This window comes from Eleutherodactylus coqui, chromosome 1, assembly GCF_035609145.1.
Source record: "Eleutherodactylus coqui strain aEleCoq1 chromosome 1, aEleCoq1.hap1, whole genome shotgun sequence".
In the NCBI taxonomy this organism is placed as follows: domain Eukaryota; kingdom Metazoa; phylum Chordata; class Amphibia; order Anura; family Eleutherodactylidae; genus Eleutherodactylus; species Eleutherodactylus coqui.
Window position 1 is genome coordinate 479,908,242 of NC_089837.1, and position 55,557 is coordinate 479,963,798.

General features: G+C 45.2%; 1 protein-coding gene across 1 annotated transcript; it reads left to right on the forward strand.

Moving 5' to 3' along the window:
- The first annotated feature begins 22,348 nt into the window (after positions 1-22,348).
- COQ10A (coenzyme Q10A) lies at positions 22,349-51,240 on the forward strand. The gene is made up of 5 exons (XM_066585397.1): positions 22,349-22,614; positions 32,954-33,097; positions 43,678-43,870; positions 46,590-46,691; positions 49,035-51,240. The coding sequence occupies exons 1-5, from the start codon at positions 22,490-22,492 to the stop codon at positions 49,200-49,202; spliced, it is 732 nt and encodes a 243-aa protein (XP_066441494.1). The 5' UTR covers positions 22,349-22,489; the 3' UTR covers positions 49,203-51,240.
- The last annotated feature ends 4,317 nt before the right edge of the window (positions 51,241-55,557 follow it).

A 55,557-nucleotide genomic window follows, 5' to 3' on the forward strand; every position in this document is an offset into this window, starting at 1 on the left:
CCAAAACGGTGCAATTCTCATTTTTCCATTTTGCCCAACTAAGAATTTTTGCAGTAAAAGTTCTCCAGTAGATGATATGGTATGTTTATTGATACGATTGATAAATCCACTGTGTCCCAGAGAAAAAAAACAAGCCCTCATGTAGCTATGTCGCCGGAAAAGTTAAAAAGTCGTGATTTTCTGAAAGTTAGGATGAAAAAATTAAAACAAAAAAAATAAAAAGAGCTGCAGTGGGAAGGGGTTTAGGTTACACTATGCAACCAAGTCATAAAATGAATTACATCTGAAAGCACAACAATGACAGCAACAACACAGTTAACAACGACCTGTGGCCATAAGCAGGTAACACGTTAAATGATAGGTTCTGTTTAAAACATAGGTTTGTGGATGATAAATTGTATGCCCAGGTTAAATTGGGGATGCAAAAGGGAGGTAAGGGCTAAAGAAGATAGGGAACAGGAAAAATATGGAAGGATTAGGTATAGAGTTTCAAAAAACTAGAATCCCCATGTATGATCAGTTCAATAACAATACCACCAAATTAAAATCTTTGTATACAGTTTGATCTCTGTGTTTTACACCTGGCTGAAGTATTTATCACTTATATTCAGAGGTGTAACTTGAAGATTTCAGGCCCCAATGCAAAATCCGTAACAGGGCCCCACAACTATCGTATGTTCCGGCGTATAAGACGACCTTTTAACCCCGAAAAATCTGCTCTGCAGTCGGGGGTTGTCTTATACGCCGGCTATACAAAAAAAAAGTGTCAAAAAAACCCAAACCAGTACTCACCCCACCCGGCGTTCTGCGGCGCTGCTGCAGGTTGTCGCTCCCTCCTTGTCCCCAACAGAGCATTGCTTTCTGGATGCGGGGCTTGAAATCCAATCACAGCCATTTAATGACATCCCCGCATCCAGAAAGCAATGCTCTGTCGGGGACAAGGAGGGAGCGACAGCCTGCAGCAGCGCCGCAAAATGCCGGGGGAAGTGAGTACTGCTTTTTTTTTTTACACCGTATTCCAGGCGTATAAGGCGACAGTTGTGGGGTCGTCTTATATGCCCAGTCCCCTTATACTCTGGAATATAATGCTTTATTTATACTAGTAGACTCCCTATATGGAGAAGAAATGCCTTATGGGCCCGCTGTGGGTCCTGGGCCCAGGTGCAACCGCATCCCCTATAGTTACACCCCTGCTTGACTATTAGACAGTTATTTATGTCAGTATGATAAACTAAATAATCTTGTTGATGTTATACCTCTTAGTGGCTAAAAAAAGAAATGATGTTGCAGCAAGCTTTTAAATCTGCTGGTACTAGCCTGATGAAGAGGCCTAAGGGGCCTGATGAAGAGGCCTAAGTAGCCTCAAAAGCTTGCTGGAACATAACTTTTTGTCAGCAATTAAATGGTATTATATCAACAAGATTATGTTGTTTCTCTTACTTTTTGTTCTACTGGCTAACTCCAAACTTTTTTCGTTCAAAAGATTTTTATTCAACATTTTTTCATACAGATGTGTAGACAAGCTCACTTGGAATGCAAAATTATTGCTCTTCAATTCTGTAAGCTCTACAATAGCCTATTGCCCCTGTCAGTGATATAGGCTAAAGGAAAGGGATATTTAAAAAAACGAGAAAAACAAACAAAACAGGAAACAGAACTATCAGCAACTTTTCATGATTAACTTGCATATAGATAGTACACCTAGTGACACCACGGAGACTAGAGAGAAACATAGAGGACAGGGGGACAGCAGGAAATGGGTTGGTGGGGGGAGGGGGAAGGGAGAGAGAACAGGGTGACTGGAACATCATAATAAGCTTTTTTTGGAGTGTAATGCCCAGGTTGAACTGCACCTGTCTGCACCAGAGTCAGTGTTTAAACCTGACCAGTGTCTACCCATTTCTTGAATCCCTCCAAAGACCGGAAAGAGATCCAGACCTGCCACGTTCTACAGAACTCTTTATGGGCATTACTCTCCACTGCCCTCATTTCATCAAAGCGCATTAGATGATTCATCTCCTCCACCCACATCACCATCAACGGAGGTGTAGTGGACCTCCAAAGTCTGGGAATAATTCTTCCGGTTGCTAGAACGAAGAAACTCAAAAGACCCCTTTTAGTCCTTTTAATAGGACGCGGGAAGATCAAGAGCAGGGCCATTTCTATAGTTAGTTTCACTCGCGTCACACAAATATGATTGTAGACTTCCATCACTTCTTCCTTCCACAGCACAGCCACAATAGGTAGCTCCACCAGATGTGGGATGTGTTTCCCTTCTCATTGTTACATCTCCAGCAAGTGGGGGAGGTCTGCAGAAAAATTCTGTGTAGCTGATCTGGTGTCTTATACCATCTGGAGAGGATTTTAAAATGTATGTCCTGTAGTTTGCACGCCGATGACATTTTATGGCACAGAACCCAAGCTCTCTTCTAATCTTCCCGTGGAAGGCTCCGATCAAGCTCCCCCCCCTATGCCTCTACGTAAGGGGGCATCTGGGCTTCTGCCTCCCGAGTCAACATCAGCTTATATAGGTAGGATACCATGTGTTGCTGAGAAGTCTGAGACACACAAATCCGCTCAAATGATGTGAGGGGACCAGTAAGATCCACCCAAGGTGTCAGGGAACCCATAAAGCTTCTTGGTTGAAAATATTCCAACAACGAACCGGGACACGGTCCCTCTCTCCCAAGATCTCCACCAGAGGCCTCAGGCCCGAGCTCATCATTACATCCTGTAAGCGGGGTATTGAGGAGGACGGCAGTCCCAGAATAGGGGGCCCTCGCATAGAAGCTTCAAATTGCGGGTTGGAGACCAGGGGGAAAGGGACCCGGGCACCGAGATCAGACCATTGGCCGATGCAAATTCTGACCAAGTTCTGAGTAATTGATCCAGAAAAGGTGATGTTAGGGACTAAATTCATATATTTGGATGGGGCCCAGACCACGGCCCGTAAGGACCCCGGGACCAGTGCGTGCTCTGCCTCAACCCACGTCTTGGGGCTCTTTTTTTTTTTGCGTAGCTCGAAAATGCAATTGGCGATGCTCACTTTATAGTAGAGGGCAAAGTCAGGCAATTCTAGGCCCCCTGACCCTCGTGGAAAGAGAGAAAGGCATTTGAGGTTTCCTCCCTCTCCAGACGAACGCAGTGATTAGGGACCGCATGCGTTTTAGATAGGGGTTTGGAAGCTTTAACGGGACCGTCTGGCACAGATAAAGAAACTTGGGCAAAGAATCCATTTTGAGGACATTAACCCTCCTGCTCCACGAGAGGAGCAGAGCTTTCCATTTATTGAGGTGTCTCTCTAGGTCCACGATAAATGGCTAGAAGTTTAGTTTAAACGCCTGTGAGACATCTGCCGGTAATTGTATTCCTAGGTATTTTATTGTGGAGTGTCTCCAGCTAAGGGGGAACTTTAGTGACGCCTCGGCATGCGGCAACGACATGTTCAACACCTCAGATTTAACGCCAAACTTTTGTCTTTCAGACGAAACGAAGAAGGAAACAGAAGACCCAGAACCTGAGCAGGAATAATGTTTACAATGCTGACACTTTGGATATTGCACTCCTCAAGAGGCTTGATGAATTCTAGTGAATGTGTAACAAATAGATAACTGACAGATAAGCATGGTCAGGCTTAGGGTGCGTTCCCATATGGCAGACTTCTACCGCTGCGGACAGTCCGCAGCAGATCCGCCATGTGTGAATATATTCACGCTGCATTTGCAATGTACATCAGAAATATTCCTTGCTAAACACTTCTGACGTATTCTACTTTATAGGCACACATTGCTCATAGGCTCCCATGTAAAAAAAAAAAAAAAAAAATCTTTATTTATATAGCGCCAAACATATTCCACAGCGCTTACAAAAACAGGGGGTATACAGAAAGACAAAGTACAGAAATACAAAAACCATAGTTACATAGTAATCAGTTGATGTAAACAATAGGGGTGAGGGTCCTGCTCCAAGGGGCTGGAGATGTGCACGGTATGGCGGGGTGGAGAGCGTGGGATGCTATACACATAAGCAATGGTCAGGCATTAAGCCATGTGGTGGCTGAATCGGTGTGACTGCAGGGGGCAGTTGATGGCAGCTAGCAGAGGTTGCAGTCACTAGGACAGGGAGCATGTTATCAGGCAGACTAGAAAGGGGTTTGATTTAGGGGATATGGTATGCCTCCCTGAAGAGGTGCGTTTTCTAAAGCACGCCTGAAGTTTTGTGAATCAGGGATTGTGCAGATAGTTTTGGATAGTGCATTCTAGAGGAGTTGTGCTGCTCTGGAGAAGTCTTTGAGGCGGGAATGAGAGGTTCGAATTAAAGGGGCACTCAGTCTGATTCCGTTAGCAGAGCGGAGGGCCCAGGCTGGGTGGTGCTATGGAGAGCTTTATGGATGAATAAAGACTAGTGATGAGCGACCATACTCGCTAAGGGCAATTGCTCGAGCGAGCATTGCCCTTAGCGAGTACCTGCCCGCTCGAGAAAAAAGGTTCGGCTGCCGGCGCAGGTGACAGGTGAGTTGCGGCAGTGAGCACAGGGAGCGGGGGGGGGGGGGAGAGAGAGATCTCCCCGCTCTCCCCCGCCGCTCCCTGCCCGCCGCCGGCAGACGAACCTTTTCTCTCGAGCGGGCAGGTACTCGCTAAGGGCAATGCTCGCTTGAGCAATTGCCCTTAGCGAGTATGCTCGCTCATCACTAATAAAGACATATACCACACAAAAAATGTTATATTGACAAACTGACTTGCTGCTTTATAATTCATATATCTAGATTTCCAAAGAGAAACTCATTTGGCCTCAGGTGGCTGAATAAGGGATGATGGATATGTTTGACAAATGTACACTGCAAAAGTGGTGTCAATGCACCCTTATTCTACATTACAAACAAAGGTGCTCTTTCCCTGCAATCTAAAATTGGAATTTAAGAAATTTTAGATTTCACGCTTCCCTTGTTTGTAATTTACTCATTTAAATGGGTTTTCCAAGACAAAACAATTTTATGGAGAGGTAATGGTGGAAAATATAAAAAAATAAGCCATACTGAGCTCTTAAATGGGCTCAGGCTCCAGTGGACCCATCCCGATCCATGCTGCTCCAGGCCTGAAACTTGCTGCAACCAATCACTGGCTTCACCAGTGACATTGCCATGAACAGTGCATGACCCCAACAGCAATTTCCAAGACCGGAGTGACAAGGATCGAGGCGGCTGCACTGGACCAAGGGCGACTTAAGAGGTGAGTACTCCTATTTTTTATTTTCCACCATTCCCTGACGCTATATTTCCTTTAGTCCTGGAAAATCCTTTTAAGTCTGTGTAATGTAATAAATAATGTAGTACGTGAATGTATACTTTAAAGATTTACATTATGTTATGTGATTGTATTTTTTATGTTATACCACATGAACATGTACATTTATAAAAATTCCTAAACCGCAATTCCAAAGATATCTGGGCACACTTATTCAATGGCTCGAGAGCCAGAGATTTGAGACCAATACTATGTATATCCTTTTAAATGTAATTAATAAATCTTCATTAAAAAACACATTCAATGTCAAAAGAGATTATTCAAACAGCCTATTGTCTGTCTTTCCCATCAAATAACACTGATGTGCCCATAAAAACAGCTACATAACCACATATTAATTTTTAACCCAAGTACCCGTTTTATTACTAGAATATAATTTTTATTTATCGTGGTGTAGGGATAAACGAACACACAAAACCATAACTCAAAAGGTACAAAGTCTGAGCCAAAAACAATCTATACTCACCGTGCTTGAGTAATCAAATTTCCCTTTTCTTTGCAGGGTGACCACCCTGACAAGGGCAACCCCACTCACCCTGATATTCCCTATATATCTCTAATACAGGATGAATACAGGAGACAATTGTACAGAGAAGCTTGATGTTAGTCAGTGTAAAGCTGTTTGATAAAAAAAATCCCAAACAAACAGGAAGTAGTGTAGTATATACATTTTTAAACACAAACATAATTGTTGCATATGCCAGAAATGCCTGATCATTGGGGCTTCAGCCACTGAGACCCCCACAGGGTGCCCTGTCCCCAGTGGGAAAGTGGTTGCAAATACATGGATACTATCCATTAAAGTCCACAAGGAGTATGCTAAGAGCCTTATATCCATAACTGTATTTATAATAATTATCCACTGCAGGTCCTATACTATACACACCATATCATCATACCAATTATATACTCCCATGTACACTGAGGCCACCTTTTAGTTAAAGCTCTGAAGGCACAACTTCCTTTTTTATGAGTTTTGGTAATATGAGGAAGAAAGGTCATCATGAATGGTTCATTTGTCCCACAACTGTGGAAATATAGCCAATGACCCCAGTTTACCTATTCACAGTCAGCTCTGCTCAGCCTTATGGCCCATTACCAGATGAACATGTAGTAATTGAAATTTGCAATAAATAAGTAGAAATGTTTATAACGGATGCAAAAAACTTGTTCAAACAAGTTCATTTTGTCCACAGCGCACAATCAGATAAGTTCAATTGTTTCACAAAAAAGAAAGTTAAAATCTGAAAGATAACAAAAACTTTTGGTTGCAAGAGGTCTTATTAGTTTATATTCGTCGTTGTTCACACAGTGCTGATATGGTATGTATTATGAAGGGTTTTATATTCAAAGTCGGAACCAGGACCTAATCTTATTTATGGCTTGTCGTAAAAGACTAAAAAAAAAAACCACATACGAAATCTGCACAGTGTGATTGAGACCATATTTCTCAGTCCCAGGTACACCACATGACTGTCACTGAATAACATGAAACTTTTCTGTTCAGCAGAACTGAAACAAGATAAATCATTTTATATTTACTTCCAAATGTGGATTTTACTATTTGAATACCCAACTTGCTGCTTTATAATTAACATATCTAGATTTCGATGTGCCACCTAATGTGTTGATGTGTGTAAGCAATGATGAACGATGCATGGCAACAATTACTGGGAGAAATGCGTGTTTTAAGAAAACTTACAATGCATTTGGAAAGTCTTCAGACCCTTTCACATTTTGTTATGTGGTGGTCTTTTGTTAATTTTTGAAAAATTAAAGTTTTTCCTCATCATTCTGCAGTCAATACCCCATAATGACAAAGTGAAAACAGAATGTTAAAAATCTTTTGTAATGTTTTTAAATGAAAATCTAACATTTTGCATTGACATAAATATTCATTCCCTGTATGCAGTACTTAGTTAAAGCATACTGGCAGCGATTACAGCCTCCAGTCTTCTTGGCTGTGATGCTACAAGGTTTGCACACCTGGATTTGTACATTTACTGCCATTCTTCTCTGCAGATCCTCTCCAGGTTTGTCAGGTTGGACTGACTGGGACCAACTGTGGAGCCATTTTCAAGTCTCTCCAGAGATGTTCCGTTGGGTGCAAGTCAGGGCTCTGGCTGGGCCATTCAAGGAACTTCACAGAGTTGTCTCTAAGGCACTCCTGTGTTGTCTTGGCTCAGTGCTTAGGGTCATTGTCTTGTTGGAAAGTGACCCTTCTGCCCAGTTTGAGGTCTCTTGTGCTCTGGATCAGGTTTTCATTATGAATATCTCTGTATTTGTTCCATTTCATCAACCCTAACCAGTCTCTGTCCCAGCCACCGAAAACACCCCACAGCATGATGCTATCACCATCAGGCTTCAGTATAGGGATGGCGTTAGGCAGTTGATGAGCAGTGCCTGGTTTCCTCCAGACATTAAACTTAGAATTAAGGCCAAAAAGGTCAACCATGGTTTCAACCGACCAGAGAATCTTGTTTCTCAGTCTGAGAGTCCTTTAGATGCCTTTTTGGCAAACTCCCGGTGGACTTTCATCTGTCTTTCTAAAGAGAGGCTTTTTTGTGGCCAGTTTGCCATAAAGTTCAGATTGGCGGAGTGCTACAACGATGGTTGACCTTCTAAAGTTTATTCCTTTTGCAAACAGCATTTTTGAAGCTCAGTCAGAGTGACCATTGCGTTCTTGGTCACCTCTCCAACCAAGGCCCTTCTTCGCTGATTACTTAGTTTGATGGGTCGGACAGCTCTAGGAAAAGTTCTGGTTGCTCCAAACTACTTCCATTTAAGATTAATGGAGGCTACTGTGCTCTTGGGAACTTTCAGTGCAGCAGAAATTTTTTGTAACCTTCTCCAGATCTGTGCTTCCACACAATCCTGCCTCTGAGCTCTATAGACAGTCTTTCCTTCTCATGGCTTTGTTTTGGCTCTGATATGCATTGTGAGCTGTCAGACCTTATATAAATAGAGATGTGTGTTTGGTTTTTTTTTAATTACGTCCAATCAACTGAATTTGCCATAGGTGAACTCTGATCAAGGTGTAGTAACATCTCAAAGATTATCAAGACAAATGGGAGGCCCCCAGAGCTAGATTTTAAGTGTCATAACAAAGGGGCTGAATACTTATATTAATGCAAAATGTTATTTTTAATTTACAAAGAATTCAAACATTCTGTTTTCACTTTGTCATTACGGGGTCTTGATTGCAGAATGATGCAAGGCGACAACATAAAATGTAAAAAAAAGTGAAAGGGTCTGAAAACTTTTCAAATACACTGTACGTATGACAATGACGACATCCCATTACCAAGACAGATGTGTAAAATGTAGGTTCAATTTATATCTATATATCAGGGAGCAGCACAAACAGCAGCTAACAAACCATATACTTCTATTATTAGTGTTCATTTCTATAAATAGGATAATTTGATAATAGGGTCGAGTGTAGGATTTTGCCCCAAGTGATTAACCGCTGCAGTGAAGTGATTATGGAGGACATGTCATAGTGTTAGATACAAAACACCAAACTTTGAAGACTAACAGAGGCTAGTGATGGAAAACCGTAGCAGAAACTCAAACCTATAAGAAAGTTTCAAAAAGTAGGAAGTTTGATTTTATTTGGGAAACTTCCTTGAAATCTTTAGAAGAATGTAACGTTGCTTGTCCTGTTGAAATCTGGATAAGTAAGGTGCCGAATAAATGCTGGATTTTACGTAACACTAAGGGTGTATTCACACGGGCAATATTTCCGTGTGAGTTCCATTCGATATTGACAGAACTTGCATAGGAAAATAACACATTCAGTGCTTAAACATGGGCGTGTCTTAGTCCCTATATGCATCTGCGATAATCTCTGCCGCAAAACGGAACAAAATTAAATAGTTTCATTTCCACTATTGGGATGCTAGCGCGTTAATACTATGTGTGAGAAAGATAGGGCAGGACCTATCTTCCCACTTTCTTTTTTCAAACTCGCGTACATTGCGTGAATTTTGAATAGTCTGGGACAAAAAGAAAAAAAACAGTTTATGCACTAATACGGTCCATAGCAACGAGCATGTTAGCGCACTGGCCCATTTGTTTTTGCCCTCATTTGCATGGGGTAATGCACACAGGCAATTTTTCACTTGGACCGATGGTCTGAGTTTGAAAAATCGCTACATGCAAATGTAATGCGTGGTGTCGCTCACATCAGATGGAGTGTCTGTGTGCGGTACGATGGAAGTTGTGACGAGAACCTCGGGCCAAGCTCGCATCACCCATGTAAATTCAGCCATAGAATGATACAAAAGTTTAATGTAGCGAAAACTTACATTCTGTAAAGAAGACCAATGTGTGAAAAATATATAATACTGTAAATAATATTTTTAAAAATGATCTGTAAACAAGTTATTTATCTGTACTGCTGTCAGCGTCGCATTTCAAATAAAAAATAAGATCCGGTAATCATATGCCTATGTTGTATTGCACAGAAAATGTAAAATCTGTTGTTCTGAAGCTCTGAGAAATGCAAATTAGGATGTAACAGCAAGTAGATAATGAACACCGTGATGACACATTACAAAGATAATACATTTAGTGATTTCATGGTATAGAGATAATGTACAGAAATGTCACAGCACAGACAGTTGTGCTGCAATAACTGGGTAGCACCACTCCAGAAACCCAAGCTGTGCTCTCTCTCTGGATGAGGCCAATTTTGCTTTCCAGTAGCACTGGGGCAGCTCACTCCTCACAAGGCTCTATGTTCTCTGCATAAAAGCACCAAAAATCGAAGAGGTGCAGATTTTGACACAGATTTTGCTGTGGATCTGCAACAAAATATGTGTAAAGTGTAAATAAGTTGGTGCAGTGATTTTTTTCTGCTACAGCATATCCGCAGCAAATATGCCACGTGTGAACACATTCTAAGGACATGTTCACGTGGCAGATTTATGCCATGGTTTTACAAGGGTATTCTTTGCAGAAAATTCCACAGTAGAATCTGCTGTGTAAACATACCCTAAGGGTGGGTTCACACAGGGCGGATTCCCGTCAGAAATCTCGCGGTTTGGCCGCAGCAAAAACCGCGAGATTTCCGCCAGGAGAACCGCCGCGGTTTAAGCCACGGCAGCTTTGAAGCGGCTCGGCCGCATGCTTTTCCGTTGCGGCCGGCGCTCCCATAGAGGAGAGCGCGGCCGCGACGTAAATAAACAAAAAAGGAAAGGTAAACAGATATGCTCAATCTTTGGAAACCGCGGCTGCCGCAGCCGCGGTTTCAACCGGATTTACCGCAGCGGATTAGCCGTCCCGTGTGGACGAGATTTCTGAGAAATCTCATCCACATGGCTGGCTAATCCCTAGATTAGCGGCCGCGGCGGTTTTGCCGTGGGCGGATCTGCTGTGGTAAAACCGCGGCAAATCCGCCCAGTGTGAACCCAGCCTTAAGACTCCTGTCCACAGGTGTTTCAGCACTGCGGGTCTCCCAGCAACAGTTTACCGGTGCTTGTAAATGCCAGCAGAGAGCTGACAGGAACCACGTATGGGCAACGAGGGTACTGCGCATGCCCGTGTATCACACACATGCAGTCATGCGCAGTGTGACTCTGTTTTGTTTTTCTTTACGAGGGTTGCATATACAAATGCTGAATCTGGTACTCAGCCTGTAGAGTCCAGTGAAGGAGTGTTCGCCTATTGAAGATTTCCCGTGAAGTTGAAGAAGGTATTGTGGAGAAGCCCGATCTCTACTGAAAACTTATGTTCCACCATTGCCAGAAATTAGACAAAGAGTAACTCTTCACATACTGGAGGACTAACGGCTCTTGCCCACAGGCGTATGCGTAAAACGCTGCGTGTTTTCCTGCAGCATTTTACCCATTTTGTATACATCAGCTCTGCCGGCAGAATCCACGTGTAGCTGCATGTGCAATCCACATGCCAGCGTATTACATGCACACGAACATGCTAAGGCCTTAGTCACACGGGCGTTTTTTCACGCGATTTGCGCATCGCATGACGGATGCGCATGCGCAAATCGCGTGACCGGCGCCGAAAAATCGGCCCCAAAATCGGCCGAAAATCTGCTCCTAGCCGCGTTTCATTAGAAACGGGCCGGAGCTGTCCAGCTCATTGCATTCAATGGAGCCGGCAATACAGCGGCTCCATTGAATGCAAGCGCTGCGGGCGAGCCCGGGATGAATTGTCGGGGAGGGGTTAAATATATAACCCCTTTCCTGCAATGCATCCTTAAATGTGAAAAAATTAAAAAAAAGGATGTACTCACCAGCTCCCGGCAGCTGGAGATCCCGGCGGGCGGCCTGCAGTGGGTGTGAAGGAGGTGTGACTCAGACTTGCCCCTGATTGGCTCAGCGCTGAGCCAATCAGAAGCAAGTCTCAGTCACACCCATTCATGAATTCATGAATGGGTGTGACTGAGATCAGCCTCTGATTGGCTCAGGCTGAGCCAATCAGGGGCCAGTCTGAGTCACACCTCTTCACACCCGCTGCAGGCCGGCCGCCGGGATCTCCAGCTGCCGGGAGCTGGTGAGTACATCCTTTTTTTTTATTTTTTCACATTTAAGGATGCATTGCAGGAAAGGGGTTATATATTTAACCCCTCCCCGACAATTCATCCCGCGCACGCCGGCAGCCCATTGCTTTCAATGGAGTCGGCTGTATTGCCGCTCCATTGAATTTAATGAGCAAACATTGTTCTTCTCTGCCACAGCTGTTACAGCTGTGGCAGAGAAGAATGATTTGTCTTCTGTATGTTCTCAATGGAGTCGGCTGTATTGCCGCTCCATTGAATTTAATGAGCAAACATTGTTCTTCTCTGCCACAGCTGTTACAGCTGTGGCAGAGAAGAATGATTTGTCTTCTGTATGTTCTCAATGGGGTCGGCGCTGCTGCCGCCGGCCCCATTGAGCGCATATACAGAAGAGAACAGGAATCGCAGATCGCAGATAGGTGCGATCTGCGATTTCTGTTCTCTAATTTATCGGACGAGCGCATAAAAAGCGCTCATGTGTCCGATACCATTGCAAAGCAATGGTTTTAAAAAATCGCCGGACGCATGCGCATGCGCAAATCGCGGCAATAAACGCCCGTGTGACTAAGCCCTAAGTGTGACTTTAAAAAAAATTTCCGTCCTACTTCAGAGTGGGGATGCGTATGAAACAGCTGCCCATACGTAATGTATTGCATATGCACAGTGCTTCATATGTAGCCTATACAAATGTATAGGGCTCACACTGCATGGTACCCAGAGAAATAAAGCCTACTGCGATCTATTTCTCGTGCATATCTACACGCAGCGTCTACATGCTCATGTGAATGGATTAATGAAAGTCTACGGACTTTCATTGACTCCACTCACCACGTATCATGTGGCCATGCAACATACGTGTAATACAGTGTGAAAACACAGTTGTTGACATGAGCCCTAAGTCATTGACTCCAGTTGTTTTAAGTTCTGGGTATCACAGACTGTTTGCCTGTCTTACAAAGAACTGTTACTGCCGATCAACCTATCGATTGCTGCCAAGTAATCTTTCATGAATCAGAGGTCCACCTTGAGTTAGAATTGCAACAAACCGTATGTTTATTGCAAGAACGAACCTTCTGAATTAATGGATATATAAAGCAGAGCCAGAGACTGTTTCAGATACTTGTTTTACTGTTTAGTAAAGTTAAAAACAAGATGTTTGTATAACCTCGCCCCACCCCTAGGGACACAAACTGACTGTAAGGAATCGAATCCGGAACCTCCTGTACTCCAGCAGGCAGCTCTCCCCGTTGAGCTATCCAGCCTGCAGATAGTTCCCCTGTATGCCTCTCAGCCTTATTCCTTGATCCCAGTTATCTAGTTCCTGCCTCTTGGTCCTGACCCCGCCTCTGAATAGGCTTGCTATATGAACCTGGCCCTGATCCCTCCTTTCTTGTGTGATTATTCTGCTCCACAGCATTTGGTCAAGCTCTATTTCTGCATGTTCCTCTACTATTACTACAAGACCTCCTGATACCGGCTTCCCTTCTGACTATGCTACCCGCCTCAGCCATTTGTACTGCAAATCAAGACCTCCTGTTGCTGACTCCTAGCTCTTCCCCTACTACCTGACTACTCTTTAGACTGGCGGCTGCTACACCTGAGGCTCCACCCTAGTGCCTGAACCACTACACTGACACCCCTCTTGTTGCCCAAACCCAACAGTACCTGGAGAGATCAGGTCTGCCTGCAATACCTTCTGAGTTGATAGGTGCCCTTAATTGTTCCATTTCGGGGGAAGAAATAACCCAGGCAGTAAAATTGATGCCTCTGGGTAAAACACCTGGCCCTGATGCGCTCTCTGCCTCTTATTATAAGAAACTTTCCGACTTGCTTACTAACCCACTATCCTAGGCTTTGAATTTTATTGCGAGAGGTAGACAGCTACCCTCTGAGATGACGACTGCCCAGATTACAGTCATACACAAACAAGAGAAAGACCCTACGTTCTGCTCGAATTACCACCCTATCTCTCTACTCAATGTTTATGAAGGTGTTAGCAATGCACCTCTCTCCTCTGTTACTCGCCCTGATACACCCCGACCAGGTAGGGTTTATTCCCTCTAGGAAGGCCAGGGATAACACTAGTAAAGTACTTAATATCACACACTACGCAAAGACCAAATCCATTCCCCTTTACCAACTTTCAACGGATGCTGTGAAAGTGTTCGATCATATAGCCTGGCCCCTCCTTTTTAAGGTACTTAAACATATTGGACTGGGCCAAGCCTTGAGGACTTGAATACAGGCCCTATACTAGAATCTCACGGCCTCTGCTAGGGTAATCTTCTCAACCCTGTTGAGAATAGCACTCAACAGGGCTTATGAATATCCCCCTCCTTTTTGCCTTATCCTTCGAACCCATATTGAGAACCATTAGAGATAACTCCAACATCACAAACCCCTAAATTGACAAACAAGAAATCAAAATAGCTGCATATGCAGACAACCTTCTGTTCTTACCCGACAACGAGTTTCCCTGTCTAATGGAGGAGTCTTGGAAATTCCAGATGATCTTGAATCTTAAAATAAATTTACAGAAATTAGAAGTGCTAAATATATCCCTCCCTCAAACACTACAACGCTCCCTCTCTGCTTCATTCCAGTTTAAGTGGTCCCAAGATGACATTAAATACTTAGCAGTGTGGATCCCCAGAAACCTAGAAGAATTCTACATGCATAATTTCATCGCTATGCTAAGGAACATCCATGAGGACTTAACTCAATGGTCTAAGGCCGTGATGGCGAACCTATGACACGCGTGTCAGCTCTGGCACGCATAGCCATAGTCGCTGACACGGGGCCGCTGTCAGACGTTCACCCCGTTAGTGAATACTGGCAGGGGCCGCAGCTCCCCTGCCGGTATTCACTAACCAGCACTACTAGCATCGCTGATCCTGGCGCACACCGTGATGTCAGTGTGCAGCCGGGATCCTCCTTCCCCCTCCCCCGACGTCTCCTACCACTTGGTTCCGCGAGAGCGTACGGGGAGGAGGCATCCGGCAGCACACTGACGTCACAGTGTGTGATTGAGATCATCACTGCTAGCGGTGCGGAGGGCAGCGGAGGAGCAGAGCTTCCAGGAGGTGGAGGGGGTAAGTATATAGGTCTCAGAGGGCACTGTCACTGAAGGGGCAAAATATAAAATGAATGTCTTACCACATATCCTACACCTCTTCTAAACCCAAACTATCAAAATCCCAAACTGCTTCTTCAGCTCCATCTCATCAGAGCATAATTTATTTGGGCTATGAAACCTGCGCAACTTTTGCGAATCATTCTTTGTGTCCTGAAGTCTCAGGGAGGGGTGAGCCTACCAAATATACAGCGCTACTATCAGGCCTCAATACTCCAAAGAGTATACACGACTCCCTGAAACAGTGGGTTGCTATCAAACACACCTTCACCCTCGACTTTCCCACACCTCCTTCCATGGGTATCCACTCCTATTCAGTCCACATTATGAACACACCCAACGATAGGACTTAGTTTTTCCCTATTTAGGAGACTATTCCCAAAACAAACTTTAGCACCCTCTCCCTCACCTGCCTTTCCAATACTGGGGAACCCGCAATTTCCCACTGGGCTGTCCTGTAGAACTTTCCAAATATGACACCTCGCTGGTAAATTCTGTGCGGTACATTTCTTATCAGGCTCCGAATGGGTGTCCAGGGTAGATGTGATGAAGTTGTCGGACCCTGTCCCCTTTGGCTCCGTGCAAGTAGCACATTTTTTGGATCCCTTCCTTCAACAAGAGGCTTTGTAGACCGCTTTCAATATTGGAGAAAGCATGTCTAGGACAGGGTCCCGTTCAGCACTCGCTATCACTGATATACTCTCTGCAGATTTCTGATTTCTCAGCCTCAAGACTACATTTCCCTCCTATTTGATCAAATGGGAGAGAGAGCTTGCTTGCACCTTCTCCACAGCCCAGGCGGACAGTATATTTGAGTTTACACAGAAATCTTCCATTGCAAGTAGATACCAGGAAGCCAGCTTTACGCTACTATCGAGGTGGTATATGGTCCCCTACAAATTACACAAAATCCATCCTTCCGCATCCCCATTGTGCTGGTGCTGCAGCTTAGAGATAGGAACCTTATTGCACATTTTTTGAGAATGTCCACTAATACACAATTACTGGAAGATGGTACACTCTACCATTGGGAGGATACTACACGTTCATATCCCAGAAACTCTGACGTTATATCTAGAGATGAGCGAGCATGCTCGGCCGAGCTTGATTGAGCATTAGCATATTTGAAAGTACTCGTCACTTGAGCAAGCACCACGAGGTGCTCGGGTAAATTTCAGGAGAGAGAACCATCCCCTATGCCGAGCATGGGGCACCTTGAAAAATGCTCGAGTCTCCCATAGATTTCAATGGGGTTCGTTACTCGAACCAAGCTCTTGAGCATTACAAAAAGCTCGGCTCGAGTAACGAGAACCCGAGCATTTTGGTGCTTGCTCATTTCTAGTTATATCTATTCCATCTCTCTGACCTACGCCCATATCGCAAATCCATACTCAGACATCTAAATAATGCGGCACGAGCATGTATCCCTGTACTCTCGAAATCTTCTTCCCCTCCTTCATTGGCTCAATGGGTACATAGGGTGGAGGAGTTCCAATGTATGGAGGAACTCACAGCCTCCCAACAATATAAGCATGACTTACTGTACCAAACTTTTTGCCCATGGGTTACCTTCCAGAGTGCACAGGAATATCAAGCAATAATGGGTTCTGATTAGGGTTTCTGGGAGGAAGAGGAGGAGTCGACGCTGGGAGGTGAAAACTGAGGTGGGCCCCATGGATGCACAGCACAAATACAGCTGCGGGTGTGCCGCGGAACCGGACGGCTTCCATAGGCTTCAATTGAAGCTGCGGGAGCCGTCCGTGCGGGAAACCCGCAAAAAATGGGGCATGCTGCGGGTGATTTCCCGCACACGTGCGATCCGCGCGACAGGGAAAAATGACATCTGCAGGTATTTAATTACCTGCGTCTGTCCAATGATTCCCTATGGGCGCGGATCACACCTGCAGGACACCCGCGCGGAATTCCTAAATCCATTTTGCCAGTGGACATTGGGCCTTAGTGGTGGAATACCAGCAGGGGGAGGGTTGGAGGGGCAGGGGAGCTTGTAACATACTGTCAGGTTTGTTTGTCAGGTTCGGTGACTTATAGGTCACATAATATAGAGGAGGCATGTGACCTTTCTGCATCTTTAGGGCGGGTTTAGATGGGACAACTATAATTTGGACATAGTTGCTCAGGTGAGCTGTTAGTGTAGGAAGGACTGTTGTTCATGGGCTTTTACGCAGAGCTATTGTTTCTCATGCTATCAGTCACTGAAACCCTCACCTCCCTGCAGGCGTCCTTGTGGTAGACATATGATTGCTTTACACCAGAAGATAATTAACCCCTTAGGGACATGACCCTATTTTGTAGTTGAGGACGCAACGATTTTTGAGGGATTTTCATCTCCACAACTTTGTAATTTTTCAGTTGGCATGGCCGTACTAAAGCTTGGAGTTTTTATTGGTACCACTTTTGGGTGCATATAATGTATAAGAAAATCTTTATTCTTTTTTTTTTTACAGCAGGGAGAAAAAAACGCATCATTTTTGCCATTGTTTTTTTTTTTTACAGCATAAGGGCGCCCACCCACTGGCGTTTGCGATTTCCGTGCGTGAAAAACGCAGCTTTTTCGGCGCGTTTTTGGTGCGTTTTCCGCTGCGTTTTCGCGGCTTTTTCGCGCCATTTCCATTGACATTCATGGGTGCATTAAGAGAAAAATAAGGACACATATGCAACTGACAGTTCCTATGTTAAAAATCGCAACGGACCAAAAAAAAAAACGCCAGTGGACAGGAACACATGTTATCTCTATGCCTGTGCAGGAAAAACGCAAAACGCAAACGCAGGTAAAAAAAAAGCCAGTGGGTGGGCGCCCTAAATGACATCCTTTTTTTCAGCGGATTAGTACAATTATGACGATACCAATATTATCATTTTTTTAGATTTTTCCACTTTTGCTCAAGAAAAGTCCTTTTTTTGGAAATAGGTTTTTTTTCTACGCTGCTGCATTCAAAGTCCTATCACTTTTTCATTTTTCTATCGACAGAGCTCTATGAAGACTTGTTTTTCGAGTGACGAGCTGTAGTTTTTATTAGTAGCGTTTGGGAGAACATATGGCCTCTTTGATCACTTTTATTGGGTTTTTTTGGAAGAAAAAAACGAACAAAAAGAGCGTTTTGCCTGTTTTTTAGTTTTGCTTTTTTTTTTGTTTACATTTTTTGCCATGCAGGATAAATAGTGCATTCAAATTATTGTACAGGTCGTTACTGATATGATGATACCAAATATGTAAGATTTTTAAAAAATTATTAAAAAAGGTTTTTTCGTAATTTTTTTTTTTATTCCAATAATTTTTATTAGCATAGTTTTACGTACTTTCAATTTGGCTTCAACAGTATTCCAATAAACATATGCTAATAAGTCATTTCAGTAATCATGTAAACTTGATTGAATAACTGGGAGAAGCGGTAGGGTATGGAGGGGAGAATGGGGTTATCGCCATCTGGTTTTGCTTTTTTGTAATTTTTTTTACACTATTTTTATTTATTTTTAACATTTTTTTACATCCCTGTAGGTGGACTTGAGCCATAACAGCTATGATTGCTAAGATAATGCATTTCAGGACTTCTGTACTGCAATGCCTTATCGCTTACAATAGCTATCATAGGCAATGGAAAGCCGGGAAGCCAGTATCTGGCGTCCTGTTAGCATGGCTACTTACAGACCCCCTGCGATGTAATCGCAGAGGTCCAATGCTATCACAGGGGGAGTTTGCTCCCTCTGTGAACCCTTTACATGCCGCAATCTACATAGATTGCGGCATGTAGTGTGTTAAAAGTGGAGATCGATGTTCTCATCGATTGTGGAGGTTGCAGCAGGAGGCCGGCTATCGGTAACCAGTGAACTGAAAGGAAGGGACTAGGTTATGAATTATTGCTTGTCACCCTGTTGTGGCCGTGTTTACATGGAACAACTGTGGCTTACATTGGCTTACTTATTTGGACAATAGTTGTTCCGTGTAAAGCCATCCTTAGGCCTCCCTCCCACAGACGTTTATTACCGTGATTAGCGTGGCGCGGTATAATGCTTCCATTGTTTTCAATGGGAATGCTCACACAGCCGCTCGATCGCAGCACTTTCTAGCGCCACGATTTTCGAGCGTTGTCTTCTATTTTTGCCTGTTTAGCGCACCTCATCAATGATGAGCTAAGCTAAACTCCGATGTCAACCGCAGCTCCCTGCGGCCGAAAGCGAAAGTAGAATGGCGGCACTTACTGCATCGCATGTGTGAGGGAGGCCTTACAGACTGTGACTCCTTGGAGGATGTAAGGAGGGGAACATTGTAAGCAAATGCTGCAGTGGTGGGGGATTATATGATGCTGAAGGCAGATAACCAGCTCCCTGTTTTGCTGAAAGGTTTAGGGTTACATGAGGGTAATTTGCTTTATTGTAGCGCTAGGAGACTAAAATTCCGCACTGTATGGGGGAGGGGGGGTTGGTGCTACAAGAATGGAGTTACTTCAGCATGTGCTGTAGTGGTGAGGATTTATTATTCAGAATGTGAGATGCAGAATAATGGGAAACTCTGGCATTTTTGGGGGACTGGCAGCGTGCATTATGGCGCTCTTAAATGAGGCACACTGCCCCTTGCACTGATTTTTATGCTAAAGTAATACCCAGGGAAGAAGAAAATGAAAGTTTTCCAGCAACTCGGACAGCATAAAAGACTTCTTTATTTCTGCATGTCTGTAAAAAGATGGGTAAAAACCAGCAGAGATGTTTAAACGCCAACATGTTTCGAGCTGGAGCGGTTAGTCATGGTATCTAGTTGCTGAGTCGCCGTATCCCAGCCTTTCATGTGATACAACAGTTGTCTTTATATAAACTGTGTATTGCGGGAACGTACTGCATGTCTTGGAGCTTGTGCCCTGATCTTCAAAGACCCTGCAGCAGGGGCCATATTATCAACTGAGCCAATCCAAAAATTTGCAGTAATACTTAAAGGGGTATTTACCATCTAAGGCCGGGCTCATACGGATGGGTCGGCTTTTGCATGCAGGAACCGGCAGCGGAATCTGGCTCTGACTGCGGTCGGTAACCCCGCGTACTGGAATTATCTTTACTGCGGACACTCGCTGTCGGTCATACGCAGTAGAGATTTGTATTTCCTGTGCCGTTACTAGGCGATAACAGTACCTGTGGCCTATCCGCAATGTTAATTGCAGATGGGCCGCGGGTCGGACGGCTTCCATTGACTTTAATGGTAGCCACCCGTGCAGAATCCGCACTAAAATAGAATATGCTGCGATTTTATTTCCGCTCGTCTGAGTGGATATGTGAATGTTCTATTCTTTTAATTTGTGCGGAATACCACAGATCATTCGCGTGGGTGACAATTGTGGATTCCGCAATAGAAATGCGGTTTTCACGGACATTTGGTAAAAGTCCCTTATTTCTGGACGGTTGGCAGCGCAGCCACTATTTTTTCACTATATGGGGGTCCCAGAGATGCTAATACTTGCTTGACCCGTCTTGCGTGCGACTCCTATCGTGAGCAGCCATCAGTTCCAGACAAGTATGTGATCACGTGGTTGGGGGCCGCAAAGATTGGGATCATGGAGCACATGTGGCTCCCAGGTTATGCACTCCTGTCCTAACGCAACACCCCGTGGAAGGTGCTGCCTACTGCTGCAGAAATCTCGCAGAATGTCTGCAGCGGGAGCGCACGGAAATTCCACGAGATTTCCGTAGCAGAGAGGTTGCTTCAAAAGCCGCACCATTTGGCGCGGGTTTCGAAGCGGCTTTATTCCGCTGCGGAAATCTCTCCCCAAAGAGAGAAGAGAGTCCGCAGCGGAAAAAGCGATACAATTGACATGCCGCAGACTTCAATTCTGCGCCACTTGTCAGTTTCGCGCCTGGCACTCTCTGCAGTGTGTGAACGAGATTTTTGCAAATCTCCTCCACTTTGCTGCTTAGTCTCAGGCTTAAGAGTGTATACGGAAATTCCGCAGCAATTGCGCCCGGTGTGAACCCAGCCTTAGGTACCATTCACACTGCCCATTTGCACCCAAAAGTTGTGTGCGCAATATACAGAGAATAGAACCCGTTTATTTCAATGTTTTTTTTTTACATGAGCATCTATTTCCTGCGCATTTCTGCTACGCAAAAAAAAAAAATTAATCATGCTCTATTTTCCGGCGCTTTTGTTCTCCCAACGTCCCCATAGAAGTCAAGAGGGATGTGTAAATCTGTGCGCCATACGCTGGGAGATGTGTGAAGGACTGCGTAATTGTGTAGCGAAAAAAGAACACATCTGGACCTCATTGGACTAATTAGCGATTTCAATCGGTGCGTCTTTGTTTGTCACGCGCAAATGGACGTCTTGCGCGTCCAAAGAGTACAGTAAAGTAGGCCGATGCGCTCAGTTGCGCGCAAAAACACGTATGTCCGTGTGAAGGGGGCCTTATGAAAGCTGTCTGAGGTCATATTTACACAGCTGATTTCCTCGTGCGCGTTCCTTCCGATTGCGATTTGATTGTAACTCTCACAAGAAAATAACCCATCGTTTTCTACGCGTTTATACACAAGGGCGGGTATTCTTATGGACCGAGAGTCACAGCAAGTCGATATTTTGGTCGATATTGCTCATTCATTCCTATGGCTGCGTGGAAAAAAAAAACATATTGCAAACGCAAATGAATGTGATTCGCATGCGAGTGCGATATTCATGCGCATAAAAAAAATGTGCTTAAAAATTTAATGTGCAGCGATGCAATGCGTTTTTCTCGCAAAAAGCATCGCAGTCACGGTTAAAATGGCATGCTTATGAGCGCGGTATCGGTCCAAGTGTATCGGTCTGATATCACACTCCCCCGTGTAAATATGGCCTGAGCGTGCGTTCACATATAGGGACATTGGTACTGATTTTCCACCAAAGTCCGCAACAAAAATCACGTCAAAATCCGCTGCATTGTTGCAGATGAATTTGCTGTACATTTGCAATTACAAAGGTGAAAACTGCATCAGCAGGCTTTAGTATACATTAGCACGAAAAGAAAATTTGTCTTTGATGCCCATAGCAACCAATCACAGCGCAGCTTTCATTTTATCTCAGCAGGATAATAGATGAAATCTGCGCTGTGATTGGTTACTATTTCTCATCCCGCTGAGGTAAAATGAAAGCTGCGCTGTGATTGGTTGCTAACGGCAGCAAAGACAGTGTGGAGCAGGGTTATTTTTCCGCGGCCCACCGTGTATCAGGACAGAGAGGAATCTTACTGCGTCTCCTAAACAAGGGTTGTTGTGGAAACACTTCAGTGCGCCAAGATAAAAGCGGGAACATAGCGTTACACACAACACACTCTGAAAACTACAATTCCCAGCATTCCATTCTCCCGTCCAACGTCACCACTGCTTTTACGAGGAAAACGTCACTCGCTATCGCCATGGTAACGGAATGACGTAGGATCCAGTGACAGTGGAGATCTGAACCGGCTTCTCTAGGAGGTCAGACTCCGGAGTCTGGCCGAGCAGCGGCTCCTCCCTATCAACACTCCGCTCTCCTCGGCTACTACTCTTCTCTCAGCGATGGCCGCCAAGTGCGCGGGCCGCCTCACCGGCGTAGGGGCGCGCTCCCTCAGTGACTGGTTCGGGCTCCAGACATTCCAGGGGCTCCGGGGCTGCCGGTCGAGGGCGCATCGTCATCCAATCAGGTAGGAGTATTTCTGGGGTGCGGGGGCGGAGCGAGGGCGCAAGTCACGTGGGGCTTGTAGTAAGCGGGAGAAGAGAGGAGATATGAGGGGACGGGATGAAGGCCGGAAGCCTGCAGTGTATCCTGCCCCATATCAGGCCCTGGCAGAGGTGATGAGCGGGCCCTGAGGCTTGGGGTGCCCTGTTATTATGGTGGTACCTAGTGGCCTGGGCGGTGCACTGAACACACCGTCGTGTCAGTAGACAGTTATGTGTGAATAGAATTCTAATTAACATTGGAGTGCGTTCGCTGCATGAAATAAACCTCATTGTCTTCAATGGTTTATGCCCCGCAGCGTCTCTGCGAGATACAACAGGCGTCCGTCCTTCAACGACACCGCAGAAAGTGACGAAAAAGAATAAAATCTCTCCCCCCCCCCCCACCGCCCAAAATGTTTTTTCTTTTTTTTCCCCCACATGTGTGAAAATTGTATATTTAGTGATGCAATTTTCTCGCAAGGTATTCGCGGTGAGCATCTGCATTTTACAAGCGCGATATCAGTTTGAATTTCCCAGACCGCCATATTGCGCTCGCTTGTGTGGCTGTTCCCTTACGTTGGCTAATACGAGTTGCGCCAAAGACGACACCCGGTCCGTGCCGGACTCTACGCGTTACACGCCCCGTTCTCGTGTGCTACTTGCGCAAAAATGGAGGATGCAGTGTTTTTGTTTTTTTTTCGTCTTTGGTCCAAGTGTAACATCGCCCGTGAATAAAGCCATTGAGTTCTTTTTTTCCGTGCGTGTTCTGTTCGCGTCGGACAGGATAGAATTCGCATGAGTCTAACGGCGGTAAACATATGGCCTTAAACGTTACTAGTCGCGGTTTTGTGATGGACGCCACTACCGGGCGCTATTCACACGGGCGAGTGTTCTATCGGACCGAGAAGCTCGAACTGATGCGGCACTTGAAAACCTGCAATCTTGATGCGAATCCGATGCGTTTTGCAAGAAAATCGTATCGCTGCACGCGCAACTTTTTTTCCACAATTGTGAAAATCGCCTATTATTCCTTATTCATAGCGCGCTCACATGTAGATGCGAGCGCAATACGTTTTTTTTTTGTTGTTGTTTTGCTCCAATATGGAAGCGATTTACAGAATCGCCCCCAAAATGGGACACGCTGCAATTTTTTAAATTTTTTTACAACGGTGCAAGAAAAATTTGCATCTATAAATGCCATCATTGCTTCTTTTTCCGTACGTCTCACAAAACAGAAATCGTGGGAAAGTCTCCCATCGGCCGCCTTTTTGTTCCACCGCCAGAAGCCGCATTACATACCTGTGGGGAATATTTGGGCCTTGTCTATCAAGACTGTCCTCGTTGCCCGTAGCAACCGAATAGAACTCAACTTAGATTTCTCAAGCTGCTGAGGTAGGATGTGAGCTGCGCTGTGATTGGTTGCTATGGCTGTTCAAGTGGATCAGCTGACTTCTCTGGCAGATACCTGTGAGTGACAGCGGGGATGTTTTGATAAATGAGGCCTAATATGATCTGTATTTAGCTCCAAGCTTCACTACAGGAGAAGGTCGGAATTATTACATGAGTCAGACTGACTAATTCTTAGGAGAGTGGAATATAATGTTGGGTTGTACCTGTAATCACCTTTATTGATATGGTGCATGTATATTACACAGCGTCTTACGTCACTTGTGAATGGGTTTTGTCCTTGGTGGGATTTGAACCCAGGACCCCAGTGCTGCATGATGAGTGCCAGACTGAAACCAGCGCCAGTTCCAAGTTGGCATAGGTTTCAGTTATAATATGTGCCAGTTGCTGGCATACATTATAGTCAATGACTCCTTATTCTAGGCCTCCCCACTTGTCAAAATTGTGACTCTTGTATGAGGATTGCTAGTTATGTTTCTGGCTGGGGTAGAAGGGTGTAGGAGATCTTTTTGGTGTATTGTGAATGGGGAGAGGAGGACGTGTGGCTGCAGATGCTTCTGGCCATGCATGGTGCGTGTAGATGGCCGCTATACAAATCCCAATTTCAGTGGATCAATTAATATTAATCCAATGTCTGATTCTCTGTAGGGCTGCATTCACACATACAGGTATTGGCCAATGGAGGCCCGATCTTGCCGATAAGGCCAGCCGGATCATGTGGCTACTGGCAGCCACGGCTGAGCGGAGTCTCCGCTGCAGTCTGTGACCCATACATAGGAGCGCAGCCGTAGGACACACATTCTTCTTGTGGGGAAAACGTGGCGGCATTCTTAAAACGGTGCCACATCAGTCTACAGGTTGTGTGTGGCATTGCAGCTTAGCCTACTCGCTTCAATGGAGCAGAATTGCAATGCCAGGCATAACCTATGGGCAGATGTGATGCCGTTTCTGAAAGAAAGCGACTGTTTTTCTAGTCCTGGATGCCTCCTTTTTTTAAGCGGTTGTAACATTTCAGGAAATCAGCTCCCCGTGCACTAACATAATAAATCTGCATATACTACTCGCTCCTGTTCTATCCCACAGCGCTGGTCAGTCCTCGCTCTGTGTTTGTTTACAGGTGCTGCAGCCAATGACAGAGCTCAGTGATGGATCGCCGAGCTCTGTCATTGGCTGCAGAGTCTGTGACATCCCATAAACAGACTGGGGAAGCCTGTGAACATGACATCAGAGGGGAGACCTGGAGTGGCAGCGTGTGACATTTGTTACATTAGTGCATGGAGGGATGCTGTTACAGAAATGCTACAACTCGGACACCCCCTTTAGTTTTGACCGCTCCCAGAAATACAGTGCATGTGATCATTAACAGCTGCCTATAATGGTGTACTGAAAAGGGTTCTATTGGTGAGAAAATTCATCTGACTGGTATACGGCTGCCCATCTACATTAGCTCGCTGTCAGACAGATGGTCATTTAGCCACAGCGCCCCCCTCCCCCCTGTACACAGCTGACCATGTGCCCTGAATGTAGAGGGGAGAAAGCTGCTGCCCTGCACCTCCGTACTCTGCAGGCTCCCCTGGCAGCAGCTTATCTACTGCTATAAAAAGGATCACGCATGTTGAAATCCAGCTGCCCGATCCTTCCATAACCTCTGCCGTCAGGAGGCCGCCATACATGATGAATGACCAGCCTGTTCCACCAAACTTGGTGGCTTTGGCCAGTATGTATCTAAAGGCTTGCTTGGCACGCGTTTACACTGAACTATAATTGGCTAGTTTTGATCATTAGTTGGAACATAACTCACCTCTAGTCGGCCCTTCTGCCGCTGCTTACTCTTCGGTAGATCGTATGGCGCCGGTGTATACTAAACTATTCAGCGGCAGATGGACAAGGATTTCCGGGTCCGCATAAAAAAAGATCCAATCTAATGATTTATCCCTGATCTGTGGGTCACTACTATCATTCAGAATACTGGATCTAATGATTAGTCACATGATAATTGCTGCATGTAAAAGGGCCTTTATATCTATGGCCTACCTATATCACATTGCCATTAGCATGTTGTTGGGACAACCCGTGTTTTGTCTTGTTTTCCTTTGTCTTTCTTTGTGGTAATGTTTAGTATTGTTCTCACTAATCTTTACATATGAAAGCCCGAGTCCTGGAGCTTCTGTAAACCTCGTCCTTATTGGTATTCAGCGCTGTGTCGCGGACACAACTTGAGTGCCCCATCCGAGCCCCCCGCGGCTCCGAGCACAGCGCAGGCTCGAGATCTGGTGGAACACGCATAACGAAAGGTGTGGTGTTCGTAAAAAGGCAATGTTAAAACATGTTCCTCTATAGAAACTGGCCTAGGAGCGTTTCCTAGAACTACACCTCCACAATCGCAGCGAAGGAAAAAAACCAAAACAGGTTATACCCCGCTCTCCTGTGTGACCCTGGCTTTATACCGGTATGTTCTGCCTTTGGGAAGCAAGCAATTGGCCGATTCGGCTCTCACAAAAAGGTAACTTGAAGGTTAAACTTGTCAGCTGAGCAGCTGGAATTTTCCTGACGCTTTTAAAGAATAGTTTTCATTGCTCATCCAGACACCTAATATTCATACTTGTCATTAGCAGAAGGTCAAGGCTCCTTTTAGGCGGCACGGTCCAGCCAGTCCTGTTATCACCGTCTCCGCCGCTCTCATGCAGCCTGTTTAGACGGGCAGATTCATAGGGCCCATCCCTGGGACCCACATCTGTGTCAAGATTGGGGTCCCTGAATTCCTATCTCACCGGATGAGGTGGCCATTGCATCCACATGGAGTAAAAATAGTTGAGCATTTCCGTAACTCTGGCAGAAGTGATTAGAGACGGCTGTGCCTAGGTGTGCCCACCTTCACATTCATGGTTTGCCTTGATACGGCTACATCGTTTGGTGGGAGGGGGGTGATCAGGGCATCTAGTATCGTGACCTAATTGTGGGACCTGCCTCTGTCCAACAAATGTCTAATTAGAATTAAAGGGGTTGTGCAAAGTTATACAGTTATCCCCTCTCCACAGGACACGAGATAGGTTTATGATGTGGGGGAGAGACAATAACAGAAGTGAATGGAGCCGCAGCGTGCGCAACCATCGCTTCATTCATACGGAGACCTGATACTGTTGTGTGCTCCTTGCAGATCCTGTAGGGTTTGGGACATACATAAGGCCAGTGTCAGTGGAGCGCATTAGAACACAATTGTCATTGTGCTGTATGTCGTCAGTATTTTCCTTATTGTTTGGTCAGTATTTGCTCTCCTTGGTTTTACTTTCTACCGTGCAAACACGGATCCAAATATGCCCAATAGAAAATGGCACCAATACAGAGGCAATGTGAATCGATAAACAGATTTGCATCATTTCTGTATGACGGTCCACAAAACAGGGATCACATACGCTCATCTGAAAGTAGCCTTGGAGTGTATCCTTTTTGCGTGGAGTGTTCCTTTTAACTAGACTTTCAAGTTTTTAGTTTGCATTATGTGTAAACTTTTCTGCAGTCCCTTTAAGTAGCACAAAAAAAAGCTATACATTCCCCGCTGTTTGCATTTGTTTTCACCTAATTGCCTTGTTGCACATGATTGAAAGCGAGTTGTGACCTGTGCACCTCGCTGATGGAAGAAACCCAGGGGGTGTGCGATGTAGGCATGGAGCTATCCAGCCTATTGACAGGAGACCTACACCAAGAGCGGGCAGCTAAAAATTGAGCAATGATATTCGATAGCCAAACTAGCATTTAAAGAAGACACGTGAACCCATGATACCTCCGTCATCTGACTGAAGGGGCCTGACGTGGAGCTGTCTGATAACGGTGCCAAATACATAGCGCATATGACTGTCAGTGGAAAGAACTATATTCAGATCTGTGTGATAGAAGGAACTCCAAGTACAATTCTACTTTGTAACACTTGATTTGCATCACAATCTGCAGCTCAGGGAAAGTCCTTGCTGCTCTATTGTGACAGCTGCTTCTTTTGTGTCATTTTGTTACTACCCCTTCCCTCCTCCACACGGAAATCAATGGGAAGGAAAACTGTTAGTGGACTGCTAAGGCAAAAATGATATATTTTACGAACTTCTGCAAAGTTTTGCTATCTTGGAAGTCTTTCCCAAGGCCAATTGGCTCGGTCTTAAACCCAGTGTCCCGATTTGCTTTCACTCATGTCGTAGGTTTTGTGTGAGCTCCACTCCTGACCATTAGCACTATTGTAGTAATTCCTTGGGGAGTCCCATAACTTTAGTGGAGATGTCCTATAATCCTCCCAGTTTAGTCTGAAGGACGCAGATCCTCTGTTAGCTGCAGTCAGTATTATCACTATATATTCGGCTTGAAACGCACGACTTCCTAACGAGGTGTCCGTTCCCGTGCCCTTCCGAGTGAAAATGGAGAATGACACCGGAGTTCTGCATTTATAAACTGGCTACAGCTGAGATCAAAGTGATGGAAACTCCTCTATAAGGCCAGCTTCATTTTAGCGTGATTGTGCGTGTAATACGCAGAGGATAAAACCCATTGATTTCAATGGGTTCATTCTCCTTTTTAATTTTTCCACATGTGAAAATAAAAGCAGTATGCTCTATTTTAGTGCACATTTGGGCACCAAAGGCCCCGTGGGGAACACATCCGGAAGGAATTAGTCTAAATAGCCATTTAACTTGGGATGTGTCTGTGTCCCGCGCCCTAGTGAAATGGCCCAGCCAGAGCAAAAAGTACAGTAATATGCGTGCACATACCCCCGTGTGAACCTGGCCTAACATCCGTATTCTCTAATAGGACATATTCATGGGTTCTTCTTATGATCAAAGCCCTCAAGGGGAACTTTTCAGCGTTTTTGAGCTCCATAAACTACGTCGTGGGGCTTTAAGGTGAGGGGACGGGAGCTCTGTTTTTATATTCATCAGGTACCTGCAAAATTGGCGCATACATAGCAGCTTGACTCTTTTTCCGATGGCTCTATGCAGGTTCTCTCTCATTCATCTCTATGGTACGCACACAGAGACATCTAAAAAGAGTCAAGCTGTGTGCGCAAGCTGATTCCGTGGGGACTAAGTGCGTATGAAACACGGCTCCCCGGACTCCCCATTCCCTCACTTATGGGGCTCAAAGGTGATGACAGGTTCCCTTTAAACGCAAGCCGTTCCATTCTCGTTGTGCACAAGGAGTTCTGCGAAGTTAGTAACTTTATGAATTTGGGTAACTCCTGACTGAAGGTAAAACAGAACCCATACGATGCCGTAGACTCTGAATAACCTGAGCGTCACACAATGGGGCTGCTGCTGTGATCATCTCAACCTCCAAAAAGAGAAACTCCCCCCATCCCTCCCGGTGGCTGCTGTGTGAGGGACCTTGTGACCGCTGGGGCCATTGTCTTGTGGTCAGGGCAGGACGGATTGTTGTGCTTCCCGCAGCTCTTTGTCCTCAGGAGCTCGGCGGCCTTGTGTGTGTGGAATGGTTATTTCAGTATTTGAGGAAGTTATCGCACTGTAAGGCATATTACAGTCACAGGATTGTCAGGACTTGCAGTACTGCCAAGCGAGGCCTTGGCTGGTAAACAGCACGGAGCTGGAAGTAACTGGCAAAACGACCCGACGGGCAGGGGAGGTGACTCCAGCATCTGTAATACATTTAGCCCTCTTATATAACGCGTACTGTATTATGGGTGGAAAGACATAATCTCCCAGTTCTGATATTACACACTCTTGTTAGAGAACAGTTTTGCCCTCAGGAAAGTTTTGTAGTTTGTTCTTTTCTACCCCCAGACAACCTTTTGGCTTCTCGCTGAAGGACAGAGTTACTTTTATCTGTATTAGAATCTATGTGCAATAAAATAATTATTATATAGGCTATATGTGCGATACCGTCCAGGTTGTGGGACATAAAGGTAATATGCATAACCTGATAGTGAGGGTCATATCAAGGTGAGATGAGCTTTTAGGGCCTTTTTTTTTAATGCCATATTATGCAACGCCCTTCCCTAGATCCACACTATGATAATGTTTGCAGTTTCTTTTCAGAGCCTCTTGTGGTTCGTGGGTTTATTACGCACGTAATAATCTGTAGTCCTGGGTCTTAAGCTCAAAGATATTTACCATCTAAATGGTCCCGTTTGTTTTGGGCAGATGCCACATAGGCTTACGTTGGAGAATGTGTCAGTTATGTAAGTGGTAAATCTGATCACTGTCATTGTGGATAATGTTCATATCGCACTTCACTTAACATACCCCAAGCGTATGGGATACTGGGGATCGTGTAATTCATTGTCATGTATGCCGCTTATTGCCAGACCTGATGTGTAGTTTTGTACATTCTTAGTTTAGTTTGTCTTTTTCTTAAAAAAAGGGGGAATTGTGAACAGTAATTATAATGCCAGAGAGTTACAGGTACTATTTCGTCTAAGCTCTCGCTCTCGACCTGAAGGTTGTGGGTCTAATCCCCGCTTGTTTCGGGTAGCCGGCTCAAAGTTGACTCTGCCTTCCATCCTTCTGAGGTTGGTGAAATGAGTACCCAGCAATGGATGGGGGAGGGGGGGGGGGGTGGATGGGGTAAAAGATGACTGGGGAAGGCCATGGCAAACCAACCCGTCAAGAAAATGTCACGATGTGACGTCACCCTACGAGTCCGTTATGGCCTAAATCTTGTGGCGTATGTCAAATACAGACTCTGCAAAGTTTTTCCACTCCATGTAGACAAGATTTTTTAAAATTCCATCCACATGGTTTGTACTGTAAATGCTGTGGAAGTTCAGTAGCAATTACGCCCCAACTAAAGGCACCCTTATTGTCCCCATATCTGCATACAGATTTTAGAACTTTTTCAATGCAGATTAAAGGGTGGCATTTCCGATGCGGCTACAGTGTGGAATCCACATCAAAGTGATGTTGTTTTTTTTTTTTGTTTTGTTTTGCCCAAATACATGTTATTGCTGTGGATTTAGTGATGTCAATGGGCAAAATCTGTGTGCGGGATCGGTGACGTAAATCTGCACTGATCTGCTGTAGAAGTGACGTGTCAACACTTTGCAGAAAGCGCTGTGCATTTTGCCCAGTTGCGCATAGCCTCATAGACTCGCGTGTTCACATAGACAAGTATGAGCTGCTGTGGACAAGCAGTCTAGATGTGGGATATAGATTTAAGGAACACAGAGGCAGTAGTCTATTCTTAAAGTAAAGACCTTTCACAGTGTAGACAATTTTTTTCATTAAAACTAGATTTTATTTCCAAATATTAAAATACCGCCATGTGGGGCACACCAACGAAAACAAACATATAAGTAAAGCCCTTTTATAGGGGACTAAATCAAGACCAGGTTACCCCTTTAACGAGGAAACAATGGGGGAACCTACCAGTTATAAACCAGATATGATGGTTAACGCAGTCCTACTGGTTGTAAAAAGATTTGGATGAGTATAAAACACACTTTTACTATTACTCAATGAGGCCTGATCAGACACAGGAGTTTATTTACAACTTTTCAGAACATTTCTGAAGTTCGTGATTTACGAACTTCAGCAGCTCGCTGAGGAGGCATTTTGGCTCATAGTATTTACATATCAGCTGCACGAGATTTACAAACTTCAGCTGGTGGCCGAGGTGAAATTGTGGCTTGTCGCTGTGTCATATAGGCCTTCTGCACACGTGTGGAAATTTCGCGGCGGGGTTTCCTGCAGAATTTCTGCCCGTGCCCGCTGCTATAGGATTGCATTACATAATGCAATCCTATGCAGACAGCCTTGATTTGACAGCGTGAAAACACACGCGGTAAACAAATCGCAGCATGTCCTCGCAGAGGCCCACACAGAAACGTCACCTCTGACGTGCCGGCTCTGCTCTGCGCAAGCGCCGGATGTGCGGCAGCCGGCACATAGAGCGGAGGAGGCGGTCGGAGAAGCAGGTGAGCCACAGGAATTCTTGCAGCCGACCCGGCCAATCGCAGGAAGCCATAAGCTGCATTAGCTTCACGGCAGCTTTAAACCCTCTGTGGTGACATGTTTGCACGACGGGGACGGTTCTTTTCAACACTGGATAAGGGTTGACGATTAGATGAAGGCTGGACTGGTGTTGGCGGCACTTGGGATGACATGATATCATGTTCCGGTGAAGATAGTGGTGAACGACTATGCTTCAAGGTTGTTGTTAGTCAATATGCACCGCCAGCTATATATATGGACATTTGTGAGGGGTGATTTATTGGACTCTCCACACAGGTGTCCAGCTGTCTCACAACCAGCTCAAAGCTGCCAGAAAGTTGTAAATAATGCTAATAGCTATTTGCGTGGAAATATTTGTACCAACTCCAATTCCTTACAGTGTGTATTAGTAACCAGAAACACTGGTTGTATCCCTTCGGGATGTTCACACGTAGCGCCATCCGTATTGCTATCTTGTACATTTACTGACGTTTTCTTATTCATAGGTGTTTGAACTGTTCAGCAAAATTGCCAATAATGGCATTTTGACCAACTCCAATCCCTTTCACCATACACTGCATTAGTAAGTGGCGCATTGCGCCACCAGAAACACTGGTACTGTAAATAATACTAATAACTAGTACATTCATAACCTTCAGCCTAAGGCAATGGCTGAGCAAAAAACTGAAATCTGCCCAGAACACTCCTCACTTCCCTCCCACTACTCCTCTTGGCAGGTCATACAAAGTGTATTAGTCGTCGAAGGAGGAAAGCGTTGCCAAAGGTGGGAAACAATATATAAAGTCTATTATCTGAGTACATAGGTGGTAATGATTTGAAAAGGCTTAAAGGGAATCTGTCACCAGGTATCTGAGTGACAAGGATTAAATCGATGGTTCACTTACTTTTATGGGTCATTTAAATGGGACGATTATCGCTCTAAATTCGTTCAACCGTTTCTTGTTCTCCTGACTCTTCTCTTGCTTTGCAGGCATCTGTCTTCCTGCGGCATCCTCATGACCAGAACATCAAAAGGGTTTTTGCAAGATGTCAGCAACCCTTGTGTGCAGCATTGTCGAAGCTTCCTTGGATTGACTAACAAGAGGAAAGAATACTCCGAGAGGAGAATCATGGGGTAATTATATTATTTTATTATAAAGCTTTAGTCTATACGCTTCCTGAAGCTTTTTGCAGGTATGTTACTGCTCTATTAGAAACTGCAGAGTTTTATCATAACTCAGCTTTTTGAGGTGATCTTTTTTTGAAAACAAGAAAATAAAGGGTTTTTCCAGTTCTAAATTATTGATGGCCTATCCACAGGGTAGGTTATCAGTAGTGGATAGGTGAAGGTCCACCACCTGGGACTCTCCGCCAATCCGCTGTCGGTGTGCTTGTGTGAGTTAATTTCTGCGGGAAGCAGAAAGCACTGTTCCTACTGTAGTGGTTTGACCTGGTATTACAACGTTCCCATTGTAATAAGTGAAAAGTTTACCTGTAATACCAAGCCGGGCTACTCTAGTAAGAATGCTGCAATCTGCTTCCTGCAACAATTAATTCTGTGCACAAGCACACCAGCCCAGTAAACAGCTGGTCAGAGGGGGGCCCAGGTCGCAGACCCCCAGCGATCGACTACTGATGACCTATCCTGACCTATCGTGTGGTGCAGAGTGTAAGCTCTCGTCTGCGACCTGAAGGTTGCAAGTTCAATCCCCGCTTGATTCAGGTAGCCGGCTCAAGGTTGACTCAGCCTTCCATCCTTCCGAGGTCGGTAAAATGAGAACCCAGCTAGAATGATAACCCAGCTTATTTTTATTTTATTTAATATCATAGTAGCTAATATTATCTTTTTGGAGATCACTTTGATTTTTGAGGCTGTGATGTTTGCTAAAATTATCTTTTTAGTACTACCTTCCCATTAAATGAAATCTGCATGATTCCCTTTCAAAGCTGGACTTACCGGTCCAGTTATATCCAATAATTGATCCCCAATTGCATTTGAACTGAGAATTAAGCTCTGCGTATATGGTATTACTTGCAGCAAGGAGGGGTTGGGGTTGAATGGCTTGGAGTACATGATATGCAGAGTAATGGATAACCCTTAAAGTTTGTACCGCATAAAAGCAGGTTCTAGTCTCCCTAAGGGCTAATGCCCACGGCCGTGACGGGCTCCGCAAGCAGAATACTGCAGCAGAGTCCATCATGGCGCCCCCCCCAAAGACCCCATACTCACCTCTGGATCCGCTGCATAGCTCCCGCATGCGCAGTACAGCACATAAATCGCTGGCAGTGTCACATGCTACGGGTAATTTCACGCTGCGGAATTCCGCGGTGTGTACATTGAGCTATTAGGTTCAATAGAACTTAATAGTTGCGGTGAACCGCTGCGGAAATCCAGCTGTGGGCATTAGCCCTTAGGCTGCCTGCACACAGGCAGATTTGCATTGGGGAAAACGGAGCAGGCAACCGCCTCCGGAATCCACAGCAAATACCGTCCATAGCATGCTATGGAAAAGCGGTTCTTCCTGCACAGGAGTGGAAACCAATTGCAGTTTCCGCTCACGGATGAAAAATTGCAGCATGCTCCATTTTTGTGTGGACTGCTTTGAAGTAAGTGGAAGCTGTCTGATCTGCGGCCCTTTCGCAATTGACAGCTTGAATAAAAAGAACTCTACCATCACAAAAAGGAAAACCCTTTAGAAGAAAGGATGTATGTAAATAAGATCATGGGCACTTATACAACAAATTTGGCGTAAATTAATAGTGCAAGCAAATTTTGGAAACTAAGAAACTTTGTAATATTTTAGTGGCAAAAAGTATCACTTTCTCGACTTACCAACCTCCTACTACACTGATAATTCACTCTTTGCTCACTGATGGATCAGGTTACATGCAGGCAATAAAAGCATATGGAGGAGGAAGCAGCTGCACAGTGAGGCCTAGACACAGAAGCTGCAGCTTCTAGAAACCTTTCTATGGCCGAGAATTCTCGCCGCGGGACCCGACCCGAGAGCCTGCAGGGACGAGCGCGTACTCTCCCGCGCCTGGCGGCCCCAGCTCTTTCATGTGCCGGCTGCGGCGCAGCCGGCGCATGCGTAGACTGGAGCCGGCGGCCGGGTGAGTGCGTGCCCCGCGCAAAAATAGGACATGTCGCGGTTTGTTTGCCGCGCGAGATCTCGCGCGGCCAAACCGCGGCCGTCTGCATAGGAGTGCGTATTGTAATGCACTCCTATGCAAACTTTCAGTGGCGGAAATCCCGCGGGAAATCCCGCCGCGGGATTTCCACCCGTGTGCAGGCGGCCTATCCCACCTAGGTGCTGAATTCACAGCTACACTGCTCGGTACTGCTGATTAATGCCCTCCATGTTGCTGCTGCTGCTTCTGCCGATGTGCTACAGAGATAGCGGAGCAGCATCTCCTATTCTCTATGCAGTTTATGGGAGATTCCATAGCAGCTAGTCTGCACCCACCAACTCTAGTAAAACTAAGAAGTAGAGATGGAGCTTGCAGTGGTGCAAAAAATGATAAAAAATGCAGGATACAAGTCCTATAATGGGCAGAAATAGTGGTGATCTGCATGTATACACACAACAGCTTATTCTGAAATGTCAGGTAGACTTTAATCTAGGGATCCAGTGTTAGGGGGTCATTTGATGGCTTTTAAAAGAAAGAACCCATTCTAAAGATGATGACGTCAAGGTGTGACAGCTTCGTCTGCAGAGAGAATATTAATTGCAGTAATATCAAAGGCCGGCTCTGAGCCCACTGAATATGATGCATTGTTGAAGCCTGAGAACAGACAGTCCTATCCATTCCAAGTATGTCACATCTCCTCACAGTCAACACTAATGGCAGCTAGTCTCTATTGATTCTTCTGGATCTCTGCCGGTGGTGACACCGTAGACCGTCAAATCCTGCTACAGTGTGCTTCTGGGCATTAAAGGGGCAGTCCCAGGAAAACCCGTTATCCCGTGTCCGCAGCTCAAGGATGTAGCAGCAGGGATATACTGTGTGTGATCTCTTGGGGGGGGTGACTCATTTGCACCTGCAGTTTACTGTAGGTAGGTGGGCCTTGGCTGCGGTAAATTGAGAGGGGAGGGGGCAGAGAATGGAGCCTGTGCTAATGATTATACTCGCTATTATGGACCCATATTCATTGTAAGAAGCAGAAAACGAGGGATCTAAAGGAGGAGAGATGTGCTTGTGCACCAAACTGATATCTGCAGGAAACGGGCAGCGCCGTTTGCACTGCAGTGGCCCAGCTTGGTATTGCAGGCATTTAAGTGAAAGGAAACTTTGCATATCCTAGCAAGGCTGGCCACTGCAGTGAAACCAGAGCAGTCTGCTTCCTGCAGAAAATGGCTAGGTGCGCAAGCAGTTAACCCTTACCAGACTGCTATTGATTTCTTATACTAAGGGTATGCCATCAGTAGTTGTACAACTGGGCAACCCCTTGTAAATTGTATTTTCTTATTTGTAACGCTATTAATTAACCCCATAGTGACCAAGCATTTTTCTGTTTTTCCATTTTCTCTCTACCCCCCCCCCCCCCTTAAAGAATCGTAACTCCTTTATTTATCCATCGACGTCGCTGTATGAGGGCTTGTTTTTTTGCGGGACGAGTTGTATTTTTAAATGGCGCTATGTAATGTACCATATAATGTACTGTAAAAAAAATTTTTAATTCTAAGTGGAGTAAAGTGAACAAAAAAAACTGAACCTCCGCCATCTTTCGGTGGGTTTTGTTTCTGCGCCCCACAAACCGCAACAAAAATGACATGATAACTTTATTCTATGGGTCAGTACGATTACTGTGATACCAAACTTATTATTTTAATTTTATTTTATTTTTTGTTTGATTTTTCTCTTTTTGCTGTAATGCTTTTATTTTTTTTCAAAGACCTTTTATTTTTTTAAATATCTTCTGCGTGCAATATCTTTTTATTTTTTTTTATTTTTACGTCAACATAGTAGTCTGAGGGCTTATTTTTTGCATGACATCCTAAAGTTTGTTTTGGTACCATTTGGAGTACATACGATGTTTTGATTGCTTTTTATTGCATTTTGTTTTAGGACATCGGATGACAAAAAAAAGCGCATTTCTAGCATTCTTTCTGGGTTTTTTTGTTGTTTTTTTTCCTGGCGACTTTCACCGCACGTGGTAAATAATCCGTTATACTGATGCAGTGATACTAAATATGTATTTTTGTTTTACTTCTATTTTTTTATTATTAAAATGGCCAAAGGTGTTTTTTTTTTAACTTTTATTACATTTTTTTTTTTTTAAATAATAAAGCTTTATTCTTATTTTTAGTTGTTGACGACAACTTGCGATGCTTTGATCGCTCCTGCACTATGATGTAATACTATAGCATTATACTGCGATTGAGCCAAGAAAACCCTGAGGGCCTTTCAGAAGGCCCCCGACTGCTACGACACCCGCACTGCTCCCTGCAATGTCATTGAGGGGGGCCATACTGGACGCCTGAACATCGTTTGAGGGATTTAAATGGTGTAAGAAACACTTGGCACCCGTGATGTCTGGAAAGAGATCACTCCACGATCTCTCTTCATAGACTGCCAATACATTTCCGTCAAAAGGCGTATCATGCGGCCGTTAAAGGGGTTAAAATTTCTATTTGGCTCCTACATTATTTCAGTTTGGTCCCTAGGTAATTTTTCCTTTTTTTTTTTTTTTTTGTCTGTAGCATCAATGCACCCTAATTCATGTCATATGTGTACTTCTACAGATACTGTCTGGCGACCGGCTCGTACAGCTTTATGCGCTACCTTATTTTAAAAGTGTTGGTTGGACTATTGCCATCTCTGTTTACTCATAAATTGTCATCTCTTGGGGGCAGGCCCCTCACTACTATTGTTCAAACTGTAGATTTGTTTATCACAATGCAAAAGTCACATTTTTATTAACTCTATGTGTTACTATGTGTGGCCAGACCATAGAAGACTCCCAGCCCATGCGTCTGCACAGAGAGACAAGTATGTCAGCAATCCCTGGAATGCCCTCTGGCTACTATGTAAACTGGACAAAACAAGCTGCGGTCATTTTAGTGAAACGGTGGCTGGAAATATGGGCTTTATATAAACTAAAGGTACACATGCAGTGAAAACACATTTTTCCATGCCTGTACCCCTCACCTGATTGCCTGTCATACAATGGAGGCGTCCTCTGTATATTACAGCCACTCCCATGCAGTGCAGCCCCATGTCTGATGCTTATCAGGCGCTATCTTGATGTTGTTTTTGCGTCAATCCCATGATGCATCAGCTTCAGCCTGTTCTATCTGTTCAATACTGTTATTGCCTTCTGTATTCTATATTCACATAAGTAAGCTACAGGCCATGAGCTGTGAACTCCTCTATTATAACTGTGTGATCATCATCAGTAACCACCATAGGAGTGTCTGTCTCCTCCTCTAAGCAGTTCCTGTGGCATTGATTTCAATGGGGGCCGTCTGCGTAGAGTCCGCAGCAATATAGAGCATACTGCGATTTCTCAGTGCAGAGGGATCTATTCTCACTTGCACAAGGAAGGACTAGAAGCAATGGATGAAACTGAAAGGGAGGAGATACAAATTAGATATTAGACAGTGAGGGTGATCAATGAGTGGAACAGGTTACCACGGGAGGTGGTGAGTTCTCCTTCAATAGAAGTGTTCAAACAAAGGCTGGACAAATATCTGTCTGTGATGATTTAGTGAATCCTGCACTGAGCAGGGGGTTGGACCCGATGACCCTGGAGGTCCCTTCCAACTCTACCATTCTATGATTCTAAGCCAGCCTAAATGCGTTTCGTGTTTAAGGAAGCTGTTTATCCTTTGTCTGCCTCACATATTGCAATGTGTAATGTTTCCCATAGGCCAACTGCAGACGGCCGGGTCGGATCCCCTGCGAGAATTTTCGCAGCGGGATCCGACCCGAGCACCTGCAGGGACCAGTGCAGCTCTCACGTGCTCCCGCGGCTCCGGCCCTGTGATGTGCTGGCTGCCGCCCAGCCGGCGCATGCACAGAGCGGAGCCAGGGCACCGGGAGTGACGTTTCTGCGAGACCCGCACAGAAATAGAACATGCCGCAATTTGTTTTTCGCATATGTTTTCACACGGACAAATCGCGACCGGCTGCATAGGATTGCGTTTTGTAATGCAATCCTATGAAGGCGAGCACGGGCGGAAGTTCTGCGGGAAGTCTTTTGAGCGATAATCGTTGTGTCCATTTACAGCGCAAGGTGATTGCTCAAACGCTGTTATACAGCCAAGCGCTCCGAGCAGAGGATGCAGAAGACAAGCGGGGTGGCCCCAGCTGTTCTTTGATCTGAGCGCTCTGTTTGTATAAGACAAGCGTGGTGGCCCCGCTTATCCTCTGCATCCAGCTGTTCTCTTCCCGGAGCGTATAACAGCCGGGCGCTCCGAGCGGGGTATGAAGAACCGAGCTGGACCGCTGTGTTCTTCATACCTGGCCTGTGTTCAGGGAGCGGGATACAGCTGAAACAATAGTATCCCGCTGTGAATCCCGCATAACAAAAACTGCAGGATGTCAGTGCAGTTACACACGATTGTCGCTCAAAAGTTTGCTTTTGAGCGATAACCGTTGTGCTTAAATAGGCCTTTATCCTCTGGATAGATTACAGTAATTGCTGGATGGGGTCTGACTATCAGGCCCCTTGTCCATCAGCTGATCGTGGTCATCAGTGGTCACGCCACCTTCACTTCCACTAAAATAATGGAAGTGCCGCCTTTCTTACACTTCCGCATCTCTTTGGTCGGGACGCAACGTTATGTCCTGACCGTGAGAGAAGCGTGGTGCTCCCATTCACTTCAATGGGAGTAAAGAGGGCGCTCCCACTTCCTGCCATGACCACTGATTACTACATCTGTCCGGGCGATGAGTTGGTGGATGAAGGTCCCGAACAACGGAACCCCGTCCAACTATTGATGTCCTATCCAAAAGCCCGGAATACCCTTTAATATTTGACATGTTTTGACAACAACAAAACCATGACTTATAAGGACAAACAAACGTCAACAGCGTGACTAGAGCTGCCCATACAAAGCAGATTAGAATAGTTCCCTGTTCTATGGGGACATCCCCGCCGCCCTCTTAGCATTCAGCATGATGTAATCCAATGGCTGCTTTCCCTCTCCCCTACTGAATAAACACGCACCCTCCGCTGAGTCCAGCTTTCATCTTTATGGGAAAGTCATGAAAGCTAGCTGTTGCTCTAACAACACAATGTGTGTGACTAGCGGAGGAGTTGTCTTTGTGTTCCCGATTCTCATGGCTACAATGTCACCCAGCATCTCCATACATTACATTGACAGCCTCTTCATTTCTGCAGTGGTGCTGTAGAGAAGTGCATCTCCTCTAGCAGAAAGGGATTGTGTAGGGAGCACGGCTTCTTTAAAGGCTATGTACACCGCTGCAATTTATTTATTTTTAAATCCGTGTTTTTTTGTTAACCCAATTACAAAAGGTCTTCAGTTATCATTAAAAGTTTCCGATTGTTTGGTCTCTATGCTTATATTGTTTTCAAGGCCCTGTGGACTGGAAGACTGAATTCCTAGCAAAATCTGTCTCCTCCCCTGTTGTGAACCTGCATACACTGCTTTTCCACTGAGCTATTACAGAGAGGTGTATAACATTGCTGGGGGACGGTGGAGGATAGCAGAGAAAGCTACTATTAGGCTGGGTTCAGATGGGACTGATTTACTGTGGAAATTCTGGGATTAGCCAACCATGTGGATAACATTTTGCAAAAATCTCGTCCACATGGGGCGGCCAATACGTCGCGGCAAAGCCAGGCAGAACAGGCAATGAGGCGCAGAATTGACAGCTGCAGCATGTCGATTCTTCTTATCCGTTGCGGCCTCACTCCTCTCTATGGGGAGAGAAAGACGCAGCAAAATGCCGGCTGCCAAACTGCTTCAAAACCTGCGGCTCTTCTGCGGAAATCTTGCAGCTTTTCGATGCAGTCAAGCCGCAAGATTTCCTGCGGGATTTCGGTCCCGTGGGAACCCAGCCTTAGGGAGGACTCACACAAACGTATTTGAATTGACTTAGCTAACAGCTGCATGTATGCATCGCGTAATACTGCGTTCTTTTTTTTGTGCACGTGTATGCCATGTATTACGGGCATATGCCATGTATTACGGGCATATGCCATGTATTGCTTGTGTGAGAGCCCATTGTTCTCCTTGCTGGATGGCATTTCAGGCAAGCGTGATAGGTGGTCGGCCGCTCATCTCTCCGTTCCGCCCGCAGCTTCCGTCCCGGACCTCCACTGTCACCACCTTTGCGCTGGCGGCAACACGGCACCGTCACGGCCGCTCCAAGGAAACCGCTGGCGATTCTGTATGGCCTCCCTGCTGCCGAAGTTTTGGGGGTTGCTGCTTGTGGGCCGCTGCAGTGGCCGGTGAAGGACGTTTGTGCTGGGGCTGCGCGGCAGCTGCCTGTGGCCCGGCACACCCGCTGCCGGTGAAGGATCTTTGTCCTGGGTCTGCGTGGCAGACCTCCCGCGGTGAATTAGCACATGCTGTATGCCTTTTTCTATGAATGTTTAATGGGCTTGCAGAACCTCACGCTGAACAGCCAATCAGCATCAGGGGGAGTCCCCCCACTACCCCGTCAGTCTCGACTCCACTAGGAATTCCTGGTGGCGTCAAGATACACTAATACCGACACAGTCTAATACTATATGAAAATGTATATATCTTTGGTAATGAGTAGATTTTATAATGGCCTAATACACTAAATATTACTACTATATAGGAAATTACTTCTAAATAGCTGGCCATACACTTTTTAGGTAATGTTCAGCCAACAGCTACCCTCCCCTGCTTCCCCCAATTAAGGAGCATGCTCAGTTGACTTGGTATCTAGACTCAGTAGAGAGGGAGGGGATCTGTTGCTGTTAGTACACATCTGGTGGTGGCTTTTCTCCCTTGAGAGAAAAGGATGGGGCCTATTGAAATTAAATCTGTGCCACCCTTCGTTGTTCGGTTTTGCTGAAAATTGCAGGTTCATGTGACATTCACCTAAGGTGTATAATCACCTGTAATTTATATTAGCGGGTCTCATCCTCTTTATTTACAAATAGTTTTCCGTATTATCAGCTTTTTTACTTCTTCCCCTTTAAGGGCTAATTCCCACAGACAGACTTCTGCGGCGTTTCCTGCGGCGGAATATCGTAGCTATTAGGTTCTATTGAACCTAATAGCTCAGTGTTCACACGCGTGATTCTGCCGCAGCTTTCCGCCGCGGTAAAAGAAATCGCGGCATGTTCTAATTCACCGCGGGAGGTCTCCATTAATATAGTATTAATGGAGACCTTGGGATTTCCACAGCAGAATTACACGATCGCTTGCGGGCACTTTTGCTTTTAAATGCAGTACTGTCATGGCGGAAATCGGCTGGCGTATCCCGCTCCGTCCGTGGACATGAGCCATAAAACAAAGGATATTGTTTGCTTATGTTATGGGATCGCAGGCCAGGAATCCTGCAGATGTGATACTAGAAGGCTGCGCATATCCAGATGAGATCACTGCTGCCCATAACCGATCAGCTGCTTCCAATTCTTATCTGTCCGGCTGCAGCGCTCTGTGACTCACGGAGATCTTCCTGCCACGGTCTGACTAAGAACGCAATTGTAGGAAATGTTTTACGTTAGTATTCCAGCGTTGACATGTGGGGAGGATGCACTTATGTAAGGAGACAAGTCTGGTCACATGATGCGTCCTGAAAATGAAAGTATACGGGGTGTGTTAGACCCCTCCAGTATGTGTGGCTGTATCTGTGGCGGACACAATCATAAGGATCTCCTGCCTGGTTTCACTCTCTATTAACCCTTTTCAATCCACTGTCTGACGTCTGAAGACCTTCTGATTGAAGCCTGTACAGCTCCGATGTCGGAAGACGTCCGGCAGGGTATTCTTACTGTATATTACTGGCCGCTCTGTTGTCGGTGGCCTCTCCAACATGTCCCATACCGCAGTACTGGCTCTAGCCAGCAGATGGCGCCATTGTATAATGGCAGAAAGAGAAAGCCCCCTAGAAAACCCTGAATCCAAAATTGGATTGCAAAAGGTTAATGGCGTATTGAAGCGTCTCCAGCTTTTCCCTGATGCGGAGTACAAGGTGTATGGTCTTCTTTATAGTGACTGACCGCTGACGAAGCGCTCGCATCACCGCATTAATAACGCCTTTCGATAAGGACTCATCCCCACGACCGTGTTTTTCACCACTTATTACGCGTGAATTTGGTGGACTTTCATTGATCCATGCACAGCGGCATGTACACACTGCATATCAATACGCAGGAGAAGTAAATCGTAGCACGCTGTTTCTCATCTGCGCACATACGCAGCGTGAGCCGTATACATTTGTATAGGCTGCGTATGATACTGTCCATACGCAATACCCCAACTCCCCCCCCCCCCCCCCCCCTTTCTCAGCGTCTGCATGTGCCATCCTGTACGCTGCACAACCGTCAAGGTGAGGGGTCGGCAGGCACAGCCTCTGCAGCGGCCCCTGCTGCTGGATCGGGGCTGCAGGCTTTGTGAGTGGAAAGCCTGTAGGGATGTTGCCCTGCTGGAGGCCAATAGTTGCTGTTACCTCTGGGGATCATTATTGGTATTTGGCCTTTGATCTATACGATTCTGGTGATGTGCGTGCCGTTTAACCATGTTCCATCTTCTTCTTCTTTAGGTACTCCATGCAGGAGATGTACGAAGTTGTGTCCAATGTGGAAGAATACAAACAGTTTGTGCCTTGGTGTAAGAAGTCTACAGTTATCTCCAAACGTACTGGATATGCTAAAGCGCAGCTGGAGGTTGGCTTCCCACCCATCATGGAACGGTACACCTCTATCCTCACCCTAGTGCGCCCTCATTTAGTCAAAGTAAGTGTATGATACATTGTATTCGTTGCTCTATAGATAATAACATGCAGCACAATGTATACAAAAAATGTATAAAAACTGACCATTTTTATTTTCTTTGCACTTCAGCCATACAGCTTGATGTTTAGTCTGGCTAGACGGTTTTCTGCTCTCATACAGGCACTATGCAGAGCATCTCCTAAGGGGCCCTCGGACTTCCAGTTCTGTTTGGACCCACTTTAGTTAGGCAAATATTGAAGGTTTCACAAAAGGGGCATTAAAGCTTTACCAAATAAATAATACGCTAATAAGAGTGGGTCCAGAGCCCCTGTTCCTCGTTGCATGAGGAGGAGCTGGAATGGAGTCATGCATATACATGCGTTTCTGTGAGACCACCTGTACTCGACTAGTTGCAGGAAACTGACAGCTCTGTTCTCGCTGCTAGTATAGGCAAAGTTCCCATTGAAATTAATGGCCTGTAATACCAAATATGGCCACTGCAGTGGGAACAGAGCTGCCTGCTTCCTGCAGAAATCAACTCTGTGCAGCGACCCGACGAACAGCTAATCGGCGGGATCTCGGGAGAAAAATTCTGCCGATCCACCATTGTTGGCCTATTCTGGGGATAGGTCAACAATAGTTTGCAACTAGACAACCCCTTTAAATATATTGCGTTCTATTGTGCTTAAATCATTAGCGCTCCAAGATGTATATGTGTATCTTGGGGGTGCCAGGTTTGTCTAGAGTGGGATCAGAAGCCAAGCCCGCTCCATACATGGTACATGTTGGCTGTCTTTGACAGCGAACACCTGGCCGATCGCAGTTGGTAAGCCTTTAAATTACGCTGTGAATTCTTACCGTGGCATTTAAATACCCCGATCCGCGTTCAGGTGTCCCAAATATCTCCCTGAAAAATGAGATTACGAGGTGCCATTTGGTCGTTATGGCAGCCAGCCAATGGCCTTCTGAAGGCCCCCAGGACTGCCATGTATTTCTGTCTGATGGGCCTGTAGCCTGTCTTAATAGAATGCCAGCTGAAATACCATATACTGCAGTCCTGAAGTATTGCCGTATATGGTATAGGCGATCAAACAATGACAAAAACTCAACAGCAGAATTGCACTTTACTGATCCCCTGTTTCCAAGAATTAGTTGTTTTTTGTTTTTTTTTTTTGAAAGATGGAACGGAAAAATATGGTATCATCGTAATTGTACTGGCCCACGGAATAAAGTATCTAGTCATTTTTTCAGCAGTGTATATGCCATAAAAACAAGCCACCAGCCCCCTCCAACAAAAAAAAGTGGGGGGAGGGGACTTTAAATGGGAAAAGCACACAATCCTTAGGGGTTAATTTCTTTATAGTCCTCTTTCAAATAAGATCATGTCTTTTTATGATATGAAATTCACTTGCATGTACAATCACTGTTAGCTTACATGAAAGTGCAGCGAGCGCATCTATTCCTCACCGCTTTTAAGTTCTCTGCTGTCTAGGAATGGATGAATATGAGAACTCCTCTAATCCCCTCCAAATGGCACAACTTGTTAAAAGGAGGAATCTGATACACTGTAACAAGCCCTGCACCTCTATCAGGACATGCTCCATGCTTTTGAATGCAAATCATGAATATTCCCGCTCACTGCAAGCAAGCAGAGATCTTGTGGCATGATGAATTGACACAAACTATATATTACAAAGTTGCAAAACATCTCAGTATACAATAAATAAGTTTTTTTTTTTCCCGATAAGCAGAAACCCCTCTAGTAGATCCCCCAATTAAAGACCACCCAATGATATAGCAGACCTATTCAAATACACATGAAAGTGGGGAAAATAAAATTGTTTTACGCTCTTCAGCCTGGATTCACACGGGCATATGTGGTTTTACGTTCACGCGCCGGTGACGTAAAAACGCGAGAACGCGCAAACAAATCTAACGTTTGTGTGCCCGTTCAGACGGCACGGGCTCGACCTATATGCAATGCCGTTGGGCGAGGGGAGGCAGTTTAACTCTGCTAATCTGTCTCCCCCTTCCCTACCTCTCGCCGGCTTTCTGCAAAGGAAGGGGGGCGGGAGCTTAGCGACTAGCTCCCGCCCCCTTCCATTGCAAACAGCCAGCAAGGTGTAGATAGGAGAGGGAAGGGGTGGGAGTTTAGCAGTCATGCTGCTAAAGTCCCTCCCGCCTCCCTTCTTCGGCAGCTGTCATAGGCTCCCATAGGAGTTTATGCAGCCGGCGACGTAAAAGTGCCTGGCTAGAATGCGCTATCTAGGCTGGCCACTTTTATGCTGTGGGAATACGCCCATGTGAACTGATGCATTGTAAACCAATGCAACAGAGGGGCAGCGTATATCGGCCGGGCTTGAAAGTGTGTGTGCAGGAGCTAAGTACAACCTTGCAGAGTACTTATTCTGTATGTGCTAGTACTGTGTAATGGGGTGGGGGTACGCAGTCTTCCTGCACCCTTACCTCTTCCACAGTATGAGTTCGTTCTCTCTCTCTCTGTGGCAACTGAAGCTCAGATAGTCTCTGCCAGCTTGGACACGGGCCACATGTTTTACCGCATATTAAAGGGTAAAGTGGATTTCAAGGTCACCAGAGATGGAAGGAGACTGTATTACTAGCTTCATGCCAGGAAACCTGCAACCCTTGCCAGCTCTGTTTAAGAGGATGTCTGCTGCTGCTGCTGCGTGGTTCCGTAATAGAGACGCTCCTTTTATTAATGCATTCATTATATTTCCAGGCTGCTTGTACGGACGGTCGTCTTTTCAACCATTTGGAGACCATTTGGCGCTTCAGTCCTGGCATCCCTGGTTATCCTCGTACATGCACTGTAGACTTTTCGGTATGTGACGTTTATTTGATGATAACTTCATCCTCCTTACATTCAAGTGTCTAGTATAAATAAGAGTATCATAGAAGTGACATTACATCCATTGTGGAGTACAGAGGGGTTAAAAGGGGTATTATGGAATTTTCAAAATTTTGCCCCAACGTTTTCGCTTATTGCCATTATCCCAAACCTCCATCTAAAGCCTCAAACTGAACTTTAGCACATTTTTTTCCCCCCCTTTTTTAACCGACCTTAGCAGGGGGGCCACAGAGGAGAATTTTATAGAAAAATCCAGTGGGGCTAGGGGGAGGGCAGTTACTAGTATCTACGTAGAATTATTTGGGGCTATTAGATCCGAGTACATCTGTAAGAAGAAAAAAAACTGTAGAGATATAGAAGTACATTGGTCTGTAAACAAGATTAAAGGACCAGTCCTGTTTTTTTTTTTTCTTCTTTCTTTCTTCTTCGCTCTCCCTTTCCCCTTGGTCAGAACTGAGATCACATGACTGTCCAACTCTGATCCACTTGGGGGTTATGGATTCATTTTTCTAGTTCATTTTTCAGTCTGTGTGATGCAGTTACATGCATCTACCACAAAAACTGCTTGGAGGGGGGGATACAAGCTCTCCTGGCAGTTACTGATAATGATTAGAGGCTCTTGTCACACAGTTATAATAGAGGAGATCACAGCTCCTTCTCCTGACCGTATACTTACGATCTATAGCTTATTTAGGTGAATATAGAAGGTAACGATAATTAAATTGTGTCCCCCTACAAAAATTGGTATAGCCTTAAAGGGAACATTGTTAAGTCCCGACAGCACTATAAACTAAGTTATGGTGCTCTTAGGGGATGTGAGGGGGAGCCTGGTGGTGTTGTTTTTTTTTTTTTTTCTCTTTACTCACCGGCTCCCGTGATCTAGCGGTGTCTCCTCTAAAGTCATTGAGCGGCATGCAAATCTGACTTTTGCAGAGTGTCTAGGGGAGCGGGTGTGTGCACGCAAGACTCCGAAAAGCGTCACATTTTCGTGTGCCACTTGCACTTCAGAGGGGGACACAGCTGGAACCAAGGAGTGGGTGAGTATATAAAAATACATCACCCGGCTCCCTGTCACATCCATAACTTAAAGGGGTTCTGACACAAATAATTTTTTTATGCTTTAGCAGCCATTGTTCCCTGGTCTGCCTAATGGACCCAGGGAACCCATGGGTTAATGGCTGCTAAAGCATAAAAATCTTATACTTACCTGTTCTCCTGTTGTTGTTGACATCGGGGGGTCATCTCCCGGCAGCGTATTAGCACTTTCTGCTTAGGTTAAGCAGCCTGACTAGAGCCACCTGATTGGTGCACACTGTGCAGTCACGTGGTGCCGAAGAGCCAATCAGGTGGCTCTAATCAGCAGCGCTGCTTAACCTAAGCAGAAAGTGCTAGTATGCCTCCCGGCAGGCAGTCTTCTTCCTCCAGCAGCCGCGCCGCTCCGGGATCGCGCGCATGCGCAGTGGAGAGGTGCCCTCTGACAGGAGTCAGGACGGGCCGCGTCTCCACTACGCATGTTCAGCACTCCGGAGTTCAGCAGGACGGACGGGCCGCCCACAGCAAGCACTGTGCGGTCCGTCCGTTCACCTCGGAAGTGCCTGACGGACGGACCAGAGCAGGAAGCGGTCTTTTTGACCGCTCCTGCTCTGCTTTAAAGGCACAGAAGAAGATGCCGGCTGGAGGGGACATGCCTGGCGATCGGGCCAGGCAAGGTGAGTACAATTTTTTTTTTTTTCATGTCAGAACCCCTTTAAGGTGCTTTTACACATTACACAGGAATGATTATCGTTTGTGAATGTAAAGGCACAAACCATTTTATATCTGGGACAACCTATCGAGCATCTTGCGTCTGACAGTTAGTTCCATGTAAAAGCACCTTAAGACTAGGCTAATGCATCATGGGATTGATTAAAAGTGACAGTAAAAAAAATAAAAATCTTCCCATCAAGATGCTGTTTGATAAGCATCAGACAGGGGCTGCACTGCAGGGAAGTGACTGCAATACAAAAAAGGAGACCTCCAAAGTGTGGCAATCAAGTGAGGGGGCAGGCATGAAAATAGTGTTTCTTGCCTGAGTGGCCCTTTTAAAAAGTGTTTTTGTATAAGATTTGTAGCTTGATCCTTCTGTAGATACACTTGGGTATTCTACCTGCGATAAAGTAACTAGTAACAGGAATTATTTACATCTCACATGAAATCTTTGCGAGTTCAAAGATGTCCGTGTTGTTTAACACTATTCCATCTTTATAATATTTTTTTTTACTTTCCCCCCCCCCCCCCTGTCCAATTTTCAATACACTTTTTCCCTTCGTCCCACAGATCTCCTTTGAATTTCGGTCTTTGCTGCATTCCCAGCTGGCCACTGTGTTTTTCGATGAGGTGGTGAAGCAGATGGTTGCAGCCTTCGAGAGAAGAGCAGGGAAGAACTTTGGTCCCGAAACGCCGATTCCCCGTGAACTGATGTTTCATGAAGTACACCACACGTGATGGCCTCACCTCATCTGCAGGGGGCGAGACTGCGACGAAACATCAGCATAAACCAACTGAAAGTTCACACAACCAATATGAAACCTGAGGCTCAAACTCTGTGCACTCACTGGGACTTTAGAGCTCAGAACCACAACTAGGGTTTTTGTTTTTTTTAAAAACATATTTATTTAATTTCACATCTGATTGTGCTGAGAAATATATTGTATAAGTTATCAATAGTGTCCAGAAGAGGCTGGGGGCTGCACTAGTGCAGGACAGCACCACCGGGGATGGAGTCATTTTAATAGTGTGTATCCTTTTTTTTTTTTTTTCCTCTTCTTCTTCCCTTTTTGTTTTAAGATCTCAGCTATGAAGGGATGGGTGCTGTATCCATTGTTTATAGGGAAGGGACTTGTATCCTACTCCTGTAACCGTGGCATCCCTGACGAAAACTAGGCCTGTGTTCCCAAATGGTCATAGCAGGCCCCTCATCTAAGGCACGGCTGGTTTTGCACCCCGTCTCCTATGCCTACTCTTTCCCTCCCATTCTTCTAGTTCATATATCACCTTCGTCCTCTTCTTGACACATGACCGCTTCCATTTACTGTACAGTCAGTGTACCAGCTCTTGTGCCCAATTTTTGTGGTACTGTATGCATTCTGGGGCTTTTCCATTGGTAACATCAAATTGGAGATGTCAACTTTTTTTTTTAAATGGCAGGGAGGAGATTATTAACCTTTTGAGCAGTGGCGACAAACCATAGCTGGAGCAGAGAGTCACACTGTGCTTATCATGCTATTTAAGCATTATATTCTATGCAAAGGAGTATGATTTGGAATAGCAGGGTCCAACATGGGCTTGAGAGCCTTTTTGCCAAATGACCTATAGAGTTGCGTTGTATATACTACTAACTGGGACAGTTTAAGAGAAGAGCAAGATGATAGAGGAATTGAAAGTGCCATCATCTATTTAGAAGCTGGGAATACAACTTGCGCATTAAAGCCTTAATGCACAGAGTGGCTCTTTTACTAGTGAGATACTAAGATGGGTAAATGTATGTATATCTGCATGGAGTGCAAGTTCCACGTGGGAAAAGCGAAGATTTAAATTTGGCAAATCGAATCCCGGTGCAAGAGTTTACAAAAAGTGCAATACTGCCCAACGATCGCCGCTGCTGTACGAACAAGGAACACCATGTGATGGAGGAAGAGGTCTTAAGAAAAGCCTTGGGTTTCAGAGCTTTCATTGAACCTGTAGTTTTTGCCGTTTGCATCGACAGATGTGGTGACTCTGCGCCGCAATCAGGTTTTTATTTTTGTTGTAATTATTGCCGTTTTCCTGGGTGCAAAAGCCAGGGACCACTTGTCTTATTAGTTACTGCTTGATCTACTGGGACCTCAACACTAGAAAGCTGAGCCATCGCTGCGGCAAACATGCTGTTTCCATCTCCCGACTCTGTACCGTCTTGTTATTGCCACTCATGTTATTGGTCAATAAACCATTTACTGACTGACAAACCAGAAACACTGGGCCGAGCATAAATAAAATGGAAAGGTACATACATCAATGGAGGTGTGATCTTATGTGATGGGCAAACTTGGGTGGTCCCACAATTATGCCAGTCCCTATAAAGTCTGAGACTGTTGAATTAGCTTTACCCATATCATAACCTCCCAGTCCTATAACTTCTAGCAATCGTTATAAGCATTCAAGTGCCTGAGACCGGTGCGCCGTGCATGAGCCCACCCCACTATATTCAGGGTACCGCTTTCTCTTATAGCCTAAGAAGTTTTTTTTTTTGTTTTTTTTTTCAACCAGGAGTGGATGTCATTACGGCCGGACCTCAGGGGGCTGTAATTTTTGTTTTATCTTCTTCCTAGGATGTCAATAGCTGATTTGTGTTACCGACTCTTGCAGGCGTTCCCTGGAAATATGCCAACCAACGTTTTTTATGTCACCGAGTAGTTTTCCCGCTCATCATGACTGTAGAATGTCTGCTATGCTGTGTTTATAAGATGGGCCTACTATAAAGGGAAAATACAATGTTTTACAGAAATGTTTCGGACTTGATTTTTTTTGTTTTGTTTTTTTTGTGAAAAGTATCTAAATTTGGGTTGATTATATGAGTACTAAAAATACAGGGAGGGTCACGGAGAAGTTGTCCGGCTCCGATCCTAGCACAACACTCTTACAAATGCAGTCTTTGGAAAAGGGGGGGAAAAAAAACACCAAAAACAAAACTTTGGTGCCCGTAGCAACTGCTTTTATTTTTAGCTCCGTAGTATATAAAATGAAAGCTAGGCTGTGATTGGTTGCTATAGGCAACAAAGATGGATTTCATAAGAATGGGGTGCTGGGATCAGAGGAGGACTACTTTCCTGCCCCCTATACATATATGAAACGGATTACAGGGTGTCACAACTGCTGTGGCTCCTAGATGCGGTAATCTGTGGGGGGTAACCCTGGAGCTAGCATTCAATGTCTTTACCAGAAATCCTTCAGACTTCACCCTGTGGATATCCTGCAAAGTATTGATGCACGCAAGGTGCTTTTAGATGGAGCCATCATCATTCAAACACTGGAATGTGAGAGATTATAGTTGGGTTTAGACCATACAATTATCATACACGTTTCGTTTGTCCATTTTATGAGTTCTTTAAACAGCGCCATTAAGTCCAACCTGTAACCCTATCATGTTGATCCAGAGAAAACCCCCCTCTGAGGTGAAGGCCAATTGCTACACTTTATTTGGGGTCCGGAAAGAATTTTCCCCCAATCAGAATAAATCTGCATCCCGTCTTGGGAAATCTAGTAGCCATAGTTTGTACTATTGTCTTTCAAGAAACGCACCCATGGCCTTCCTGAAGTTGCGCAGTAAATCTATATCTTGTGGCCCAGAGGTAATAGCCTGACTGCTTGTAGGCTGGGTTCACACAGGGTGGAGTTGCTGCAGAAATTCTGCGCTGAATTTGGCTGTGGCAGATCCGCCTGCGGCCGCTAATCCCGCAGTTTGTCAAACCTTATCCACATGGGACAGCCAATCCAGCACTGCGGTGCGGATTTCCCGGCCACAGAATGTCTTTTTTATTTTTATCCCTGTTGCGGCTGCGCTGCTGTCTATGTTCCAGGGGTTTTGGAGCTGCGCATTCCTGGCAGAAAACTCACTGTGGCAAAACCACAAGGTTTCTGGCGGGATTCCGCCCTGTGAGAACCCAGGCTTAAGGCTTTTTTTTTTTTTTTTTAGATGGATGGAATTATTGTTCAGTGTAACTGCAGCCAACGAGCGAAGGATAAGTCTTTGGCTTTTTTCATCATTTTATGCAGGCCTAAAATTCGTTGGCTCGTTCAGTTCTCATTTATGCAGCGAATGTGAACGACTTCTTAATTGAACTATTAAATTTAATTAGTGAACAAGACAACGATTTATCTGCCCGTATAAACAGGCTGTATTAGACCAAACTCCGAGATCGTTGGCTTGTTTAAAAAATTTTTTTTTTAAACTTTATTTGGCACTCTATGGTACTTGAACCAGAAACAACTTGATTGCTATAATGCATTATCACTCACAATAGCCATGTTAGGCCCAGACACCAGTGTCAGGCACCTGGGTGTCATGGCAAACCATCAGCTTTCTTTGTAATTGCAGAGAGCCCGAGGGAGCACACTCCCCATGTAAACCCTGTACATGCTGTGATCCACATTTATTGCTGCATGTAAAGCCCCATTCAGATGGGACGCCTGTCGGGCTAACGATACCCAACACTCGTCCCCGCATGTACTCTCCCCCATTCTGTTGCAAAGGAGCAAGTAGTGCTGGCTCTCTGACAGAGCGGCCAGCAGGGGGCTTGGGCGGCTGGAGATTTCACTCACCCTCCCCATTCACTTAACACAGCGGCCGTTCAGTACTGAATGATCATCATTCAGGATCTTATGCAGCTTAAACGATGATCATTCAGTGTAAACAGCAGCTGTTCAGTACTGAAGGGGCACTGTGTTAAGGTGATTGGAGAGCAATCACCAACCGCCCTGAACTCCTGCTGGCTGCTCTGTCAGAGGCAGCGGTACTCGCTCCTGTGTGACAGCACAGGAGCAAAGCACACACAAGGACGAGTGTCAGGCATAGTTTGCCTGGTGTTTGTTCCATTTAAGTGGGGCTTAAGGGGTCTCACCAATCCCTGACTGCTTGTGAGTCACAGTGGGCTCCCACTGCAGGGTGGCATGGGCTCACTTCTGACCCTGTACCATCCACAGGCTGTACATTTAGATCATGTTGCTTTGACTAACCCCTGTCAGAATGTAAGTTTACATTCGGTGGCATTAAGAGGTTAATAACCCCCCTCTGCTTTCTATCACTGACCAGTTACTGATCCTCGAATCAAGCCGCTCGTAGGGAAGCAGTGGGTGTCCGGACTTCATTTAACATCTGCAGATTTGCTTATTTGATGTGCGGATACCACACACTGATAATAATCGCAGCATGCTCCATTTTACCGCAGATCATGCACGGATGTACTTCATTCATCTCTATGGGAGCTTACGATCTGCAGTGCATTTGCAAATACATTTTTGCAGATTCACTATGGATGTGAAAGTTAAACTCAATTAGGGAAGTAGGGTTGCGGATCTGCAGTGCATCCGCACGGGAAAAAACAAAACCGCAGAGATCTCCTGCCAGCAATTAAAAAATAAATTTAAGGATGACTCGCAGTGCAGCCGTTGCAGAAATCTGCCCATGCCCCACAGAATGAAGCTCAATACCCGGGCGCATTTCAGAATCTGATTTGTCTATATGAACACCAGCAGACATTGGTATCAATAGGATGCAGTACAAGCCAATGGAAACAAAGTTTCCGTATACTTTTTCTCTGTCTAGGATCCATATAAAGTATTGGCTTTACAATTGACACAAAATCAAATAGTGAAGGAGACCCTTGTTGTGGCTGCTGTTCAGTTGACCAGTTAGCATTTCTCTTAAATGGGCGACAGAGGGGTAAAGGTAACACATTGATGAAAGGCAACGAACACGTATTATGGCCCCAGTTCCTGCTAAGGGAGGGTATGGACTAAACTTAGATTTCAAAGAACGTCTGTACTGAAGCACATACTGTACAGAAATCTGATATCCGGTCACACCAGGAGAAAACCAGGCAGCAGCTAAGTGCGTCGCACACTTATATATTGATGTTGCAGTCTTTTCCTATCCTCATTTTTACATCGTAAGATCAAAGAACTTTTAAGTGATGTGAAGTTACTGTTCCATCAGCAGGCAAAAATGGTATAGCCTCAGCTAATGCAGTTTTGATGCTTCATGGGATTGTTTGAAAGTTAAAAAAAAACCTCACCCTGCCAATGGTGCCTGATAAGCATCAGACAGGGCTGCACTGCATAGAAGTGGTTGGAATACACAGAGGAGACCTCCAGTGTGTGACACAATCAGGTGAGGAGGGCAGGCATAGAAGTGAAAAAAGTTTTCACCAGAGTGGACCTTTTAAAGGGCTTGTCCAGGACTTTTCAATGCGAGACCAAGACCAAAAAGAGGCTTCACCTATTTTCGATGGCATTGCCTGTTTTTACTCCTATTTTTTCTCACCATGCACTTTTTACTTGCCACTTCAACACTGGACACAAATACACATTTATGTCACTTTGATCTTATTATGCCCTGACTATTAAAATGATAGCAATAACGAGGGTCTTCACTGATCTGGTAATGACAAAGCCATTTGACGGCAGCATGTCTAGGGATTTAAGTTCTATCCCAACTGGATGTTGCAGGCGGGTATCAGCTGTATGACACAGCCAGAACCTGCTGCATGTGCTGCGGGCTCAGCTCCTTGCACACATCTACTGGAAATAGATGATGGATGTCACCAATGTTTAAATTCTTGGATACTGATCAGAGATTTCTTATGGAAAACCAGACTGGTAAGAAAATCTGATGCCGATATGAACACTGTCTTATCTCCCGAGTCTCCGTTGCGGATTTCAGTAAAAATTTGGACAAAATCCAGCACGCTGCTCTATTTTGACCAGGAAAATGCCGACAAACTGTAGTGACCCCACTAGAGAGTCATAGGACGGACTTCTTCAGTCAGTCAGTGGATTCAAAACAGAAACCATACGGTGAAATTGCTCTTAAAGAGTTTAACAAGTTTTCTAAAAACACCAGGTTTTCCTTACCGTCTCATTTGCTGCTGTTTATACCGTTTCATGTCCAAGTTCCTATTTTTCAGGTGGTCTTCCTTATTTTTCTGTTGCTTTTTGCAATCCACTTTCAGGGAGGGGTGTATATGCACACGGCCTAGCATTCGGCCAATAGCTTACTGTCCTGCACTTCCTTGCCCTGAACTTCCCATGCTGCATTGCACTGTCT

Coding starts and splice junctions, on each gene's coding strand:
- COQ10A (XM_066585397.1), top strand. CDS start 22,490: ATGGCCGCCAAGTGCGCGGGCCGCCTCACCGGCGTAGGGGCGCGCTCC. Junction 22,615..32,953: donor GCGCATCGTCATCCAATCAG/GTAGGAGTATTT, acceptor CTTGCTTTGCAG/GCATCTGTCTTCCTGCGGCA. Junction 46,692..49,034: donor CATGCACTGTAGACTTTTCG/GTATGTGACGTT, acceptor TTCGTCCCACAG/ATCTCCTTTGAATTTCGGTC.